At 44.0% G+C, this 72,089-nt stretch overlaps 1 protein-coding gene across 1 annotated transcript; it reads right to left on the bottom strand.

Annotated features, from left to right (window-relative positions):
* Positions 1 to 19,186: 19,186 nt before the first annotated feature.
* On the bottom strand, positions 19,187 to 52,430 carry LOC8026876. Its single transcript, XM_042286292.1, has 5 exons — positions 52,230 to 52,430; positions 43,681 to 43,822; positions 42,083 to 42,300; positions 31,945 to 32,080; positions 19,187 to 19,611 (listed from the first exon to the last, which is right to left on the bottom strand). Exons 1-5 carry the CDS (start codon positions 52,428 to 52,430, stop codon positions 19,187 to 19,189), a joined length of 1,122 nt encoding a protein of 373 aa, XP_042142226.1.
* Between the last annotated feature and the right edge of the window lie 19,659 nt (positions 52,431 to 72,089).

Genomic DNA, 72,089 nt, shown 5'->3' with positions numbered 1-72,089 from the left:
CCCGGTGTGCCGATCCGTTTACCTTCCGGCACAGGCTTAGAAGCTTATTTGGTGCTGAAAAAGCAACATTAATGTTAATACAGTTACCTATCTTTTTTAGACCGTGCGAAACTTTATGTATATATGGAACAACGGCCGTCCTTTTCTTTTCTGTATTGCGTTTAGGTCGTTCACCTAATCTTATTCTCTTCAATAAATCCTCTGCCACGGCTGTAAGTAATGCACTAGGATATCCTGTTGACTTTAACCGGGCGATTTGAGCATCAAAGCTAACCTTAATTGAATGAATACATGACTTATTGCTTTTCAGACCGCGTCTGGATTTTTGCAATGTGGTTTCCTTGAACTGCTCACCGTATATTTTAAATCTATGTTTGCGTGTTGGGAGGGTAACACCTTTCTCCAAAAAGCAGGGGTATGCATTGGTTCGTGCATTGTACCAGTTTTGAGTAACCTTTACGTCGCGCATCGGGGCCGGATCCTTTCACGTAGCTTAGATGATTCTTCTGTTGTGAAGGTGTTTCGCTCTGTAGATGATTTTTTGATTGTGCTAGTTTGTGCAGCTAAGGATCGACTTTCAAATATTAGTCTTTAATGTTCTTTCCTGTTGTAAATCCTGTATATATCCACCAGAAATCACTCATGAGCTCTCCACAGAAGGTTCCTTACTGTTCTTGGATCTCAGATTAGTTTTTTCGGAGCATCATGTTTGTTGGTCATACAAACCGAGAGGGAAGAAACCTCTTAATTTTCAGTCAGCACACTCCAAGCTTGTTAAGCGAGGCATTGTTAAATTATGTCTCACCAGTGTGCTTAATAAATCTTGTATTCATTCACTTAAGGCCACGGTCCCACTGAATGTGACAGTTTAGGTACTTTTTGGCAGGTCATTACTCATCTCCTTTTAAAAACTGTTTTGTGGGATTAATGTCATTCGAAAGGCAATGCAAAACTCTTTCATTTGATATTATGTATGTGTTGGTTTTTACTGTTCATGCGTGTTTGTAGCGTTGCGAATACGATGGCGGGGACCCTCACTTGCTCCGCTAGTTCATGTTTTATGAACGATCCATTAAAGATAGCACGGTTCCAATATAGCAGTTTTGTTAAGATGATGTCGGAGCAGAATGTAACGATATACTTTTCTGGTATTTGCACTACTTTGTTTTTTTCATCCCTCCAAGTATTGCCCTAAAATTGACATTTTTCAGCACAAATATGTTTTTAATGACAAGCGCTAGGGCAATGAAATTAGCTACAGATGTAGTGCTTATAATTGGTAATATGCAGAAAAAATTTAATGTTGTGTAAAATTTATTTGTTTAGATATTTTATATCAAACGTAGCACTTTTTTGTGCTTCGAGTCATGGTACTTCAAATGCCGGTGAGGAAATAATTAAGCTATGACAAAATCTTTTATAACATTTAGAACTACAATGGTTGCCCAAGAGGTGGACGATGGCTTTTTTTCATTTTCAAAGTCATAACGCTCCAGGAGCCCTTCAAACTTACCTGTTTTTTATGCATATCTTTTTTGGACATCAAACAGATTTATTGGCATCTAATAACATTTATTGCTTGGAATAGATATACATTGCGATGTATTCAATTTTCACAATGATCTTGCTTTGGTTTCTTAATAGGTATAGAGCTTAGCTAATTTTAAAAACAATTAAAAACTGTTTGGGTGTTTTGTTGCGCTACCTGGCGGATGGCAGACAAACTGCTGATTTCTAGTGTTCAAAAAATTTCCGAGGGCGGCGTTGGCGTCTGTATCATCATCAATCTCCGTGCCTTTTACCTTCACATTTAAAAAATATATTGGAAGATTTACTATCGAAAAATGAATGGTTTAAGTACTGGGTCCGATTAATAAATCTAAGACAAATAATTACACACGTGTAGCGTGATATACTGTGTTCATTATTCGATATGATTGAAATCAATAAACAATAAAGACGAAGAGGAAAATAATACACCCGTGTTCACTTCATGCCTAGAGTCACTAAATGAGCTTTAAAGTATCGGCATTCCGTTCCCCGAAATTGTTTTGGGCGCCGACATTTTGGGTCTTGTTCAGAGCACACGCAACTGCCGATCGTCATGATCCAAAAGTACGACTTCCTCAGCATTAGATGCGGTGCTAGGAAGCTGATGCAATATTGCAATGATCTGTCGCGGGTTGTTTAAACATTTGTGGGTTACGGAAAAGCGTTTCCTGTGATTTTAGATAAAGCTTCAGGTAACTAGCAACCATGATTTTGGGCCACAATATGGCTTAAATCATGGTTGCTACGGTTCAGAGTAACTGTCGTTACTCTGAACCGTTGCTAATTATACCCCTGTTACACGAGCCTCCTTAACCGTGGTTAACTCAGCTTAACTGCTGTTAGGTGGCACCACAGTCACCGCACTATACTCTCAGACAGCTATTTCAGAAGAAGTGGAGAGCGCTCGTGCACTGCTTCGATGTGTGCTCAAGATGCTCAAGCGCACGTTCGCCCATAGCTTTGACTGCATAGCCAAATAATGTTGTCGGCCAGTATTGCGCGCTAACTGTGGCTTAGCGTAACCGCAGTTAAGTGCGCCCGTATAAGAAGGGTATTACTGGCACAAGTGGGAACAATGAGGAAGAAGCAGGTGCAAAAGGTAGTGGCTTGTGGAATCCACGGGGCTTACGTCATGGCCCCTCCAGGGGTGCTATTCTGGTCACAAACGGGTACCTTTCGAGTTGTGACGTATCGAGAAAGAAGGGGCGGAGCCTCAAACTAGAATGATTCTTGTTTGAGGCCCCGCCCCAACGTTCGGGTCCACGCACGCGGTCAGCTAGAATCTGACGATCCCCCTACGTCGCGATGACGTGTCCACGCAGCTGGGGCGCAGAAATCCCCGCATTTCCCCCTGTTCTTTTTGTTCCCTTCTTTCTTTCCTCCGGGAGTTAAAACGAGCGAATAACGGAGAAAAGGCTACCTTCCGGGAAATGGAAGGAAGCAGAAAAAAAAAATATTATCCTTTGATAAAATACGAAAGATTATTTCAATAATTATGGCGTAAAGTAAATTTAGCTAAGATATCTCAGCTTGTTTTCTCGAAGTCTTTCGCTACGGTATTTGAAAACAAACATGGCGAAAACTGCGGTAACGACCTTGTGGTGTTTGTGTCTCGTTTGCGTCGTTGCTTTCCCTGCTTTTGCACGATAGGATGGCAGTACGAGAAAAAAATATTACGTGAAGGTGCGCTGCGACACCGATCATCCTTTGTGAAGCCGCCGTGAACATAAGCTGCTAATGAAATTTCTTGTTTGCCTGTGAAGGAGACTTCAAATGGATACAGAGCTGACGACGACTCTGTGGGAGTATATGACAAGTCATGAGATCGACGCAAAGTGCAACGGTTGTGAGCATTCTGTGGATGATGCAGGAAAGTTTCTCAGGGCAGTTTTAATAATGCTTTGCTCCTTTGCTCACTGCAGTGATTATGCCGGTATAGTTTCCATAAGCCATGCTCTTCTCTTTCGGCGCTGAAGAAATGCACGCGACGGCATAATCTCGGGCAGTCTTTTTTACTTATTTCTATTTGCAGAATAGCTCGTGCAAAAAAAAAATATCGGCCTTTACGTTTTTACACGTTCCTACATAGGTACCTCGCTTTCCCATTGGCTTCATTGCGCGTGACGATTCAACGCCATTTGCCATGGAAACGTTCGTGAAACTAGAAAGCCTCTGTTTGCCGCTAACAGTCATTTTTCGAGTTCGGGTTGTGACGACAAAATGACGTAAGAACAAGAATGCACGGGACTATTTGCATTGTTTTAACTCGACAACCGTACCCTTGGCGAGTTAAACTCGAAAGAACATGGCCGCGATGCACGTCGGATCGACCGCTGCTGGGGTTTGACATGCGATCGCTCACTTGATCAACGCGCACACGAATACTTTCGTGCTGTTGGATGAGCCCATTCGGCGGCAGGACCGGGTCGAAGAGCACAGTGAGCTGGCGTTTAACGTCTCCGATGTAACGCTTGGCGAGATGCAAGACTTGGCTTCTATTTGTGCCGGTGTTATGAAGCTTGAAAGTGGTGGTGTTGTGGCTCGTACGGTAGCGTTGCTGAGATTATGAAGACGGTAATAGACCTTTATTCAGCGTTGCCGTGCATTAAGATTCAAAACCTCACCTTGACACAAAGGGAACCACGTTTCCGCGAGCAAGCCAACGGTCTGAGAAAGAATTGTGCCGCCGCCACGACCGCCAGCGATCGCCCCAACGGCAAGAAAACAAACGACAAGCTCATTGAGGTTTGTGTAGTGCTGACTACTGATTCATCGGACGACAAAGGTGAATGATGTAAAACGCAACGTAAGTTTGCCAGCGTTTTCCAAAACGAATTCGTTTCGTTGAAAATTTAATTTGTGCAATTCGTTAACGCCTTGAAAGTTTGACGGGGACCGCATTGTGAACGCAGGCTTCACACAAGTGTTTTCTACAGTGTGTGCTTTGGCTGCATGCATATAAAGACAAAAACACTGCCCTATATTGTGCGTAAAATAAAAGAAATTTCGTTTATCTTGATAATGTTGACTATCTATTGAGTGCTGTTGATATTAGTGGCGTAGCCTGGAACTTCTAAGGGGGTGAGGATGGAGGGGTTTGAGGTGGCTGGGATGTCCATGACTTGGGGTGCGGGGGGGATGGTGTCGGAATTCGTGTGTATATTTTAGGGCCCGCCGGATTTGGGGGGGGGGGGGGGGGCGGGGGGGGGAAGGAGCGAAGCCCCATAACCCCCCCCCCCCCTGGCTTTGCCACATAAGGGGAGCATCCTACATTCACAGGCTGCTATAAGCATGTGCATAGCCACTGAGCTCGTACCACAATGGCAAGATAGTTGCTGACATTCTTCACGTTACGTAGCAGTTCTTTCTTTAGTACATATTCTCGCTTTTCCTTCACACATCTACTCTGCCTCCGCTTGTCGTTTATGCTTGATGGTGATAAGCCAACAGTGCGTATTTGCTCTGCATCACAGGCAAATTTCAAAAATCCAGCTCACACTACTCTAATTTCAATGAGTTACTGTCACTTTTGAAACGACAATCTATTTAATTGCTATAATAACCTTTACATTAAACACACGTGTGTTGAATGTAGGACAATTCTATTTTTATTGTTTTTCTTGGTCACGAAGATGACAACCATCCACAAGACACTGGTTGAATTTCTCGTCTTCAGTGGGTAACAATGTTACCATACTCTGTCAGACTAAACTGCTGCTGTCTAGACAAGTAACGATTCATTTAAGTACAGACCTGTTCGTAGTTTATTGCAGGGCATCGAAAAGTGTTCTTATGACTTTCCGATGACTGACTTGCAATTCCAGCAGCTTGGCGTGAAAAGGTAAAATATCTAATTGATACAACAAAATGCCATCAGCAACCCATCCAGATTTTATTGCGTGATTGACAGTAGCTACAGACCGCAACAAATTGTCAACTGAAGACATAGGTACTAAGCGTGCACTAACTTCGAAGCGGTAGAAACCCTGAAGTTTAAACGTCAACTTACCACCATGTTGTTAATGGCAAAATGGTGTTTGCGGCAAAGTGTTGGAGTCCTTCAGAATGGCGACGGTCTCCTTCAGACCGATGATGACGGTGACGAAGGTTTAGTTAGAGTCTAAGTTTAGTCAACGCACCCGACGACGTCGGTATGCTTGTCATGGTGGCGACGAAAGCCTCCTTTCGCACATGCCTCAGGGGGGCTATGTTGCGCTTTTTGCACTCCCAGGAGACTTGGAAGAGGGAAGTGACGTCAACAACGCAGCAAATGCAGATTGGATATCGATTTTGTTTTCTCTGTCAACATCCAATCTGCGTTTGCTGTATCGTTGACGTCACTTCCCTCTTCCAAGTCTCCTGGGAGTGCAAAAAGCGCAACATAGCTCCCCAGCTGCCTCGGTCCGGGGTTTTGTCGACCCAACCGTCTCTTCCCAGCCGGTTGACAGCGATACTCACGACGGCCGTCACGGCTCTCATCACCATCCACTGGGCATTAGCTGTGTGATCATCGGGGGCAACCGCGCCCTTGTAGTTCCCCGTTGCGAAAAATCTCAGTGCGATTCAATTAGTAGCTGCTGCTCGACGGTCATCATCTCTCATCGTCGCCGTCTCTCGTTGTCACACTGCGATCACGCGGTGCTTTTCGACAAGCGGTATTGTCGTGAGAAACAGTCGTCGTGCATCGCGAAGGCAACCGGATGCTCGCGGAAAACCCCTCATTGTACGCGTTGGTCGAGCCATCGTTGAGCAACAAGCATCGCCGCCATTTTCTACGCTCTAGAATCCTGCCCAAAGCTTGTTCCCCTTCGTGCAATAGAAAGAGAGGTTAAAAGCACGAGCGCATCAGCCCGGACGATCTTGCACGAACGTTGGCTTGCACTGCGCAAGCGCGCCTGCTCGACAGGGACGTTGAAAGCCCGGAGCACGTTCTTGTAGCTCCTACACCCGCACTAGCTCACACTCATAGTGAAACAGAGAGTAGGGTGTGTCGAGTAATACCGCAGTTAATCTAGTGACGCGACTTCCGCTATGTGCTACGTAGGTCGGACGTGGTCATACGTCACTTTGTCGTCACGGTCCGAACTCGAAGAGCGACAGTTACGGCAAACGGTTGCTTTCGTGTTTCGCGAACGTTCCCATGGGAACCGCGCGGAATTATCACGCGGGCTGTGGCCAATAGGAGCGCGCAGTTCGTAGGGGGGAGGAGTTTTCGAGAAACACGAACGTGACCGTTTGTGACCAGGATAGCACCCCAGGTATTACAAGCCTCTTGAACAAGAGCATGAATAGTGTCATTAGATAAGCTACGCGTCAGAGTAGCGACACTTGGCCATATTGTGGCTTAAAATCATGTTTGTCCGTTATTTGAAGCTTTATCTGAAATCACAAGAAGCGCTTTTCCGTCCTCAACTTTAAACAGTGTGCGACAAAGCAAAGCAAAATCACGTGAGCTTCCTAACACCAAATCTAATGCTGAGGATGTCGCACTTTTAACTCTTGATGATCGGCAGTTGCGCCTGCACGGCACAAGCACCAGAATGGCGCCGTTCACAACACTGACGGGGAAGAGAGTGCCGATACTCCAAGCGCAGCCCATTTATTTGCTCTAGTTCCCGCAAAACTCCTTCTCCCTGACTGAAACTGAAAGTAAATATGAATAATACATTATTATTGTAGCTTATTTAGTTATAACCAACTACACATAATGAGAGGAGGAAGCGGCCGGGTAGGTGAAACGTGGGTTTTATGTGCGACCGTACTAACCGTCTCAGAAGAGAGAACGCGCGAGCTTGCGCTGGTTTAAAAAGAGGCATCCAAGGAAAGAGACGGCACGCTGTGCTCTTTGTTATTATGCGTCTAATTGCAAATTGTTGTGTGTATGCATATACAGCCGGAAGTTAGTCTGCCTTAGTGGGCGTCTGACTCTCAGCTGTAGATGAGCAGTTTAGCCAGTGCGGTACAACCGCAAACCTGGCGTCTTTAACGTGCACCCCGCAGTACTGATGCACACGACCGCACGCCGGTACGCTGCTCTTCCAGATCAAAACGGGCTGGGGCGGGGTGGCTTCTGCAGCGTGAGCTTTCGCTCCAAGTGCTCCGAGCTGGTGTGCGCTACACCATGCACTCGGCCACCGACCTCCCCCCCCCCCCCCCCCTTGTGCGTCTAATTTATATACAGGTATAAGTATTTGAAGATCGACGATGGACGTCGATCGTCTCGAGGTAATGTAACGTAATAACATTAAATAAATAATAAACTTGTTGAAGGGCTGAACAACTAAATTTTTCAATTCTTGGATTGTAATATGGCGATAGCCTATTGTACTTACTGTTGATGAAGAGCAATATGAGGTGACGATGTAATGATTAAATGATGAGGCTCTATAAGGACGACGACATTAGTGGGTGTCGAACCACAACGTACAGTGCCAGACTTGTTTCAAGTATCGTGTACCCAAAGACTTTCTTCACCCGCAACAGAATATGGTAGAATCAGTGAGGATGCTGCTTTACAACTGCACTCTGCAGAAGTGCGGCTTATTCCTTAAAAGGTGGATTGAATTTCTAGCAGAATTCCCTGATTGACTACTTGGAACAAATGGCCTCGTTGACGTAAAGTGTCCCCGTTCCAAAAGATTCTTGAAGCATACTTAAACCGCAAAGGAGTATGAGGCGAAAAATAAGAAAATGGAGCCTTGTGCGAAAGGTACAAATCACCACCATAGCTTCTACTATGAAATACAAGGGCAGTTACACAATACACAAAGAGAGTTTTGTGATTTAGTTATATTTACACTCAAGGGCATTGATGTCCAACGTATTCAGAGAGGTGACACCTTCTGGTCAACCAACATAGAGCCTTTTCTACTCAAGTTTTACATGGAAGGCCCGATTTCCGATGAAATTCCTTACGTAGACGAGTTGTCCGACCGAATAAACTGCGATTACTCCCGATCTGGGAATCTCTCGATCTTCGTTCGTAAGCCATGGTATCATGACATCGAGGGGTGTGGCTCTTCGTCCGCTGAATATTGCTTCGGCGGATGTTTTTACCGTGTAAGATGAGACCGTCGCTTGCTGCTGGAACAACAACCTGGCGATTCTTCACTGAACTGCTTCTTCCGTAAGCTTAAAAAAGGGCTTTTTTTAGAGCGCAGCTCTTAGGGGCCCGTTCCCGGCTTGAGCGGCGTCGGCGTCGTCGTAACCAAGGTCACCCCAAGGTCACACGACCCCCCAAGGTCACCCCAAGGTCACGCGACCCCCAAGGTCATCCCAAGGTCACGTGACACCCCCGAGGTCACGTGACCACCTCCCAGGGTCACATCACCACCCCGCCGAGGTCACGTGACCTCCCGATGACGTCACCGGCATCCGTATCGTCATCGTCATCATCACCGATGACATCCGTGATGATGACGATGACGATGCGGATGCCGGTGACGTCATTGTTGACGTCACTGGTGACGTTATCAGTGATGATGACGATGACGATGCGGATGCCGGTGAGGTCATCAGTGACGTCATCAAAGTCCGCATCGTCATCGTCACTGATGACGTCAACAGTGACGTCAATAATGACATCATCGTCATCGTCACGTGACCCCCCAAGGTCACGTGACCCCCCCAGGTCACTTCACCCCACCCCCAGTACCCTTCCCTCCTCCTCCTCAAGAGCTGCGCTCTAATTCGGTGTTACAGGGAGTTCTAAACGGCTTTTACTTTTTTTTTTATTTCGCACACCATCTGTTCTGCATGCCCGTTAGTTGCAGGATGGTATGGTGCACTAATGTGATGCCTGATGCCGGTTTTTTTTTTTTCTTCAAAAACTTGTTTATTTTGTTTGAAGCAAGATTTGGCGCGTTATCAAAGAAAAGTATTTTCGGTAGGGCTAAAGTAGGTAAAAGAGACCGTAGAACGTCAATGACGTGTTTGGACGTCGTGGCAGGCATCGTGTAAACTTCCAACCACATAGAGTACGCATCGTCCATGACTCCGCAGATGCGGATACGCTTCGCCGCCCACCGATTGAATAGTGGATCGTTTTCAGTTACTGTTCATGATGGCGTTGGACTCAAGGAAGACTTCGAGTCTTTCCAGAAAGTTAGCCCAGGTGCCAGGACTTTTGTCGAAAGCGGTAAGTGTTCGAAACGTCGATAACGTCGGTAGCCACGTGTTGTGCTTGACAATGGACACTTACCATTCGCTGAGAAGAAACTTGCATGTTCGTCTGCCACGAGTCGTCCGATATCAGGTCATCACCGCAACACCATCTCCCGACAAAAACGCATGTCCATAGTTAGCAATCACGTGAACTTATAAATTCCCGAACGCTCATAACTTGCCGTCGCTAAACGCCGTTCATTCATAGCGTCATCATTGCAAATAAACGTCTTCCTATTTCTTCTGGTGGTTTTCATCATATTCCTCCTAAGCTGTACTTACAACATTATGTGTGTCGGCAGTTCCGAAAATATTGCAGCGGCGTTTGTTTTCTGGGAACCTATAATGTAACAACCTTTACAACATCTGCCGGACCCCGTGAAACACAATATTTCGTGACGTTATTTTAGTCGTCATTAAAATGCTGAGGTAAGCACCGTAAATCGCGACTTGACGTCCGCTTCCACTCGTGTCTTGGAAGATTGAGTCTACTGAGTGTGCATCCCTGCGGAAGAAATTTTCATTGATAGAATATTAACACGTCTATCAACATTTGATTCCTTTATGGTAAGATTTGTTGTGAAAGCCTGTTACAACCGCCGAACCGCATCTCCGCATACATCCGTTTGCTGGGCCACGCTACTTGAGCTAGCTGGGCACAGCTGGCAGCGGCGCGAGCAAGGCCACGAGGGGAACGTGATGGTGCTGGAGCCATCCCACTGTGAACCAATGTTTCGGCCGCCCCACAGGTACGTGTCGCCATCTATTGGTTGAACTAAAGCCTTGTTCAAGATGGCTGCCGTGGGACCGCAGCCTTAAGGTTAGCTTTCATGCTCAAATCGCCAGGTTAAAGTCAACAGGATATCCTAGTGCATTACTTACAGCCGTTGCAGAGGATTTATTAAAGAGAATAAGATGGGGTGAACGACCTAAACGCAATACAGAAAAGAAAAGGACGGCCATTGTTCCATATATACATAAAGTTTCGCACGGTCTTAAAACGATAGGTAACTGCATTAACATTAATGTTGCTTTTTCAGCACCAAATAAGCTTCTAAGCCTGTGCAGGAAGGTAAATGACGGCACACCGGGAAGTTGGTTGTTTGAAAAAGCACCAAAAGAGCTTTGTAAATTGTACTGAAGGAGTCGAATATTCTGTCCCACTCTCATGTGGTAGAGAGTATGTAGGCTAGACTGGAAGGTGTTTGAATGATCGTTTAAGAGAGCATTCTTATAACACCCACTGCACTGCGAAATACAGCTAGCAGGTGCTGTATTTCGTGCTACTTCTTCTAATTATCACGTTCTGAAAAGTCAACCCAGACGTTGAAGAGAAAAATGAAGCAGCCGAATACAGAAGTTGAGCGCGTGTGCTTGTCTTCCTGAGTATCTGGTGTGAGATTAATTTTGCTGCGCTGTCACCGTCAAGTATGATTCACTAACTCGCCCAAGCTTCCATCCTATCGACTTAGTGTACTTTACGGGGCTACTCAATGTAATTGCTACTTGAACGCAACTAATCGCAAATCTCTCTCCCAGTTTGTCCCAGTTTCCACGGCCTACAAGCAAGCAAGCACCAGTTCGTTTTTCCTCAAAGGTGAGCATTCCAGATACTTTAATTAGGTGCACGGTGTAAGATAATACTCTTCAAATGAGGACAGCGCGCTCTTGGCCACGGCCCGATGAAGTTCGCTCTTCACACTCTCTCACTTTGGTTTCAAGCAACGCCAGCAGGTGACTCGTCTACCCGTGGGCACGTTCAAGACGGCTCGTGCCGCCTTATGTACCACACGCGCAGAGCTCCAGCGAGGTTGTCACACGTGCAGAAAGACCATGGTGTACCGGGGTGTCATGACAACGAGATAATGTTTTTTTGCTGTCACACAGTTCCGCCGTTTGGCCGCCGGTGACACTGTCAGTCGCGGGCACGGTGGCAGCCGAATGATGCAGTCTTTCGGATGCCCGTCGAACGAACACTATTTGATTCCTCGCGCCGCGCGTTCAGCCCCGGCGTGTCCTCACCTAAAGAGTGTATCTTACACTGTCGTTAGGTGCAAAGCAGGAACTGTAAAGCCAGACGAGCGGATAGGTGTATTTAATTGACCGAGCTCAGAATGACCCGTGGCAGTGGAATGGAAGCTTATCTTTCCGCAGTCATACACAGACATAATTTTGAATCTATCCAGCTTAGTGAAGGATTGCTACTTGTTGCAAACTAATCCCAAATTTTTATTTTGCAGCTTCTATATGGCTACAGCTAGCAGGTGCTGTTTTCATTGAAAGGTGAGGATTTCACGTTCTGTTTTCAAACATTAAGTTTTTGAATGAGGGTCCTAAACAATTAACTTTCTTTTGCAGTAAATGCCAGATCCTCCAGTTCAGGAATATGTTAAATATATTTGCTATGGATAAGCCCAGTGTTTTGCTTCTTTATTCATAATTTGACAACAGCAACATTTTTTATTTTATCACTCAGAAATACACACAAGAAGAGAGTGCGTTGCGGAGAAATGCTGCGCTGAACGTGATTTTCCAACTCGTGTATAGTTTTATTGGTAGCCGATATAATATATTGGATTCCAATATCCATAATACGCTAAGTACACTGGAATCGTAAACCCTTATTGGATCCCCATAGACACATGGGGATCCAATAAGGGTTTATACGGTATTGGATTCCAATGTTTTCAGCGTATTATGGGTATTGGAATCCCATAACAAACCCTTATTGTAATACAATACAATAAATGTAATGTTTTCCAATACACTGTCCATATCGTATTGCAATACAATAAAAATATATTGTTTACCAATATCCATAATACGCTGTTCATATTGGGGTTTTCCAATAGGGTAGCCGATGACAACCCCAAAGAACGAATCACAATCCAAGAAGCGTGAACCCAATAAATCAGTATTACGTTTCTTAAGTTGTTTGTGGCTATCTTGTTTGTTTAGACAAAGGGTTGCAGCGGTCGTCAGCTCACTCATGGGGGTCCTCCACACCACCTCGTTCTTTGTTGTGTCGAAGTGGCATACTTCGCTTCCAGGACAGTGAGGGCTATCAAAATTGTCGGCACCATCATCGTCGCGTCTAGAAAGAAGTGTACACTTTTTATCTCTGCGTTCTTGTGACAACCGAAGCTCCTGACATGCTGCCTTTATGCTCAGGGACAGCCGGGAGCTAGAAGACCCTTCATTAATCGAACAGTGTCGAGCGAATAATTAGTGATGACATTGGACACCGAAAGGGATGTCCCATCGATTTAATTCCTACGGTACTGTGAGTCATCAGAGATTCGTACAGCGCCTCGCATTATCAGGCTCGACAGAGCCTGATAATGCGCTGTACGATATGTTGTACTATGTTATCTTGACATTGACTGTGACGAAGGCCGAAAGTCGCACCACGAAAACAAGTGTCACACTCCGGAGCCTTAGGGATCTCTTGTATAGTGGGTCGCGAGATAGAAAGTCAGCGTCTTGATGACTACGTCCGCTACGATGTATAACTTAAATAATCATACTCTTTCAGTTGAATCGCCCAGCGTGCCAGTTTTGCCGTCAAATTTCTTTTGCTCTGAAGCCAGGTGAATGCTGAATTATGTGTCACAACGGTAAAATGGCGACTATAAAGGAGAGAGCTAATTATTGCGCCGACCAAACAAGAGCCAAACATTCTAATTCAGATTAATGCTTCCTCTCTTCTTGTTCTGTAAGCCGGCGACCTTTATGTATCTTTACTTAATCTTTAAGTACCATTTGCAAATTCTTGAAGAAATTCTTGAAGCAGTACAACTCTAAGTCCTTGCCCACTACCATCCGTGTGGAAAATTTTCTTTAGCAAGGACGGATCGAAGTGAGCAAGCACTGGGGCGTTTAAAAGGGCCATCTTTAGGTTTTGAAACGCGGACTGCTCTTCGTTGCCACATCGCCATGGTATGTTCTTCCGGAGTAAGTAATTCAAGGGGGCAGCGCGGGTAGCAAAGTTAAGAATAAAACGGCGGAAATATAACGCAAATCCCCAAAAAAACTTGTGATGTTTTTGAGAGTTGTTGGCGTCGGATATTCAGAGAAAGCCACAAAGCCTCAAGTGTCGAGGGATCAGGCTGAACGCCCTTTTTGTTTACCCGATATCCCAAGTATGTGATCTCTTTGAAGCTAAAAAGAACACTTTTGGGGCTTCAGACAAGGGTTCACAATACTTATCCGTAAAGTACGAGAAAGAGCCTTTGAAGATGTTCTTCAAAAGGTTTTGCGTAGATTACAGCGTCGTCCAAATACACCAGCGCCATTCTCAACTTCAGATTCCCCAAAACTCGGTCCATGAGTCTTTAAAAAGTCGCAGAGCATTGGAAAGGCCAAAGGGAAGACGGTTGCATTATTAGAGACCATCTGGTGCGATGAAGGCTGACATTTCAACGTCCCTTTTATCCATTGGCACCTGCCAGTATCCCAACATCAAATCCAATGTTGTGAAGTATTCCGCTCCCTCCAGTCGGTCACGGGTGTCATCAAGACGTGGAAGACGGTACACATCGATCTCGGTTGTATTATTAAGCTTCCTGTAATCTACACAAAACCGCACAGTGCCATCTTTCTTTCTCTTTAGCACCACTGGTGATGACCATGGGCTCGTCGGAGGACTCACCACACCGTGGTCGAGCACCTCACTCACTAGCTCTTTGGTCGTTTCAAGCTCTGTTGGGGCTAGGCGGCGTAGTGGCTGATGTATTGGTTGGCTGTTACCGGTGTCAATGGTATGTGTTGCATACGGTGTGCATCCAACTTCGGCCGGATTCAGGGCGATGCAGTGTCGATGTGACAATACTCTCTTGATATTTGTTTTCTGCTCGCAACTCAATTCTGGTCCAAACTTCAATTGTTCTTACGGTAAAGAATTATCCTGACTAAAAATGGCACTCGTTATCTGACCCTAAAGAAATGCTCGCCAGTACTGAGATCTTGTCTTCCGCCAACGGTTGGAGTACACAAATCTATTTCCCTGGATTGAGAGTGATGTTGTTGGCACCTAGATTAACGACAAGAGCGACGAATTCTCCATTGGTACAAGCAACGAATATCCGGGGTGCAGCTAGTTCCTTCCCTGGTGTAGCACAGAGCCACGATTCGAAAACAGCTTCACCATAAACCTTTTTATTGTTTACAGTCAGGCGTATCCTTGAAGCAGTCTTGGCAGGTATTGTAGCAGAGTCATTAACGCATACGTTTAAGTCATCCGATAGTTTTGCTTGAGCACATATGATGTTGGTATATTGGAAGAAAACTTTCGAAATAGGTGCCACTTTTCCACGGTGACGAGGTACACAAGCCACACAAAAATACTTTCGCATCGTGGAATGCTGGCATCTAATCTTTCCATGGGTGTATGCGGGGTTTTGGTGGCCTTGTTCTATTCGGGGTTCAACTTTAAAAAAATCATTTTTCTGGCGCCACTCATAACTCCGAATGATTGGAGAGACGGAATTCGACAAAAATACAAATCCACTAACGACTTCGCACCGAGCGCAGTGACCAGTAACTTCACTTGTTCACCGGTGTGAACTTTGACGCAGTTGGCAGTGAAAAGTTGTAGAGCAATCCGGGAAACGTTACAATCGGCAGGTACAAGCGTCGCGTCAATTATGTTAACCACTGCTCCACTATCGAGGAGGCTTTCTTTGATCCCAACTCCTTGAATATCTACTTTGGTGGTTGGAAGACTAGTAAAACTCTGAAAGTGAGACGAGGGGGATTTGGTATTCTATACCCGATCCCGTCCCTGTGGACCGGGATATCCGTTTCCCGACGCGCTGTTACACTCTGCAGCCAAGTGTCCCTGTCGTCCGCATTAAAACAGCGCCTCTTACTGTTAACTCGTTGGTGATTTTCAGGTTGCTGGCGTGCTCCAGGCGTCTCCAAATGAGTAGCTGGCTGTAACTGTGCCGAGCAAGAAGCCTGGGCGTTTGCTGTTGCCTTTTGGATGGCTGAGATCTCTGACGCATTGGCTAACGCCTCTCGAACAGTCTTTGGCCCTCCAAGTCAAACAAATTTTTGAACTTCAGTGTCCGCAATGGCGTCGACGAAGATAGTGGTGTTGAGAAGGTGAAAAGTGTCTGCGGCAACTCCCACGAATGATTTTCGCGCTAGGCACTCAACTTCCATTGCCAGGACTTGGAGTGTTTCCCCCGACTGTCGCCGACGGCAACGTAACTCGCTATAGCGGACGTGCTGTAGATGTTTGTCGAGAAAGCGGTCTTCAAGTGCCGCTACCAACGTTTGGTAGGATAGAGCTCTTCCTTGAAGTCGGGCTAATATCGCGATGGCTGATTCCTGTAGTTGCGCCGCAATAGCGTGAGTTGTTTTATCTTCGGACCATTGGTTTGCTTGGACCGATCTCACTGATGTAACGAATAAAAGCTTGACTTACACCTAATCACTTCTTAATTTTTGTGTATGGGAAAGCATACAAGCCGCTCGTCGGCTGCCCTTTTCGTGTGGTGCGTACTTTTCGTCGCCGGTCAGCGCGCGTACCCCCCGGTGACCATGAATGCTCCGTGTTAACGGCGCACTGATGGACACGCAGCGCCATGGGATGAGCTGTCGTGGAAACTGACGAGCGCAGCGGCCAATGGGAGCCCCGTTGACGCGCGCCAGCAAATGGAACCTTTGGGATCGGGGAAACTAGGTGCCATTTTCGTGCTTCAAAGTGATGACGTCAGCTCGCTCCATGGGACAGTTAATGTTTTCGCATTAAAACCAAACTATTTGTTTGTAGGTAGTTTTGTATTTATTTGTGCTGGTAAGCGCAGACGCCACAGAGACGCATGTAGCCCGTACAATGAATGCCGGAGAGGCCCGTATAGAGGGTGGTAATGATAATACAGTTCCGTATAATGTGGGGCACTGATGATGTACAGTAAGGCATCACGAAGAATGGGTCTAAGTTAAACGCAGGTGTGTTACAGCTTCGCGACAGAGTTGCAGAACCTCGGGTCGATCGCTTATGGGCACGTTAGTTATTGTTTTTTGCAACGTTCAGAAAGTGCCGACCAAGCCATCATTTGTAATTTTGTTGTGCGTATGTTTAGAAAGCGGCAGGTTATTCAGCCCCGAAGGCGTCCTGTGTCTTCATTAGATATGAAAGCCAGTGTTGTCAAACGCCTTTATCGTGCATCACGCAATAGTTATACATGATAGCTAGCCGGCACGATGCTCATCCAGATTGAAACAGGCAGGGGCGGCGGATTGAATCCACGATCAATGGGCTTTATAGCGCGAGCTTTCGCTAGATGCGCTACCGATCCCCGAGCAACCAGACATCGCTGTCGAATTCGAGCTCGAGAGAAGAACATCAAAACAATAAAATCTCCGGGTTGGGGCATTTATTACTACTGTTGCCATCTCGTTAAACAAGTTGGAAATAAAATTAACAGGGTGATTGTGTCCACAGAAATGCGTGAAAACAACAGTATTTAGGCACACCTAGTACGCACGGCCAATGGATGTGTCATGTTTGTCATCTAAATATTTGTATTTTCAAAGAAAGCCTCAAAGCGCGCTCAAAACAGTCAAAACGGTCATAATTCTGAATTTTATTCAAAATCTCCAGCGCCCTCAAGGAAATATCTAAGGGCCGTAGCACCTTTATTCTATCTTCATAATTAACCTCCAAAGGAATGAATCCTCTGGTGCATCTCTGAAACTCTGGTTTGTGTAGCGAAATTCGCCCATTGCGCGACGAGCGTTTGAATTGCCCTTAATACGGGAACTTGTTTGTTATTGGCATCCGTTTAATAAGTCAACATTTTAAAAATGCCATCCAGGAGCTGAGGCAAATCCTTGGTTAATGCGAAATGAGTAATCTCTGAAATGGATGGGCCCAGCACACCCAATTAACGATCCCGTAGTGCTTCCTTCGACAGGGGAATGCAATGCAGGGATTCATACTTTTTAATTTGGCAACCTTGCGTCAGCGAATATAAAGAGAAAAATTAAATATGCAAATAATAAATATATGCGCTACACATTGCGCAAGTTTAATTCTAGGAACAAGTTTGCCACGGAGAGGAGCGGCATTGTTTCATTTTGACTTGTAGAGCTCTAAATGCGATCCGCGGAGCTGCGCGAGGAAGTGAACCATAGAACCGCCATCCAGCCGCAGATCACGTTAATCGCTAAAACAGGTTCATATGCTTGCTGGACGTGCTGTCCGCAACACTCGAAGGAACGCACGCGGACGCAAACAAGTGGAAAGACATCCGTGGTATTTTATGCTCCAATATCACGGAATAAATATTAACACTATATTCCTTTTCACCTTACGAAGGGCCGCATTGGACGATTTAGGCCATCAGAGTAAATCCAAAGCCGTGAGAGTGTCACGTATGGCACTCCGGGTAATGAAAAGCGATGCGTGGTCACATGAAACGTATACTGCGCTGAATTGGCTCAGATGACTTGTAGCGTCCGCTGCGGTTCATCGTGGGGGGACAAAGAATAGCGACGCCAATGGCAAACATAACTTACCTTGCAGTACTTTACCGAGAGCCCGGTAGCAGGTAGATGGCAAAGAGCATGCATCGCACGCCAGAACGGCTTCAAGTCCCAAAAAACATTTCCCGAGGTCGGGCCCATTTTCTTTCTTTCACCTGGCGACGAAGCAGCGGTATAACCAGACTGCTAATAGGTTTGATCAATCTGCTCACCGCTTTCACCAAACGAATGAACGATTTTAAACTGGTTGGCCAGGCCGCTGTGCAGTGTAAACTGGTTCGAATAATGCTTCGTTCACAGAGAAAAACGTTTTATTCGAACCTGTCGGCAGTTTGACCAAACCAGTGAGCAATTTCACCAAACCGATGAGCATTTCTGTCAAACCTGTAAGCAGTAAGGTTATACCACTGAACGAAATTTTCAACCTGTCTATGGTTCATACCTGGGATCCTTTTTGCATTTCAAACAATTTGTTTAGTAAGGTGTTGCCTGATGCTCAGCTGTCTAACGGTAAAGGAGTTATAAAGACGACCACAGATGTGAACGAGACGTAACCGTGTCATAATTCTCAAAAACCAAAATGAGATAATATTTTGAGTAATCGCATATGTCCCAAACCGACATCGGCGACGATCGATGCCCTTGCTGCTTGCTTGAACGTTCTTATTTGTGTCGGGTCACAAACAGAACACTCGCACACGTTTATGGAACATTGCGTCAAACCAAAGACTTTGCCTGTGAGGCTTAAAGTGAAAAAAGACAGTTTAAAATTGACAGTACTGAGATAAAACCCAGATCACTTTCGAACCCAGCTACGAGCATGTAAATTGCATTTTACCTTCAATGTTTATTATATCACTTAAAAGGAGATAGCTCTTCCATTAACCCAGAGTTGCATGTCACATTAAAAGCAAACCGGTAAATGCGCCATCTTAATGTTACATATGCGAGGAAGAGGATTAGAGTAAATTAGGGTTCACTGATAAGTAGTCCATACTTTTCTAATTACCGAGATCAACTTCTTGAGACAGTCATCATCAGTAGCCTTAATTGGGGCTGTCGTGCCGACACCGGCGGATCTTCGCCAGATGATCGTCTGATAGGCCCTCATATACATGCCGGGAATCTCGGCGACGCATCTGATCGACGCGGTTCCTTTGGCGAATTGGTCCTCGCTGATGACGAAGCGGATTCTGCTGGCGGAGGACTCGAGCCCATCGTCGTGCAGAGTTGCCAAGTTGGTGATGTCGAATTTCGGCGGCTCCGCAGGAAGATCGTTGAGGAACCACCTAAAATTGACCCCTGGCTTGGACGCGGGAGCAAAGCAGTTGACGCCAACGGTGTCGCCTATGTCGTAATGCGTCTGAGCCCCTTTTATTTTTGGGCCCTCCTCGGGTAAAGCTGCGAAAAACCATACAGTGCAGTATCAGCGCGGTTAAAGAGACACGGCCATCGCAATAAGGCATATCTTGAGACTGTTTCAACAGAGCAGTTATCTAAAGGCTCTGTTATACTCCGACGTAACGCGCGCGCAGGCGAACGCCGGCCGAAGTCGGCTACGTCACGTCAATCACGCCGCGCGCGTCAAAAATTCGCCCTCTTTATACTCCGGCGGCCCTGGCGACTCCCGCGGCTGTGCTTCGGTGGACCGCCGGCGTGGCGCATGCGCAGAATCTGACTGCGAGGGCACGTTTCCTGTGAGAGTAGTTACTTCCGGTTCCTTTTCGTTTCGACTAGCAGACGAAAATTCTAGCGCTTCTTGAGCGCCAAGTTCGAGCGATGGCGTGGACGTACCTTGCACGACGAAAACTCGCGCTTGCACTGTTGGTACACCACATGCGCCGCAAGCGTAGGTGGTCAATGTACATACGGTACATCTTTGACAAGCGCACGGTCTACGGTACTCCATCTTCTTCGTATCGTAGACACACGGGTGAGGACGAATTCTTTCGATGAGCTTCTCGACGACCGAGTCCGATTCTTCAAACATGACGCCACACGGAGTGGTGCTCCTGTCGTCTGCTATTGCTCGTATTCGCCGCGCTTCCCGCGCGAGGGCTGCCGGGAGCCAGCGCGTGATGCGTCCTGGTCCGGCGTCGCCGGCGCGGCTGGCGCGGAATACGGCATGCTCCATTTTGGCGTCGAGGCGGTCAGGCTGCGTCGAACGCCGCCGGTCGCGCCGGTTACGCTACGGCGCCGGAGTATAGGGCGTCGGGTTTCCGCCGACGTGACGTCGCTGTGACGCGCTCGCACGCGCGCACGCGTTACGTCGGAGTATAACAGAGCCTTAAGTGTTATCAAAGTGCGTTTTACAAAACACAAATTACCACTGATCATTATCTTCAAAGTATTAAAGCGTGAGTCAAAAAGATTACTGGATGTCTGAAAAAACCGCATAAGTCAATTTCTTTACGTATCGAACTAAGATTTCCTATAGAGTCGGCAGACGAATGTGCATTAAAGGTGAAAGGCAACGATGTTTTGGAGCTCATATCTTTGCTTCAACATGAAGCTTGTTAGGGGGAGTGGCTGGAACAATTAACAATTTCGGTACTGTCAATAAATACAACTTAGAATTAACACTATGTCATTTATAACCTAGGAAACAGTTTTTTTTTTGTGTGTTTTTTCTTTATTCCCGTATTGGTAGTCGCAGACAAAATCCCACAAAAGCAAATACCTTTTACCCCCTCAACTCGCAGCCTAAAAAAAGGCGGCCTCGTTATACGGAGCTGATTATAGGCTGCCATTGTCGTTAACATACGCGCTGGGGTTTGCAAAGCACAGGTTGCGAACTGAGTTCCAGACATTGTTAAGGTTCGGCTATTTCCGTCATCTCTGCTGTTGGGCAGGAGCCACTACCCGAATGTATGTCGGGGCATCAATTGTCATGAGCCAAATCGAATGCCTACGCAGTGCTCGTGTCCACAGTGTGAGCCGCATTAAAATATCGTCACAGCGAGGCGCAAAGCCTGTTTACGCACACCCCGGAATCGTATCAATGGCGTTGTGCACGTAGCTTCGCCATCAATTTTTGCAAAGGACAGACTGAGAGGCAAGCTCCGCTCTTGTCCTTGAAATCCAACCGAGAAAAAGACGCTTCATGGTCTGTGGCGTTGCCCTCGAGTATTTTTGGGTCCCAATTGTGCGAGTAAGCTGGTGTAAATTGAGAAATATTCTCCTGCAATATATTTGTGCAGCCCCTCTAGAGGGGTACCACTCCGGCGATTTTTCGAACTGCCTCAAGCGACTATTTCTTAGAAATCACCTGCCTTAACATTTACGTTAGTCTATTCGGTATCACTAAATTCGTACTAGGATTTGTGAAATCAGCTATTGAAAATGATGCCAATACCAAAATTTAAATATACTGGTGGTTTCTGAGTGCCGTGAAATCAGTGAAAGGCGGACTTGCAGGTCCAGCGGGCAATCTAAAATTGAACAATGCCGAGCATTTGTCTTCTGCTTCTGAGTGGGTGCAGGAGCGAGCTTTCATAACGTTCATTTGACACCATGAAACTGATTGTAATTCTTTGGAAACGAAGTCTACGGCCTAAATTTTGAACCCCTGCCATCCGTTGTCGTCAGTTTTTTATTGTTGTCGGTAGATATTTTTACTTCGAAGAACACGGTGAGGACCAAAATTATAAATCAAGTAACACCGTGAGAAAAAAAAAGAAAGCTGGTTTCAATATTTGGATTACTATTTCAGCGATGGGGGTTGGTGTGTTTTGAATATTTTCAGGAAAATCGGGAACTGTGAAGGAAAACGCCAGAGTACACATTTTGGTGCACCAAGTTTCACTCAACACGCTTACCTGAGTAAAAAGTAGTAATCAAGAACGTTAGAACTACCTAAGGTGTCCGTCTAATTCCGAAAAGGCGTCTGGTTGGCGCAACAAAGGGCGGCAAGTAAAATGGAAGGCGTCCTGAACAGGCGCGTTTATCGATGTAGTAAATAGCGTGATGTTTCTAAGGGAGAAGTGATGCACTCTTTTTTGTGGCAGCTATAAGTGCAAATTTTATTTATAATATAAAATTTACAATAAAATAAACTTCTAAACTCGAGAAGAGAGCAAACGAAATATGGCGGTCTCGATTTTATCAATTACTTTTGGCAACACGTCCTCGTCTGCTATGCACTCTCTCGTTGTTACCGCGTATTTTCTTATAAGCAACATTCATCCGGTTTGTTTTGGGACGTAACGCATCTTCAAGGTGCTTAGCTCTAAATGAGCGAGTGAACGTTTTGTGGCACTTATAGCGCCAGATGACAAAAGACTTCTGTAGACATTTTCGGGCGAAGTTTCGGCTCCGACCTCCCAGCTCCCGACAATCCCGCGCTGGGTGACGGAAACTTTCAATGGCACCGATAGCACTGGTGTCGTCAGCGATGCTGGCAGTACAAAAGGCGATACTCGGTGCTTTCACCCCCCACTCCCACTTGTCGGCGCGGAGAGTACAGTCAACGTATGTGGACTGTTGCGTTAAGCAGATGCCTTTCGTAAACAGACGGACGCCGTAAAAGGTAATTCCCATTGTTATATTTCTAAACCGTTACTCAAGTACCTTCGTTCAGAGAAAATTTGGTGCACTTATTGTACATTCATAGGCCACCTATGTGCCAAGTCTTAGCTTGATAGTTTAGAAACCGATGTATGCGATATATACAAATATCCAACGCTCCTTTTTACTCATGTTGTATAATGCTTGAAACGCGGTATTCAAGGAGCGACTGTTAAAATTTATTTAGAAGACATGAAACATTTGTTTTGGAGAGTGAAGTAAAGTGGCTTGTTATAAATTTTCGTGCTAATTTTAGAGGTGGAATTTAGGTCACAATACTTGACGACATGTAATGTAATGATATCACGCAGATCTAGGTACGCAGTACATCACGGAATTAAGGGACTTGACGCGACACTCGGTCGTTGCACGTGACGCCAATTTCCCCAATCATGTTATCATGGACATTAACGTCCCAAGTTCAAGCTGTAGTCACCCGCGATACTATGAGTCAGGTGATCTGAAATCACAAGGCGAGTGACATCACGGAGTCAAGCCATGGTATAAGGTGATACCCTGACGTTATGTGACATAATTTCCCCTGCTAAACTTGAAGGACGGACGGACGGCAAACAGGCTACTCTCAGGAATAAACGGGTTCGTTTAAAACGTAGTTTATGATCTAATGCGAATTAATGCAATATCGATGCCCCAAAGACAAATTCGATACAACTCTTAAAATAAGTTATGTCGACTTATCTTTCTCGCGCCTTTTGCCAGCACACAGAGGGACGTACTAAGAGATCAGGCTCCAATCCGGGCTTCCTTCCTCCGATTAGAGAACTTATAAATTGGCTTCTATGTTGACATCACCGGGACGCTGACCTCGAAATAGAGCTTCTCTACGTCGCCGTCCTACTCTGAATGGCGGAAGTTCCGCTATGCGCGAAAACATCGCTCTGCTCTTCTCGACTCGAACTCACCATAGGTGGCGCAACTCGCCTTCCGAAATGGCGGTTACAGTTAGTGTCGGAGATGCGTGCCGGGTATAACAGGTGCGAGTGCTCGCTTAAATCGGCGACGCAAATTATTCCTGCTTTTACGATGAAGCTACTGTGTTATGAGCGCAAGTCACTTCATTCTGAAAACAAATCGAAACCGGAAATAACTTCGAGCTTCGATTGAATTTTTCAACATAGCTGTTAATTTCACCTTTTTTTCTAATTCAAGGAGTGTCTTACTGCGTAGTTTCGCTAAACAAATTGTTCGCGAAAACTATATTTAAAAACGTACATGTCCGATCCAGGCACTACTAAATGTTTTGGGGAGTGCAGTGTCCCTTTAATGACAGGGTCTTTCATGGAAAGACACACGAATATCAGGACTGCTTTTTTCGAACAATAAGATATACTATGTTGCCTCTAAGTTGTTTGATATAACTTAGAAGTAACATGGAATATCGTATTTGTTGAAAAAATCAGTCCTGACATTTCTGTGCCCTTGCTGCCTTTGTTCGCTCGGATAATTGTCATCTAAACTATTGAAGTGCGCGTATTTTCTTGGGTTTTGGGGTATTTAGATGGTTAATTGCTTTAACATTATTCCCATCACAGGAATTACATAAGAAATTTGAATTTTACAAAATATCACCACCGGTGATGAGTTTAGAAAATCATCACAAAATATATAAACTTAGAAACGCTGTTCTCAATACAAAAGCTATAAGCGGAATCTGAGTCAGGCAGCAGTAGCGTATTTTTATTTTTTTAAGAAACGCCTGGCGCATAGTACTTTATATTACATTCAGTGTTGGAACTAACGCGTTAGAAGTAGCGAAATAGACTACTTCCATAAAGCCCTGCATGCAACACGGCGCGCGTTGCACTCTGGAAACTAGTTGGCCAGGGAGAAGGGTGGCATGGTTTCGGTTTCGATCGACACGTCGACAAGAGATCGTTTTCTGGTCCCGAGAGCGTCATTTGAGGTCTCTAAACTAACCTAAATTGCCAGACCTCGAAGCTTTAGTACAAGCCTGAGACGTATAGCGCGTCTTAACATATGCTTGTTGTATTTTTCTACTTGAGCCTTCCTGTTAGCGTTTCAATCGAGGTATGTGGAGGAGCCAGTGCTGGGAATCTCGACGCTGCGAAGCTCGGGGATCTTGCTTGTGTACGAATCAACAAGCTGTAGCAACCAATTAGTACGCATACATCGAGCTCGCGCCTTTACATTAGTGTTGTTGATCAGGAAGTTTGTTTGTTTTGTGCGTCCATAGACGAAATATTACCTTTTGCAATTACTGTTTTTCTTAATATGCCTGAGTATGCGAGGTAAACCTCGGAGGCGCCATTGAAAAGCTCTTCTTACCTCTTATCTGTACTGACCCGCAGCACTGCACGAAGTGAACTCCCCACCCGCTTGCTTTCCACTAATATTCAACATCGCGTATGCGCACAGAGTTATCCTGCAATCATATAGGCACGTTCGCACATACAGACCGTTTTAAGAAAGCAAAAGTCGAGCACTTGTGTGAAGAATGTCGCACCGTTCGCCGAAAGTGCGCCGGACGGGCATGAACCCGTATGCACACCGCATAGGGGTTCACGCCCGACCGGCGCACGGTGCGACATTCTTCACACAAGTGCTCGAATGAATTCAAAGCGCATTTGACGGTTGCTAATGGCCATAATATTGTTATGTGTTTGTTTTCTTCCTGCCTGAGTATGCCGAGATAATTTCAGACACACCGTTCAGGCACAGATCTTGGGCGTCAGTAAAAGCTCGTGCAAAAAAGGCTTAGCGACGAGTAGGGGACGCTTTTAGGGCCTCCGTCGTAGCTAGCCGATCTCAGCGTTTGCGAAAAGTTAATCTTCTATCAGCATAAAATTCGAGTGGGAGATATATGATGACAAGAGGAAGACATCATAGTAACTTTTGTGCAGTAGTGAGGTCGAATTTATTGCATTTCCCTAAAAGTTCATGCGTAAACGCTGGGCTTAACTTTGATACCCTGTGAGGATGCGGCTTGCTTTTCGCCCAATGAAGTAACAAGAAGTGGACGTTTGGCAAACGAAATACGTGTAAGGCTCCATATGAACAAATTTCAGTTCTAGTTCACTGGTACGAGACGGGATTATTAAAATTGAGCTCAAACATGCACTCGAGGGGTGAGGTGACTAAGCCACGACTTACTACGTTCGCATACGCACGCACAATATCCGGTGTTTCGGGAACCAAGGAAAGTGCCCCGGTCTTCGTTTCGTATCGCTCGAGAATAAGTGTATTGCACGTTCGTGAAAAGTCAGATAACCGAAAACGCAAGCAGCGCGTTCGGTCGCGGCGTGATAGCATGAGATGAAGCTGCTCAGTCGAAACCGAAACTGAGTGGCCAACTAGTTCCCAGAGTGCATTGCGTGGTATTACGCCGCGATGGGGCGCGTCGGTTTTGGAAGTAGTCCATTACTGGTAACGCGTTAGTTTTAGTGATGTACTATCGTACTTGTTAGAATCCCAAACGAGTACCGAGTAAAGTAACGTCGTTATTATTGTACGGTAACTGCTGTCAATATATGTTACCCGCTGCTCGTTACTTTTGATTAAAAATCGCCGCATGATAGTTTAAAAGCCGAATATATTTTATTCTGCGGACTACAGAACGTGGCAAAGAAGCCCCAACAAAGCTATGCATAATCGATGTCATTTCTAATTCCCTCAGAAGACAGTTTCAGCGTTCCCAAGACCGGGCCAAAAAGACGCGAGATTATTTCATTGAGAAGTTCCTAAGCGTCCTGGGTGCAGTCTTTGTATCCAAGCTACCAAGACCACCGTCGCTGAGCCCCGAAGAAGCAGCCGTATCGCTGGAAAAAGACGTCATCTTAGAAGGCAACAGTCTGCCGCCGCTCGAAAGATTGTGCCTAATCGTCCCTAGTTACTTAACTGGTCAAATCCTTCTTTTAGAAGAAATAAATTCTCGTTCTGTCAACAACAGAAAGGATAAACTCTAACTTTGGAAGCGCTGACTTTCCCGCGCCTTGAAACAATACAAGTGGCAAGGTTATCGCAGGATTGAAAGGCGTCCGTCCCCAAAAGACGTAACCATCTTTTAGAATCTCTGCCGCCGTGGTACAGAGGTGCGGTATCTTGGTGGATAACGACTCTCGTTCAAAAGGTTTCCTCTCACTAAATCCTCTGGGCATTCTTTCTCCCATGCCGCTTCAAAAATTAGACAAAAGACTGCGTAAACACCACGGACGGCACCTTCTTTGTATCGCAGTTAACCTCCAACTCCCTGGCGCTCAAAGACCGAATTATCTCTTCCTGGACGCTGCGCCCGGCTTATTCTTCTCGTAGTACCTGGTTGTGTGTGAAGGCTAGTGTACCATTCTTCTAGAGAGACATTCGCAGCAGTAATAGTGATAGCTTTCGTCTGATTCGCCCTTACTCGCTTTGCTGCTGCCGGCGTAAAAAAAAAGAAAGAAAAACAAAAAAAATTACCAAGTTTAGGGCAGAATTGCCCGTAGATACATATTTGGATATTTCTTCGAAACACGTCTTGAACAAAGATAATCATACCGTAAGACGACACTTACCTAGGTTATACATTGATCATTTTTAAAAAAAAGTTTAACATCTCTACCATAAATATCTTCGGCCATAGCGCGCTTCAAATATGGCACAAACGACAATTGTCGAAAACCCGTCGTCCTTCCTCGCTCCTTGGGATTCTATTTCTTTAAAACCAAGCATGCCAGATTATTGCAATAAACGGCGTTGTCTTTCGCAAAGAATGCGGCACCACATGTAAAAATGAGAGAAAAAAAGTGAAAGCCGTTTACAACTTCCTGTAACGCCGAATTGGAGCGCAGCTCTTGAGGAGGAGGAGTGGAGGGTATATTCCTCCTCCTCCCTCGTGATCATGCCTGCTAGTCCTCCTCGCCTCCCGCTCCCACTCCCTCTCCTTTACCACCTCCTCGTCCTTCAAGCTCCTCCCCCCCCTCGCCTCCGGCTCCTCGTCTCTCCTCCCCCCTCCTCCACCTTCGCACTGCTTTCCTCCTTGCCGCTCAAGCCGGACAATGAGGGGAGGAGGAGGAGAAGGAGGGGGAGGAGGGGGAGGAGGAAGAGGGGGAGGAGGAGGAGGGGAGGGGAGAAGGGGGAGGAGGAGGAGGGGAGGAGGAGGGGGAGAAGGAGAGGGAGGAGGAGGAGAGGGAGGGGCGCGGTTACGCCGACGCCGACGCCGACGCCGACGGCGACGCCAACGGCGACGCCGCTCAGGCTGGAAACGGGCCCCTAAGAGCTGCGCTCTAATATTTTTAGAAGTGAAAGAGAAACAGGGTAAAGAGCTTCTAAACGATTGCCACCTTTTTTAATCATGTATACACGTAAATATACTACGAGTATGCATGCGATTATAACCAAGGTATGCCCGGCGTTTACTGTGTTTATAATCACCAATAATGTTCTTGGCTTATCAATATTGGTTATAATAAGCGATCGGTGTCCTCTTTTTATCAATTGTGTAGCCTAAACCGGACTGTGACTAAAACCGGTGTGGCTATGAGGTGTGTTTGTGAGCAGTCCGTGTACTCTATAGTTGCCACTTTCATAAAACGTCTGCCTCTAACCAACAAGGCCGTTTTGGAATGCTTGTTATAAAAGCCCCTTTCACTGCCATCTCCCACTCACTTTTCGTGCAAAATGGCAACGCCCACCGAAACTCCGTTATCATGGCACAGGCTAAGTGCTATATTTTGAATTGAGGGAAACAATGTCAGACAATTTGCTGTATGCCCTAACTTAAGCTGCTGAGCCCGTCCAGGACCGTCCTACTCTAATTAGAAAAAAGCACCTTAAAGTGAGTTATTCTTCAACGTCACTTTTGTTCCGTTAAAATGTTGTCGTTAAGCTTTCTTAGCCAAGAGAATGCACTTTCCTTCTCACGATCGTTTTGTTAGACGCAGTTTTAAAGTTACAACTCACAAGGCTCATTAATGTAAGCTAGCGAATATTCTTCGTAGGCTTAGTTTAGTTTACGTGTATGTTTCAGAAAAAGGGTAAATCAATCATGGCAGTTATATATAAACACGCCTATATGATATATATATATATATATATATATATATATTTTTAAGTTTGCGACTTAATTAGAGAGTTTTTTTTCTATACTAGTTCGTGAGGCAGTTATTTGGGTAATATTTCGTTGTTCCACTCCACTGATAACTACAAATTAGCAGTGATAATTCGCATCAGTCCTATATGTTTTTATTTTTACCAATCCCTCCATTCGCAGAAGCTATCAAAGTTCGCGGTAATTTCAAAGAAACGAAAAACCGAAAACACAACTCACTTTCCCGACACGCCCTTGCTGAAGTAGAGGAAGATCGACCGCATTCATCAAGCTCCCGTTTCTCAAGAAGTGTCTGACAATCTTCTGCAGACATACTAACAGCTGTCATACACTAACATTAAAACACAAAATAACGACAAACTAACGTAAAAGTAACGTCCGCTAGTCATGGCAAGTAACGACACCGATATTTTTTTACATTTGAAAAATGGTAACCGATCTGTGTAACGCGTTAGCTTGTTTTCAAGCTAAGGAGTAACTCTGTTTCCTTACTTATTTTCGGTAAAGGGCACAACACTGATTATGTCCTGTGTTTGACTGTTTATTTGTCTTCATTTGGATGTCACAGTTTTGCACGTGTAAAACGAAAAGCGACTTTTTTTTGGAAAGGTTGTTATGGTCAGCTGGCTATATTTGGTATCGCGACCTTTATGGGGGGCCTATATTGCCGCAATTCTCATAAATGATTAAGATATTTCAATACGTAGTTTTTCAATTTCTAATATTTTTGGCTATGATCTAATTTCAGACGCACGAAGAAGCATGATAGTCAAAAGTGTGCAGATCTCTATGACTGGTGTCAATTGTAGCATTTTTACTTAACAAGTTATAAAACAAAGGGTTTAAAATCGATGAAAACCTTCTAGCTAATCCGAAAAATCTATCTAATATTACACTGATTCTGGGTAAAACATATACTTTACCCACAACTGTCAAAAGTCGCGACTTTTGAAAATTGGCACAACTTCCAAAATCACCGCCAATTGCTCCAAACCGAAGGCCCCCTCTCCACCCCTCCCCCCCCCCCCCTTGCAGAAGAAAAATAAAAGAAAATCGTGTTTAGTTTATATTTTTGTTTAGGACATTTAGCTTCTAATTTTTTCGCCCCGTTGTTTTGCTAATGTTCTTCCTTTCCAGTTAGGAGCAACGCCTACCCACTTGCACGTTTGCGTTTCACTGACGTTGGAAAGCGGTGATGGCCGTGAGTTTTAGTATTGCGTCAACGAGCGAACGCAAGCTCTGAGTGTATGCGTCAGCGTTGCGAGCACCAGATTGCGGCTACGCAACACTAGCTCGGAGCCACAGTGCTTGTGTTTGCTTCTATACGCAAGACTGAAACTCTCTCGTAAGGTATAATTCTAGACCGGCTGCAGTACTACATAGGGACAGTTAAGAATGTTGTTTGCATTCGGAAATGACATTTCGCGAGCCATGACCGCGAGAGGTTCCACCGTGCCCGTTGAGTACGGAAACCTGGGAATCCTCATTAGGGCGCTTCCCGTTTCCGCCGCGGGAGGGCGAGAAACAAGCTGGAGACGCGAACGATTTATGCTCTAACCGCAACTCTAATACTTTTTTTTTTATCTGCTATATATATATATATTCTTTTTTCGCTCCAGGTTTTAATGTCCAGTTCATTTCACCCCACATATTGCATGTGGCAAATACGTGCCCTGGCACTTGGGTGAACGAAAAAGAAGACATTAATAAAAATATATTCGAAGGAAAAAATAGTCCGGCAGTAATTCTATTGCAGTAATTCCATCTGGCGTTAATACAATTCTAGTTATTTAAATTTCTTTTGAAAACAAAGTGCCTTGTTGCATATGTGGCCTGTCCAAGCAATATCGTCGAAATTTAAATTGCACAGAGCAATGAATATCTTGTTTTGAAGCAGTTTCGACTATCCAGCTCTGGTTTCACAGAAAGCTCGTTTCAAAGATAGGCCCATCGTGCCTGCCTTTGAAATTCCATATGTTTTCTTGAATGTCTAGCTGTCCTCCGATTTTGGATTCGTCTGAGCTTTGCCGCTTCTATTCGTGTGCGGCATGTACCGGGTGTTTCAGTGAAGAATGCCAAGCGTTCCTACAGTTGGTGTATTCGAAGTAAAAATATATTTTTTCAGGGCGCATTACTCGTGGTAGCGAACGTCAGAAAATGTGCGATACTTAATAATTAGTTTGTTAATTCACTCAAAAATTATCAAATAACATTTGAACTAGTTAAAATAGACATTTCGTTCCAATTAGAAACTTGCTGAGCGTCATTGAAAACCTCTAAATCTCTAACTTTCTGAAAAACATTGAGCGCGCGAGAAGTGTAGTAGTGCGCTAAAGTTATCACACGCGGAGCAGGTACAAGGCTAGCGGTTGCGATAAGGCGCCCGCGTAATTCTTAGTCTGTTATCAGAGCCCTAGCTTTGTACCTGGTCCGCGTGTGGTAACTTTAACGCACCACTATGCGTCCCACGTGCTCAAAGTATTTTTGAAAATTACTGATTTAGAGATTTTCGATGGCGCTCAGCAAGTTTCAAATTAGAACGTTATCTCTACTTTCACAAATTAAAAAGTTAATTACGCAGTTTTAAACAACTAGCAAACTAATTAGTTAGTATCGCGCATTTTCCGACTTCTGCCACCGTCGGGCAACGACGGTGGCAGAAGCCGGAAAATGCGCGACTACCCCGAATAGAGAATTTGTAGGAAATTTTGTCCGTCTTCGCTAAAACGTCTTGTATATTTATTTGATTACTCTAAGGCCCTTAAATTCCCTGGTAGAAGATCGGCTGAATTACCGGCTACGGTTAGGTTGGCCAAATAAAACACATCTTTGAATAATAACTTCCGACTCTAAAAATGAGATTTCATTGTGTTGTGCGCATGAATCAGCTATCTGACGCTCTTATTTCTCGTAAGATTTCATGGCACACGGTACAGCCTCAAGCACCCCAGTAATCCACAACAGGCCCTCTCGGCCATTACATAGCGGAAAGGGGGGGGGGGGGAGGGGGGGGGGAATACAAAGAGCCATAAAAACACAAAAAACACAAAAAGGATAAAAACGTGGTACCATGAATCATACAAGGCCAAAGCCCATTACTTTACCTATGACGTTAAGGTCCCGTTCACCGGAAACATGGTGAAAGAAAGGAGCGCCGCCGGAGACCTCGCATCGATATGGACCTCCGCTCGACAAGGCCAGTTGCTCCAGAAGCACTGATGACACATCACTTTCGGCTACCTGCAGAAAATGTGAGTGGCGAGTCTCAACCACGGTGTGAGGTATATTTATAGGCGGGGCAACCACGCGCGTCGCAGCTGCCAGGTATAGGGCGGCCCACACACTAGCGTTAAGTATGACCGAGTGCGAGGGTTGCCATGGCAACAGCTGTCGGCTCCGACAAAAGCGGCTTTTACCCGGCTTCGTTAAAGCCGGTGGAGCTGTTCCCATAGCAACCCTTGCACTCGGTCATACTCAACGCAAGTGTGTGACTCGCCCGTAAAAGCCCCTAAAAAGCAAAAGAAATGTTTTTTTTTTTTTTTTTTATCAGTCTGGGAGGGACACGCGTGTCAAAAAATAAATTTTACTCGAAATCCGGACCTCTCGTCCCCCTGGTCACAAGCGCTGCCACCAGAGGTCTCCTCGATAGGCGGTTCATGGCAACGTGTTGCGGGACCGGTTTCCCATGCTTCTCTATGGGAGACATTCTTACTTTTGAAGTTGTTTTGGGTGCCTCATGCCATGCAGAACTTGAAACTTGCATCACCGCTGTTGCTTAATACTCGTTCACACACCTGTGTCGACTGCGTGAAGCTGCGTTGCGATTTGCTGCACAGCGTCTTCCCATTGGCTCGTCGCAAGGGTCGCCATAGCAACAGCTCGACGCAGCAGTCTTAACTAGGCGCAAGTAGTTGGAGTCACACTCCAAATCAACTGTTTGAACGAGACTTTATACAATAATAAAAAAAAAAAAACAGTGCGAAAAAGGAAAAAAAAAAAACGAAAAAGCTAAGGGCTAATCAGAGGAATGAGGCTGACGAAGCGATTGGTCGGTGCAGTTTCTTTGACTCGTGTTTCGTTTTTCCGCTCAATTTTGATCCGAATGGGACTACCAAATAACCCAACTGTGTACTACACTTAGATAGTGCTTCGTCACTGACCCTAGATTCGTGTCTCAAAGATGGCCAAAACAGTCTTATAGACGTGTTGAAGCGGAGAGTTCTCCTGTTTGGTGTTGAATCCAGATTCCGTCCAGGTCAGAGCAGACGCTTTCGAGCTGAAAAATCGCGCGCCGGGATTTTAGCCTGAGGAAACAAACTGCGCCTCTCAGAAGGCTCAAACATCTTTAGAATGTGACGCAAGCGTTTTGAATAGAGCGCGAAAGTTTGAGAAGATGACGTTACCTGGATAAAAAAAAAATAATTGATTGAGGAAAACGAAATTTTTTATGAGCCGAGGTCCATCCAAGGCTAAAATCCTCAAAAAAGTAAATGACATTGTGGTCGCCTGCATTACCTGTTTTAGTAAAAACAACTTATCAGCAAAACCGAAAGCAGTCCCCTCTAATTTTTCTTGCTGATGCGCTTTCTTTTTTTGGCTAGTATACATCCCACGTGCGATGTTAGGCTTATTTAGACGGTGGGTCAGAAAGTAACTAACTTTTTCAGAATTATCCTTTGATCCAGGTAACGGTATGTCCTCAAATTATCGCGTTTTATTCCAACGCTTGTGTCACAATTCAGCGGAGATCGAGCGTTCTCCGATGCATAATTTATTTATCTGGGCCAGGAAAACGCGGTTCTCTTTTCTAGGGAACTCCCTGTTTATCTTACACCACGGTCTCAGCACACGAGGTGGCCGCTCAAACTTGCATGTGCTAAATGGACAAACTCTCTTCAGTGGCTCTAAAGCCAAAAAGAAGTAGCCCCGATGGTATGAATTTCGAGGACGAAACAGTAAAGAAGTATCTTCAGTTGGGGAGGTTGACTCCCGAAGTGTTCCGTGAAAAGTTTTACAAGACTGAATGAATAAGCCTCTTTAATATTAAAAGGGAGGCGTGGGTAAAGCGCAGAAGCTGGTAAATATTACGATACTAATCCCTAGAGTAAAATAAAAAGGAAGACAAAGGACTGTCCCATTTGTTATCCTTGATGATCTTCTACAAGGATTATTATCGCTATTTTTGTCCAGCTCTTGCACATTTGCATTGACTGCATTATGATGGTGAATATATATTTATTTTATTGTTGTAAAACATTTTAGTTATGAGCCTCGTTCAAGTTCCAGCAGCAAATTAAGCAATTTACCTTTATGGGCAGCTACAGAAGACAAAACCGCGCAGACAAAAGACTCCGAAATCGGCGTGACCAGCTTGCTTACAAGCATGAGCCTGAAACTGAACAGCTTTTTGAGTATGAAAGAAACGGTATCCGCCATTGAAACTTTCGTTCAAAAGATGTCAGACCAATATGATGAACTACTGAATAGAGTTGGCCTCCATGAGAAACACGTAAGAAATTTAACAAAACGTGTGGAAAAAATGGAGAACGCTAGGACGGAAGGACAACTTGCAAAGTTGAAACAAGAGTTGAATTGTCTGAAATGGCACAATAGTAAACAAAACCTAGAAATCCGCGGGGTCCCACAAGCTGCAAGTGAAAACTTGCTGTCCCCGACACTTGTCCCAATGCGAGATTGTATCAATGCACAGGCTCCCTTTTAAACCAGATAAGATCCGTAGGATAATTCTGCACTTCGCGCAACGACAGACTCGCGATCGCTGGCTGTACAAGAGACGTAACCTTAAACGGCCCAAAGATAATGGGTATATTCTTGAAAATATGACTCGTCAAGTTAAGTCGCTCTTGTGGGCTACGAAACAATGAGCAAGTGAACACAATTTTCAGTATGTTTGGCACCGAAACGATAACATCTTTGTCAGAAGGAAAACCGGTGACCCATCCAAAACACTCAAGCGAACACGACTTTTCAAACATGAGCTGAGAAATTGATGTGTGCACCCTTTTTCTTAATGTATTTATGTTTATACTTTGTTTTGATATGGCAGTCTCGGAATATATTTTGCCTTCTGTGTTTGGAGCTTGTATTGGAAAAGAGTTTTCTTAATCAACTCGCTGTTTAGATATTAATATTCGATAGCCTAAAAATAGAAATATTGATCTGGGGTTGTTTTTTTTTTTTGCTCGAGCTTTTTATTTTTGAGATTTTTATGCGTTCTGAAACCTGGTACACAGAACATACCGATGTATTCAGATTGACTTTCTGCCAATGTGTTTTTTTTTATCAGTCGCAGTGAAACTTGAGGAGGGGAGGGGGTGTCAGTTTTGATTAAAGAAAGCCTTGATTGCGAGTTGCTGGCTTCGTTTACTGTTATCACTAAAGATTACGAAGCTTTATCATTGCGAACCCAAAACGACTTCGCTTCGGTCATTTACCGCCCCCCTACAGGTGCTTTGCCTGGCGATTTTAATGTGAAGATATTAATCAATACTGTCTCAAAAAGGCAGTTGGAAAATTTAATACCTATAAATTGTTGTCGTATCGTAGTTAACTCTCCAACGAGAGGTAATGTTACCTAAAATACCTTGAGTGATTGATTTATAACAAATTACTAGGACAGTCGTATAAGATCTGGAATAATAAATTATGACCTCAGAGATCATCTTCCGATTTTTATGTGTGTCAACATGAATAACATAAAGAAGAAAGTTCCAATTAATTCTGCGCAAGTCCAGTGTATTACACCGGATGGTTTGGAGAGGTTAACAAAATGTGTGGCAAATACGAATTTTGGATGATATTTTCTGAAGGAGCGATCCCGATGAGGCGTACGATTTTTTTCTTAAGCTGTTTAAAAACATTTATAGAAATAATTTTTCTTGCAGACTAATTAGAGTGAAGAAGCGCATTCGGAAAACGTGGATAACTGTAGATCTACTTGGAAATATGAATGTTAAAAATGCGCTATATAGAAAGTTCACGAAAACTAAATATCCCAATGACCTCCGGACCTTTAAATCGCACCGTAATCAAATGAAAACGCCCGAGAAAAGCAAGGAAGCGTTATTATCATGAATACTTTAGAAACTATGTAGGCCGTTCTGACCTTCTATCGAAGGACTTAAATTTAGTTATAGAGGGCAAAACACCCCATCGAGCAGAATGCATTACTTCTACAGGGGACAAATTAACTGACGTGTCGTTGGCAAACGCAATTATGACAGGTTTGTTTATTTTCCTCATATTAACTGTAGAGAAGCCGCATGTGATAATGTATCTTCTAAAAGTAGGGATTACATTTTTTATTGTCAGTTACGGGCACAAAGGTGTCCCTACTCTCTTTATGGAATTTAAAAAAAAAATAATAATAGCCATAGTTGTGATGCCGAAGGTATGCAGAACGGGCCGGTGAAACATTACTTACATTTTTAATTTATACATTTCAACTGGGGTGTTTGAGTCCTATTTGAGTAATCGTAAGCAGTTTGTCCATTTAAAGGGTTTTTCATCTCAAACGGTCTGTTTTCTCCGGTCTATCACAAAGGAGTATTTTGGGACATTTGCTATTTAACATTTATATTAACGATATTATTGACATAGACTCTGTTGCTAAATTTGTTATATCCGCAGATGATAGAACCATTTTATTTTCGGCTAAGACTAGCGATGAACGTATCAACTGCGCAAAATTAACCAGTATTTGTCTTGGGCCGACCATGCAAGTTATGTACTTTCTGGATTGTCCAGGGCGATTGGATTAGTCTCACGAAACCGTTTTATTTTACCAAACAACGTTAAACTACTTATATATGTAACTATATTTATGTCCCACTTAAACTACTGCCACCTGGTATTGGGTACAACCACCAGTTAAAATCTACAAACATTACATATATTACGAAATAATTGTGCGCCTCACGTCTTATATTTCAAGCAGCCAGGGTTTGTTTGAAAAAATATTATTTATTGCGTGTTTTCCATGTGCATACGTATAAATTTATAATCAACTTTAAAGTAAAAAGAAAAGACACATGGATAATCTGGTTAAACTTTCTAAACCAAGGGAACCTGTTACCACCTATCCAACTCGTCCGGCGGCACGTTGGGCTGTGTCCCTTTGCCAGAACAACTATTCCGTCCACTATCTAAAGTATATGCTACCTACTTTACTAAATTTCTCTTAACCAAAAATGTTGATATAATGTCTGTCACAATGCAAGATTTATTTTATTATATCAATTGATACTGATTTTCTGCGATAGGTTGTAATCTATTTTTTGCAAACAATATTGATATTTTGCTCTTGCTTTGTCTTTTAATTTGTCATATGGAACTGTTAGAGAGCGGGGCTCCGTTAAGCTGTTAAACATCTTTTTCACCCTGTTTCTACATTCCTGTAGTGAATGGGAAACAAACTTTATTATTATTATTATTATTACAATTATTATTATTATTATTATTATTATTATTATTATTATTATTATTATTATTATTATTATTATTATTAATATATCCACTCATGTCAGCCTGCGCACTGCAATAAACACACTACAAATAAATTCTACGAAAGTCATGGACTGGTTTGAAGCAAATAAAATCAGAGTGAATGTACAAAAGACAAAGCTTATTTGTTTCCGCAATCCACTTAAACGACAGTGCATCGACATCCCTTTTATATTACATTCGTGGTCTTGTGTATCTTGCACCTGTACACCCATTCCATACCACTATACAGTCAAATACCTCGGACGTTTTTTCGATAGCGCTCTCCTGGAACACACACCTTGATTATCTGGCTAAAAAACTACGAGGTGTATATTGTCTGTTATACCATGCAAAAACGTTCCTCCCAATCTCCGTCAGAAAGACAGTCGTGAATGTTCTTGCCTACGGAGTTCTTCGCTAATGAATTACTATCTTTGCCCACTGCTCAACCCTCTGGAGAACGAAAATTGACGCCATTCTGAGCCACATCGTGAAAAACGTTGCATATAATCCGAATCTAAACCAGGACGATGATATGTTCTCTTATGTGGGCTTGCCGCGTTTTCTACCCCTTTTTCATAGATCTGTCATCCTAGGACATTGTTGGCTCAGAAAATTTAAAATACCTCGAACTGCCCAGCGCTCTATAAGAAAAAGTGAACACTTTATAATTCCTCGCGTATACACTTAATATGAAAAATGTGTTCGGTCGTATTATGTTCCTTGCATATTTAATAAATTACCAGATTTTCTTGATCAAATTGACTCTCAGCATGTCCTAAAAAAACGCATAAAACAATTGTGCTAGTAGCAGCCTATTGTATGATACACAACTGGAATCTCTCTATGACCGACAGGAGGCTAGTTATTGTTACCATGCGAGTGACTGCCCGACCATCAACCTATATGTCCGCATGATGTTTAATTGTATATATGTATTTAAGTGTAAATTTACGTGTAGATCTAGGCATACACGTCGATATGCGTTGTGGTGCACTTGATGTTGTATATATGCCCAAGTACTCATTTATTTGTGTGTGTAACCCGTGAAACAACTTTAAATTGTGTATAACTGTCTTGTATTTGCGCCTGAGAACAATCAGACTCATCACCACGGAGTCTAGTCGCACAAGCCGACCCTGGCTTCGACTGACCCGCCTCGTACGTGCTGAAGAAAGAACAAACCGAATAAAATTCTTCTTCTTCTTCTTCTTCTTATTATTATTATTAATATTATTATTCTCTTCTTCTTCTTCTTCTTTGTGTTGTTCTTGTTGTTGTTAGATCCTTTGGATTACCAAAATTAGAAAAACTTAAGCGTTTGCTGCAGCGCTGCCTGGGTACGATGCTGTATGATATGACGTCTGGTTTTTTGCGCCTTGGGTCGAACTGAGCCAAAGCTAAGCCTGCACACCGCACGCGTACGTGCCCATGGGATCGCTTCTTCCTTGTCCCCACAATGTGCTGTGTGTTTCTACCAGTGTACCTTCCAGTGCAGACACGAACTTGAAATAAGAGGTCAAGTGAATCGAGTCCCCCGTTTCACGCGACGGAGCCTTCAGTTCTTTCCATGCTATGTGTATTCTTCAGACTGTAACATTACGCGATGTAGTCGAACAATTATTTTGATTTTTTTTTCTTGTATATGAAACCTAGAGGCAAGGGTAGGATTATCTAATGTGACGAGTATCATGCATTGAAAACAACAAACAGACAAAAAGAAACTAATTTCATTCCGGGGAACAATGCCCTTTTTTCCTTGCCTCACTATGTCGGAAATTGCCTCGGCGTAAATGAGGCAATTATATGATTGCCTCCTTACTTTAATTGTAACATCATTATCCCCCTCTCTTAAAACTACGTTAATAAGACTTGTTTTATATTTTTATATTTTGTTTGTAACCAACTTTTGTATGTAATTATAGCCATTCTTTTTTATTTATACTGCGCCAATCCACGCAGCCACGAATATTTATACGCCTCCTATTGTGATATAGCAAACTTGAAAAAAGAAACTACAGTAAAAAGATATAGAAAATATGCACAAACTCTCTTTTGTGCATCTATAAATATATTTATACTTTATACTATTGCCGTTATATTGATATTGTAATAGAACAGTATATATTCTTTTTTTGTGTGAAGAACGTATTTAAACCATATTACGGCATTCCGGCTTCCGTATTGCTACTGGTTTTGTTCTCGTAGGCGAGTGCTGTAACATTGTGGGTTACCTAAGGAGATTGAGGTCGTGGATGATAAGACCCGTGTTTTTTGCACCGACCGCCTTGTGCCTGACGCAGGAGTAGTAGATTTAGCGCAATCCCGCACTTCCATGTGCCTAAAGTCTTGTTCACATTAACTGATCTACTGGCTTTGATGACGCGCGGTAAGCTTATAATTTAAGCAACATGTTTTTGGACTAATTAAAAGGTAAATTAACATATTTTGTTAATTAAGAGACTTATCCTGACGATAGGCATCCTATACTTTGTACCCCTGGCGAAAAACCTCACCTCCACAGACTGCACTTTTGTGCCGTTTACGGCCTTTATCTATTCGAGTTAAAATTAATCACCCAGTAAAGGTTTTTGCATGTGAAACTTATTCTTGTGCATCGCTCATTTATCAGCGCGCTTTTTAAATGTCTTAATAAAACAAACCTAACAGCTGAGGGATAATGTTCTATTCATACTTGGTTCTTGACCTACTCCATGTGGCCGTTTTTGTTTTATTTATACAAAACAGAGTATTAATTATTAATTTATTTAGTATTACTGTCATTTTATTATGAAACGTTAGTTGAGCGGATACGAAGTTTTGAAGATTATACGTTATTAGGTATGTTAGTTTAAGAACATACAGTAATGTGGAGCAAGTTGCACAAAATGAAGAGTGAACTCAATCAAACTACACAAATTAAGATACATATAATAGTCATATTTGAACAATAAAAAACATACGTATTTAATATAAAAAATAAAGGGCGCAATTAATACGTATTATATTAGAGAGAGTTTTAGGCGACCATTTTTGCACATCCGATAGGGCACGATGGGCCCTCTAATAGGAACTCTGCATATGCTACATCAGAAGACTCGCACATGCGCAGATCGTACCGGAGGGCTTATCGTACCGTATCCGATACACAGAGAAACGGTTATCTAAAACTCCCTACTATTAGTAACCCAATATTATGCACAAGTGACGTAAGTTAGTAATCTAATGCATTTGGGAACGAATCTTCAGCGGACTTGTACGCATTACTGAAAACATTTACTAATTTTAATTACAGTTGCTTGACAGTAAAAAGTAACCAATTACAATTATAATTAGAGCCTCAAAAACATAATCGAAAAAGTACTAAGTAATTCATTACTCTTCACGAAAATGTTATTATTATATATATATATATATTTTTTTTTTTTTTTACGGTAACATATTTTGACAGAAGAACCAACGGGAAGACAGACGTGAGCCCCGTGAGCCCCACAGACCCAAAGCTCCGTACGTATCTCGGTTAGGGCTAACACGCCCTGAGAGTGGAGAGTCAACTTGAAAACAGGGGTCGATTAAACACTTCACGCGACAATATTTTGCATCCTTGCCACAATCGAAGGTCATTTTGTCGAGACTTTCACGCTGATGTAGCCTAAAACACTTTGCACAACCAATTTCGTCCACCGCGTCGACCGCGACAAACCAGCCGCCATGTTTTTAATCCAGGATTAAGAAACAACCAAAAGCAAAGCACCCAAGTTTGAGCGCTTAAGTTAAGCGTAGTTTAGTGCTAGGTTTAGCGATAAGCCAGTTTGGTGCAACCGAACGAAACCGAAACTAAGCTTAGGTTTCCGGCTAAGCTCCGCTTTGCGCTAAGCGGCGTTGGTGCAACCGGCCCTTTGAGAAAGAAAAGTTGACCGTTGCACAAAGCTGAGTGAATCCAGCACATATAGCCCCCACTCCACCCCCCCCCCCCCCCAGACCGCCCCACACACGCACACCGATAGAAATTGAGAAAAATTGCAAAAGATAATTTTGTAATCGATTACAGCAAAAAAGAAATTCACTTCCAAGGATCGATAATTCTTCAAGGGAATAATTGAAGCGTTAAAAAATTACAGTAAAATGTAATGGATTACAAGCAATCCATTACTATTAACGCGTTACGTACAAGTTTGATTTCTTCAGACGTGGAGGGAACAATGGTGTCAGGGATACGATTCCGTCGCGAAACTATACCTGTGGGAAACCTAAGTATACAATTTTTTTTTTAATTTGTAATATAGTATAAGCATGCACTTACGTTTACCGTAACTCCTCTGAGTGGAAAGACCTTCTCGGGCGGCTTCTCGTTGGGGACGTAGCGGAAGATCTCGTGATCTAACCCCCACTCCACCCGCCCCCCCCCCCCCCAGACCGCCCCACACACGCACACCGATAGAAATTGAGAAAAATTGCAAAAGATAATTTTGTAATCGATTACAGCAAAAAAGAAATTCACTTCTAAGGATCGATAATTCTTAAAGGGAATAATTGAAGCGTTAAAAAATTACAGTAAAATGTAATGGATTACAAGTAATCCATTACTATTAACGCGTTACGTACAAGTTTGATTTCTTCAAACGTGGAGTGAACAATGGTGTCAGGGATACGATTCCGTCGCGAAACTATACCTGTGGGAAACCTAAGTATACAATTTTTTTTTTAATTTGTAATATAGTATAAGCATGCACTTACGTTTACCGTAACTCCTCTGAGTGGAAAGACCTTCTCGGGCGGCTTCTCGTTGGGGACGTAGCGGAAGACCTCGTGATTTCCTTTGTACCACTTGACGGAGTAGAGTGGGGCATTGCCCAGCTCGAAGTGGCACCGCAACTTCGCGCTGCCTCCCAGAAATGCGTACGGCGGGGCATCCACGCTGACGAGTCGCAGTTCAGCCGAGTTCCTGCCAGGGGCTGCAGAGGATGCAGGTAGAATTGTACGTGGACCCACGCTGGTATTTTGACGAATTTATTCGTACAACCTCAGTCCATAATTTCCATCAGACGCACAATTGCCCTGGATGAATTTTTTTCTACTCACTCTTCCAATGCGCTCCAACATTCAGTAGAGACAAGCAAATTGCTAGTGTCCGCGTGCACTCTCAACAGCTCATTTCCAACAGTGTCTTCCCTTTTAGTCAATGTCAGATTAGGGGGGGGGGGGGGGGGACACTAACCAAAAAGTAAAGGTTTAAATCACTTGTCTGTTACGAATGACAAAACAGGGCTTGTTTCTGTTGATGTTGAGAATGTTTCTGCAAACATTTGTTAACCTAGGAGAATTTAAAAAAATGCAACTGTTGAAAAATGAAAGTGAGAGTATCTGCGTAGAAAACCTATTCTATTGAAATTGCTTAAAAATGTTTGTTTTCGTCGGTTATATATTTAGGCCAGTGCAAAGCAGATAGCTATGATGATATTTTTCTATAATATACCATCTTTCATGACAAGAAATCACAAACACAAATGCTGTTTTTTTTAGATTACCATCTTTTGTCCACAATTTTAGTTATTAGCATGATAAATGAAATAAAATACATGCTCATAGCCATCTTCCTCTTAAAATGCCATTACAAAAGCTCGTAAAAATGAACTCAATTTAAGTAATAACAAAACGATAATTTACCTAGAGTGAAATGTATGCTAAAAAGTGGAATGGAGAAAAATGCGTTCAAAGTGTTCCAACCCCTGCATTTTTTGGCATCGGTAGACCGAAAATAATTTATAAACAAAAATGGGGACGCAGTATAAACTAATGAAACTTTCTGAGAGAACTCCCTAGATGTTGGTAGATGTAAATATAACATTGACCAAAATCAGTTTCTTTTTACAATTTTTTGTTGTTGTTTAGTGTCCTTCTTAAAGAAGCGCAGAGGACGATCGTTACATTTGAGCTTTTTGAATTATTCGTTGCCCTGCATTATTAACGACAGCTATCACAATCTCATTTGCAGCGAAGCCATGGTAAAAATCTAGTTTTTGACCGCACCCTGCGTCTTTTAAGCTGTCACTCGCAATATGTTTGGCTAAGACGTTGGACTTACCTTGAGATAGGGCTTCGAGTTTCCAATATGACAACCAAGCGTTGAGTGGGTCGATGGCCGGGACAACTTGCATTCTCATATCAAAATATCTAGGCTCCACGGTAAGAAACAGTAAAGCTTTTTTTTTCTCTACCGCATACGTAATCTATCGGAATTGTTTTTCAATAAAAAAAATCTAACTGCTTTTCAACAACACGTTGTGACGGTAATGTTTATGGAGCTTAGGCATAAAGAACAGAACAATGCATACCTTTATGGATAGCGGTGATCGATCCGTTTCCCATGACTGTGCGGAAATGTGGCGCACCGCTGGCGATTTCGCAGCTGTACTCCCCCTTTGCGGCCTGGTTCACATTTTCTAGCAGCACCGATGTCCTGTTGCTTCGCTGCAACTGAAAAATAAAACGACACGAACACGAATCTCTTGAAGCAAAAGAAGGAACTGAGGAGCCAATCCGAGGACTGATTATCCATGAACAATGAACCTTGAGGCACTATGTAGACCGGCCTTTGCACGTTCTGAAACATTCTGCAGCTCCAACCCTGTGCCACGCGGTTCGATTCCACTGTGAAAATTATTGCCGCTGGCGGCGCCGCGGCAAGATTCGCAAGGTTTGGTCTTAGTTGAGTCGTCCACGAGCGTATTTCACCGCAGCGATGCCATATGTTGCTTACAGAAAGCGGAGGGGTACAACAGGTTTCAGGGACTTTTTCAGGGACAACTGAAATTGCACACAGCAACGCGACCAAACTAACATTCATAATTTTACCAGAACAATGTGCTGAAATTTGCACTTTTCCTAAGGTTATGTAATCTACAATTAACATCGTATCGGTAAAGTCTAGTGCTTTTCTGCTTTATTCAGCCCTGTGAGACTCATCTCGGTAAAATAAAAAAGAATGCAGCGTGGATCTATGCTAGAAACAAAAGAAGCAATCCTTCATTTTTTACCGGTTGTGCCAATAAAAAAACGCACTTCAAGTTTACGAAGCTTCCACAAGGAACCGTCGACGTCTTTTGATACGCGGTTATCTTCCGTTAGAGGCCTCCATGATTAAACCTGTCCCGTCAACTGCTCCCAGGCGGGAGGTCGTGTTACACGTGTGGGTATGGAGGCGCTACAGCTCCGCTTAATTTCCTTGAATCATCGCGGACAAAGGCCATTGTTCTAAGAAGCCAAGAGGAAGTAACCATAATGTAGTGTTTGTAACATTATCTGGCTCAGGGCTTTTCTTTTAATTTTTGTTTACTTTTGATATAGTGTAAGAAGGAGGTGAAGCATGCCGGTTAGTAATTTTTTATTGTTTACGCTTTACAGCGATTAAGAGTGTGCACAGTAAAGCACTGTGTGCAATATAGAATGCTTCGCCCTAAAAGTTGTCATTGAAGTCATTTGCTTTGCCCGCCCTCCTATTTGTTGCTGTTTTATAGGTTGATTTTGCACGTCTTTAACCGTAAAACCCTATATAACTTTTCATTATCTCGTATATAGAGCGTGCAAATTGAACTGGAATTGGTAATGAAAACCTTAAATCCAGATTGCATACAAAGGTATGATTTCTGAAAACCTGATATTCAGATAGAATCCGGATATATTTCCTGTTCTATAATCTAGAAAGCAACAAGTTATGCAGGGGTATTTGGTATTGATATTGATGTACAGTGCTCCCCAAACTTAAGGGCGTCATAAGATTCTTATCTTAATGAATTACCCGAGACTGCGGGCAGAAACCTAGAAACATCAACCGCGGAAGAGAAAGAGAAAGGTAACAGGAGAACAGTGTCCAGATTTTGTTCTCCTGTCACCTTTTTCTTCCCTCTTCCACGGTTGGTGTTTCTAGGTGTCTAGCCCAAACCCAGCTAATTCATCAAGATAGTAAATACACACCAGCTCCCCTGGGCTTTCAATATATTGCCAAACTATTTCTTTGTTTTTAGCACTAGTTGAACTTTTCCTTTGCCTACCGTTCGAATTACGTGTTAAGCTTTATTTGGCTCTGCGATCAGGTTCCATGTCGGCCGAAAGTATACCAGTCGCCACATTGGCCAATTAGGTTTTGTAGGGCCGACAAGATATATTTGATAAACTAAGGGGGGGGGGGGGGGGCGTTTATTTTGGTGTGGACCTGCAGACTGTTTTGGTCAGAAACCCGATGAATAAATAAAATGAGAACATTTGCACACCTCTGGTCTGCACTGTTCATTTTACAGCTGAGCGTATTATATCATAGTTACACAAGCTTTTGGAACTGCCATCGAGCCAACGATCATTTGCATCTTCCAACTGTAATTGAGCTAAACTAAGTTCTCCCATGTTACAAGTTACATAGGTCTAACGACCCCTACTTTCGATCCCAGATTTATTGAAAACGAAACATAAACCAATATCACATTAACTTTTTAAGTGGTACAAATTAATTAAATGCACTTTTCTCTTGCAAACGTTCAATACAAAATAATATATATTTATTATTATTTTTTTTTAGAGTTGAGAAACAGTAATTAAAACGTTTCGCACGAATTCAAGAAAAAGAGTCAGAAGGAAAGTCTTACTCGCACCGACATCACAATCGTATCAGTCTTATCGGCACCGACATCCGCGGCGAACCCTGATCATTTTAGTGGCAGCTCTGGCTTCGAATCATACGTCTTCTGGCTTATTTGGTACAACGATTCTTTCTAGATACATTTACCTCCCCAACCGTCCGTAATAGAAGGCGCTTCGCTGGCACTTGCCATCGGCGGCAATGCGGCAGACGCCTCCATGTTTCGATTGATTGGGGCCAACCCCCGTCGGTTAACTGAAATAGGCCAGCTGAGTCGAGCCCAGTGATGGTTAGCGGCTCATTGACAGTTGACGCTGCTGCGTAACTCCGGCAGCCCGCGATTGATTTGAGTGTTGGCTCAACGACAGCTAAGAGTGCTCGTGTAACTACCCAAGCAGCACAAATTTGGCCTGTCATCGGCCAATGGCTGGAAATGGTCCTTAGCCAAGTGGCCAGGCAGTGGTCAGAGACTGGCCGGTGACTGGCCTTCATGTAGCCATTGGCCAATGGCCACTGGCCATCAGCCATCGGCCAAGCATTGGCCAATGAATGACCACTCTCTGGTCACTGGCCAAAAGACGATCGCCAGACATTGGCCATTGCTTGGCCAAAATCCGTGCTGCTTGGGTAGGGTATCTGTTCAACTTGATCTTTCTTATTGCTTTCCCATTTGCACATATATTTACCACTTTTAACCCATCATCCTTTAACCGGAGGCTTCAAATGATCCCTAGAGCGTTATAGGCCAGATGTCGGTAATCCACGACCCACCTGCCGCATTCGGCCCGCAGGGCGGTTTCATGCGGCCCCCGGCACGACACCTGAAAAGGACTCCTACCGCTGCCGCTTCCTCGCACAGACCCGAGGACAACGCGACAGTTTTGAGCAAACATCTGGTTACAAAAGAAAGAAGAGCACTTCCAATTGGCATTTCCCCGCATCCCCTCCATAATTCGGCAGAGAATGTCTTTACTTCGTTTTTGACTCTTCCTCGCCTGTTATAGGCAACTCTGTTAGAAGCGATCGTTTTCATACCTATTCTTATTACGTAGATTTATTGCATAAGCTCGAGTCTAGTTACACAAAATTGAAAGTATTCCAAATGAACCAGACTGAGTACGTCAACATGCCGGTGTGTTATCTTGCCATAAACGAGCACGCCACAGTGAGTCACGCTCAAATAAAACTTTGTTAACCATCCTTCAGGTGCTTTTGCGGAAACCATTCCTAAGAGTCGCCGGAGCGCTGAAATTCATCATATTATACACCCCCTTTCTCATTAAGTTGGACAGCCACCGACGACGAACTAATACAGGCAATCAGGTGGCGTCAAAAAGTGCTTTGTGACGGCGCACACGTTTTCTTTGCGTTTGCCATCAACCGCTAACACGATCACGCACAGTAAAAAAAACGCAGGATCACGAGGCCTTCTCTGCACGTCGATGGTTTAGTTGGGAATATCGAGCACGAATAAAGACGATGAGTGGATTACATCTAAATTTTGGCCCTGCTTAATTTGCTCCATAAAAAAAGTAGTTTCAGCTTCGGGCGGATTTGGAATGGAGCGCAGCCTAGATGCTACGACAAAGTGTGTTTCCACTGCCGTGCAGCATTTTGACCCGTGCAATACTATACTCTCCCTTCACCGCTAAGCTGTCTGAGCGGCTCAAGCTACGTGCTGGTTCGACCAGTCAATCGCCGGTCTTGTACCGCGTGATCAGGTACTTTACGCGTACTTCAAGAACGGGATCAGACAATAAAAAAAAGGAACAGATGGATCGGAATGACCAACATGAAGCTTTTATCATCCTGTCAGTTTAAAGGGTATTCACAGGGGGGAAGCTTCTCGGTAAGGGATGAGCGTGACGTCAATGATCAGCGGAACAAGCGCGACGCCCTCCTGATTTGCAAATGACTGGGAGCCTTCAGTGATATCCAAATCAGACGCATTTAGCGGTCGCACTTTGGACAACAGTGCTTGGTGCTAGCCGATGATCATAGAGGAAGGAAGGCCTATGGAAAACGGCGAGACGCGATTATAGCAGCAGCGCTGTTAGATGCAGAAGACGACGAACTGCTTCCCGCTGAAAGAAAGATGCGTCTTTAATCGGTGCAACGAAAATATTGAAAGACGTTTACAGACCTCTGTAATGCGAAATTAGAGCGCAGCTCTCAAGGTATCTTCATTTTGCGATATACGGTGCAAAAGAATTTGAGGAAGAAATATCTCTATGTACACTTCGTACTCCTGTGTACATAATATATACAGGGTGTTTCAGAGAACGCAGGCCAAATCGCTCCTTCGAAAACTACTCATCGCAACGACAAAAGGCTTGTGGCGTTTGGGTCCTGGGCCAGGGGCTCATTTAGGAAAATTATGAAAGTTCAAGATTATTAAGTTGTTAATTATTTTTGCGTAATTAACTTTTTTTAATATTGTGTTTAAGGGCATGGTTTATATTAGAAAATGGTTTATATTAGAAAGAAAAGAAAAAAACGAACAGGAAATCAACAAAGTGCAGATCGATAGAAGGCACGCGAAGCATTTTACGGCTTTCTGAAAAACCGCACAAAATCGACGGGTTGTAAATTTTCGGTTTGCTATCAGAGCGCATCTCAGCCCCGGCGGCACCGCGCCCAGTAGAGAAATATTGCAACCAACCTCTGGTGCGCCGTCATCGCGCGACGCAGCAGAGGCTGGCTGCACTATCTCTCCACGCGGCGCGGTGCCGCCGGGGCTGAGATGCGCTCTGATAGCAAACCGAAAATTTACAACCCGTCGATTTTGTGCGGTTTTTCAGAAAGCCGTAAAATGCTTCGTGTGCCTTCTATCGTTCTACAATTCGTTGATTTGCTGCTTTTCGATGATGCTGGGCAATTTTTAAATTTAGACCATGCCCTTAAACACAATATTAAAACAGTTAACTACGCAAAAATAAGTAACTTAGTTATCTCGGACTTTAATAATTTCCTAAATGCGCCCCTGGCCCAGGACAAAAACGCCACAAACCTTTTTTCGTTGCGATGAGTAGTTTTCGAAGGAGCGATTTGGCCTGCGTTTTTTGAAGCACCCTGTATATATATATATTAACATATATTATTATATTATATATATATATATATACCAGGCGGAAGAGGGGACGGGAGAGTACGGAGGACCATCCCCTCCTTTTTTTTTGTATTCCCTCCACTCTTCCCACAGTTTTCCCGTTAAATCTAGCGGCGAAACTGAATTGGTGTTGAGGTCATGTGACGTACGTGTTTCCACTAAAGTTAGCCGGGAAACTGAATGCACAGTGTTATATTATGGGACGTCACAGAGCTATATACACCAATTTAGTGTCTTCGCTGAATTTAGCGGGAGTTGAATTGGTGTATAGCTTTGTGACGCCGACGCCGACGCCGCGAAACACAGGAACGAGCGCCTAAGAGTTGCGCTCTAAAATAGGTGGAATCGGAAACCAGTTTTATAAGGGGGAGCTCGAGGGCCGCATTAATTAATTTTGAAGAATCTTTAGGTACCTCAGACGACGTTCGAAATAGCTCAATCCCAAAGTTAGGTGATTCCGATGCCATCGCCGGTATATCGCTAAGCGAAATTTGTAAAGTTGCCAGGCACACGAACAAAATACCGCCAATTGCAAAGAGATCCCACGCAAAGGCGGGGAGTGCTTCTGCAGCCCAAGTAAAAGCTCCTTCATTCCCCTGGAATGCCTACGTCAGAGCGGCTCCGCGCAAAAGTGTGACGTTGCCACTACGTGATCCGCTTCCAGGGGAGCAAAGGCAGGGATTTCTTCCCCGTGTGAATACCCCTTTAGCGGAGAACAAGGTATACTGCCAAATCAAATTGTTTACTGTGCGTCGTGTTGCTGTGATTAAAAGGCTGAGCCTTGCTGTACGAGTATATTGTTCGTTCATATCAAAATAAATTGTCTAGCGTCTAGATTGTTCTTGGTGTAGCTATTAGCATCTAAACATTCGCTGTAAGTTTTTCAACTAGTGATTGCTTGATCAATCGGACAATAATAATATTACTAAGACTAAAAATGAGGATACTCAGTTGTACTACTGTTCTCACATACTTAGTTAATTTGCATTGGACGGCGCGCCAACTGCGCCGATTTCTCCCCTTTAGGTTTGAACGTCTCGCATCGCCGTAATAAAACAAAAAAACGTTTTGCTGTAAAACTGTTTAGGAAGCAAGCTACGACAAATATTGAGCAAAGATTTGCGTCAACCGAATGGCCTGCGGGGCGCCTTTAGCCCACTGGCGCGAATTCTTCTTAACCGCGAATTATATGGCGACAGGTGGCGCGTCTCACCACTCTCAATGTAGGGCGAAAAAAAAAAAAAAAACAACACAAGGGTGCGGCTCATCCAGCCCTTGAAAGTGCGTATTCTTGTCCGCTCTCACTCAATTGCAATATTGGGGAGTAGGACGTATTCCTTCTAGCGAAGTTTTGAGTACACTACAGCGCTATATTAGTGATAAAGGGATAAATCACCGCTAAGATACATTCAAGCCAGCGCTCACTCAGTGCTGTTGGTAGTGTTGATTTAGGGCGTAATATGTGTGTGGACGGCCGTTTGGTTGCAAGTAAACATTTAATCAATAGTACAAAAGTACCAAAAATGACAGTGACAAAGAAGAGTGGATACAACGCAAGGCAAACTTGCAACTGAAGTTTATTTAGAAAAAAAAAACATTATGTAATTCGATGTAGAATGCTTATTCGCCACAAATATCAATGAAACCCCTTGATAAAATCGAACATTTTCTGAGAGGTCAAGGGAGGGTTAGCTTACGCGCTCATTTCCCTTTTCCCTAATCCCAAACGCCTAGTGAACTTCCCAGCACACTTTTTTTTTTTTCATTTTCACTAGAATCGTAACGTCACGCAGAACTGGTGAGCGTGGGAAATGGCCTCGATAAATGGAGATTACCAGGAGGGATTGCTGTGTTGGCTGCCGCATGTTCGCGCGCATGGTGATTGACACACGTCTGGCCAAAGTACACAGAACCGCGTGTCAGCGGTATAACGTACACCACTCTAATGGAACACTCAGCATAATTGGATCACGGTTTTACGTTCCACAGATCCTTAGTGAGCTGGGGTAAATTCCCCAGATAAGAGCTTCCTACAACTTAGCAGCTTGGGCGAATTGGTTCCTCATATAAAAACATACTACAGCGCACTACTGAAAAAGTCCACTCACTCTGTACACTCATCCTTTACAATCGAAAAAGAAAACTGAAACGAACAGCGCTGACCCGTAACTCTTTTTATGTACTTTGCCTTGTTCTATACATCTAAAAAACAAAACAAAAAAAAAAACAAAAAAAAAAACGAATTTTTCGATTCACGCGCAACTATTTCTTAGACGCCAAGAAAATGTGTCTTTTTTATCAGGTTCAAAGATGGTGAACTAATACAGTTTTTATAATTCCTGACGATATGTTCATACACTGTCGCATTGAGCATACACTGTCGTCATTGTGGGTGTTAGGTTCACCTGCCTTGTACAATTTTAGATCAGCACAGTAATCAACTTCTTGGGAAATTATTGAAGCCCAACACATTGTCAGGAATCATAAAGGGTGTAGTTGGACACCATCTTTGAACTTGACAAAAAAAATAACAAACTTTCTTGGCGTTTAAGAAATAGGTGCACGTGATTTGGAAAAATTCGGTAGTTTCAGACGTAAAAGAAGACAAAGTACAAAAAAAAGAGCTGCGTCTAAGCGCAGTTTGTTTGATTTTTTTAATTATTTTTCTTGTATAAGGAGTGAATGTACAGTATGAGTCTACTTTTGCAGTATCGCGCTGTAGTGTGCGTTACTATGAACTTCCTACAAGTAGCGGCATTTTTGAAGCACCCACTGCGTGAAGGTGTAGGATTTAGGAAGCGAATGGTGGCGCACAGCAGAGGTTTGAACTCAATGTCGCCATGTTGTTGCAACGGAATGTGCTTTGTCAGGCGTATTGGTTGTCGCTACTTGTAAAAGGATTATCAAGGGATTTTAGGCTGGTGACCTTTGATTCTGCGGCACAGACGTATCATTTTTGGCTGTGTTCTATTCGATCTCCTTTGTCATTGCCATTTTTAGGCGCTTTTATATATTTGGATATAAACAAACTGGCAAAACGCTTCACTTTGCTACTAAATTATTAATTATTGCTAAATGTCAAGTCAAAACGTTTTTGCTGGCGCCTCGTCTAGGGTTCAGATGGAAGCATTCAATAAACATACGTTGACATCGGCTCCATGCAAGGGGTAGGCCCTACCGCCGGATTCGAGGAATTTGTAGAAGAGCACGTCGTCCTTGTACCATGACGTGGACAAGGGGACTTGGCCCTCCAGATCATACGTGCAGTGCAGCCGAACCGAACCGCCCTCCTCGGCTCTTGCGGGAATATGGACGCCGAGGAGCTTCAGCGACGTCGCAGTCATCAGCGTCCCTGCATAGGAGTGAGCCCCAAGGCGATACGTCCTTCGTATACTCCGTTATTCGTCGAGTCGGACCGCAATCAAATGCTACTATGCGTTTCCACCAGTCAAGCGGTTCCAAAATTGCATCGGTATTGCGATTGCTCGTCGTCATTATGTGTTTCCTACCAACAGCGAAACCAATGGCACACACAAAACAAATTAGAAAAGCGCAGGATGGCGACGCCTCCCGGCATCGTGTGATTAATTTAGCATGCTGAGAGCAAGCGCGAAAAGATACGGATCGCCATGATGAAACACTTCGGGATGCTACTTGCTTCGTTCCAGTGGATCGGAGCGTTGACTGTGGTAGTTGTAATCTGAACTGAAGAGCAGGGATCCTGTGTTCACTGTCATGTGCCAACCGCCTGACTGAAATACGAATTATAATTAGCGTAATAAAATCGGTATAAAATAAATCACGGTTTATCGTCGCGTCCGGCGCCGACAGTCGATGTGATGCAAAATCTGCTGCACACACTTCCCTGGGAATACTCTGCCGACAATTTACGTTTCAAAGATTAAAATTCAAGTCGCGTGGACAGCCTACAGGTGCGGAATATATGAGGATGTCTTTGTTCTAGATCGTAATAACGAGACGTGACAGAGTTTTGTAAAGCACAGAGTTTCTTCGTTATGATTCATGTATCGTACGAGCTTCTTTGTGAGCAAGGAAAGCCGTCCGTGGTTAACGCGTGACGCGCGTGAGGCGTTTTAACGCTCAGACTATACGTACCATGGAAGGATTATAGGCATGGAGTGCGGACGAGAGTCCGCAAAAATATACGGTACACCCAATCACGCTGCACGGCAAACATCACGTCGTGTGACGTCACAATATCACGTGAAGTCATGCTGTCAAATGATGTCTCGAGACACCATAAAATTTGAAAATGGAGAAATGTTTCCCGCTAAATATAGGAGGAACGTTTTCAGACCAAATGCAGGGCAGACATTTTCCTGCCACGGCAACCCTATCAAAACACTTGTACATACGGTTTACAAAAATAGACATTCAATTTGATTTTTATGGGGGAATACTGCACTAACAATAGTGTTCCCTTATAGTTAACCATCCCCAACTGTGAAGAGAGATCGGCCCCTTGTTTTTGAATAATAAGAACGTGCGTACAGTGGTCTTCTTTGTTGACCCAAAATAACGATGTAATGCGTTGCGAAGAGTTTTATTTCTGCAAGGAGCTGCAAATAAAAAATTGTTAATTCGGCATGTGTTGGTAGGATACAAAGCCTGTCGTACTCTACTTTTAAGGATCGATAATTAAAATAAAACAATCCATTAGTTGTAGATTCGATAGCACTTGCCTCTCAGTGTTAGTTACAGAGGATGAAATAAACCAATATACTTGGTACTCGTTCCAGTAATTCGATTATTACCGGAGTGGTGAATTTATGCGCATTCTTCTGATTTCTGTTCGTGACGTCATGACTAGAACTTGCCTCGCCCTGAAGTCACGTGAGGAAGTAAAAAACGCACGTTTTAAAATATTGGTTATATCACGATCTCTTCAAAAAGTCATCCAGTTGTGACGGAGGAAGGTGAGAGTGGATTATAAAAAAGGTAGGGCTTGGAGGCTACATGTGGCAGGTGACGCCTTATGAGCAGACGCAACAAGTTTGGGATTCGAAAATGGTACAATGTCGATTCTCTGATTAGTTTTATCCGCTGAGGTATGGGTGCTAGAGCCTTGTGGGGGTCCAGGCATCGTACCTGTCTTGTCCTGTTTTCTCTGGGAGTGAGTTTATAGCGTTATTCCGATGTTCGCCAACACCCCCCCCCCCCCCCCCTTGCACGTTCAGACACGAGATGTAATCCTCGTGACTTATCGTCGTTTGAAAATTACAATTTTTTTCAGGTACGTGTAAAAAGCACGTTGGGAACTCGGGGCTCACAAACACAAAGTTTCGAGTCTGATTTTGTGTTTATTTTTTTGATAACAGCAAGTTTAATCAAAATAATCATGGATTAGTGAGAGTTCGACCAATCGTGAATGCCGACCACCGCGAAGCTTTTGTTTGTAACCGTGGCCAATACTCACCTGAAGGACGGTGACCGTATTTTTCCGATGCCCGGATTCCAGCATACATTTGCTCTCTTCCGATGTGATTTGGCTGCGCGTGCACGCTCAAAGTTAACGAGGTTTTGAAGTGTCCTCAAAAGTACACTCTAAAAAAGTTGCAGTCTGACACCCGTTTGTCCCATATCACCCCAAAACTTCAGTTGGACGTACATCGCACTGGCGTCCAACATACGGCCCCAACGTTTACGAGGGACTTGATAACGATGCGATATACCTTAATAAATAACTGAAGTACGTGCTAACAAATACAGAAAAGACCCCGTGGTTTTGCAGTAAGGCTACGAAGACTCCGATTACTTTTTTTTTTAGCAAGACGTGCATTAGTTATTTTAGGAGTTTGTACCGCTCGCCTATCAAGGCACTCGTGGAAGTTGGTACCGTCGGTTTGACGTCAGTGCTCAGTACATTGAACTGAAGTTTTGTGGTGTCTTATATGGGATAACAGGAAAAAGAACAAAGCTTTTTTTTCTGAGAATATGTGAAGCGCAGGCGGAGCTACTGAAGTTACTCTTTTTCGTTCTCGATCTTCCAGTGACCGTACTATTCACTGAAGAAGCTCAATCCATATAAAGGGTTTACCTGGTGAAATGAAACTATCTCTACTGAAGGAAAGGGCTGAAATCGATAAGTTCAAACAAGTTTAACCTCACAGAAATAGGTAGTGCCATACAAAGATTAAAATGTTACACTTACCTGTGAGGAGTAAAAGCTGTAGCAGAGCCAGGCTCACGTGAATTCTAGCCATTCCGTCACGCGATATACACCCTCCTTCACGTATGAAAAGAAGTTGCATGAGATGACTTCTTTTTATAGACCTCCCCTTGCCGCAAACACACACATTTAACATAAATTAGGATGTTGCAGTCCTGCTCGACACCAACAATGACTTCCCTTGACATCAGCCTTGACATTAGCCTTAAGTTCCGAGTACTACGGTAGGAAACCGGAGGCAAACAGCAATTTGACGCAAAAAAAAGAAACAGAAAGACTGTGTGGCAAGAATAGCCTTGAGGCTTTTGTTTTGCCCGTTGTGGAAAAATATAAAATATTTTAGTAAAATAAAAAAAAAATTACAACAACGCCCGCAACATTCATTATGTACGAGTAATACTTGGTATGTCGCTAAATTATCTTATTTCGTACGATCCAATAACCATTTTGTTTTGTTTTGGGGGAGGGGATATAAATGGGTTGTAAATGTACTCGATTGAATTTTAAGGGAATCGATTGTACATCAATGCATCTAGCTTACAGATGTTTCAGAAAAACCGGGTGTGGCTTAATATGTTCACACATTTCGCCTCCTAATTCCTTCCGCGGTTTTCTTATTGTCTATAACTGCAATCTCATCGGCGGCAGAGCGACGGTAAGGTGTTCGGAGCTATCCACGCCCGGGGTTTATTAGCTGCTCGTGAGTATAAAAAATTTTCACGTACGTTTAACGTAAATAGGCCTTCATTCCAAAGAGTGCAGTAACGCCAGCGACTCAAATAGAAGCTTGCAACTAGCTGTGGATAACCGGCTGCATAGCAGACGATGGAAGCGAAAGAAGACACACAGGAGCTGGATAGAGCATGCACCATCTGTGCAACACTTCTTTCGTACTATCTTCAGTCTGAAGGGGTAGGTGATGATGTGGGTGGATGTGGAGCACACAGAACGTTCGCATCATTTATTACTTCGTGCGTGCTTCTCGCGCTGATCCTTACCCCGCACAACGGTGGCTGGAATGCATCTCCGACTTTTGTGTTTAGCGTCCTATTTCACCCATGAATAGAAAAAGGACAGAAAGTGGCTAAAAATGACGCCGCACAAGCTGGAGTGTAGCGTCCTGTCAGATGTCGTAATCCTGGTGGTTGGGCGTCGCAGTTTTGGAAAGAAAGCGCGAAAGAACGAACGTGTAGCGCTCGAGGCGGCGTCCCAACTGGTAACTGCACGAGCTTGAGCAGGAACGTCGAGCTAGTGAGCGACCTGGAGTAAAACAGCCGCTTGCCGTTAATATACTACCGAGGGAAATTCGTAACATGCTTCGAACAGATGTTTGTGTGAATCTGTGAATCTGCTTTCTAAGTGCAATGTTAAACTGGCCCGAGTAAGTCCTCACAAATATTCATAAAAACATGATCTAGGTTTATATACTTGACACTGCAGATACTTTTAGTAGATGGTTCCGATAGCAACATCGGGTAATGATACAATGAGGATGAGAGGACGCCGGCGGAGTATCGAGTATAGGTAGTGGAGGCAGCGGAACGCTCTACTAAATCAATCAGCAGCATAAACAGAGCAAGTTCAACAAAATACAAAACATCAGAAAGGGGGGAATAGCCGGAACGAAAGCATTTTGGTATTACCGGTCACTAGATCCACTAGAAAAACTGGCAAGGCATGTAGTACAAATATACAAAAGACAAGGATCAAGTAAGACAACCCCGAGTGGGCTCTCTGTCACCTTCCATCGTGTTTTCTTCGCCAGGGCAGGAGAAACGTACATCTTCGTGTTTATTCGTTTTTGTCCTTGACACCGTTTCACCCTTTCCAACTTCTTCAACGTCTCCCACCACCTGCACTGACATCAAACGCGGGTCCGTACCCCCTCGATTCGCAGGCTCACAACTTGCGTAACAGATGATGTAGCCTCGCGCGAGGGTGTCGAATTCTCTTTGTCTTTTATGTGCGCTACTTTATTCTAGCACGCTCTTGAGGCATGCTGAAAAGCGCCCGGTGCTAGCCTAAACGCATCGTTTTTGAGGGTACGGACGATACTTCTTTTGGTCTACTTGTGTGGGCATGGTGGCCGAGTCCACTCCTCAATTCGCAAAGGGAAGGGGGAGGGGAGGTTAGGCCATCTAGGGAGTGCTGAAAAAGAGGGAGAGGCAAACCGTAAAAGTGGTGTGATCCTCTACTGTGTTGTGAGACCGATGGCCACCGCTTCTTTCACTCTCTATGCCCTCCCCTCCCCTGGCCTCCCCGAATATTGGTATGAAAGTGAGAACCAATGAACGGTGGATAACCCGTAACCGCCACTTTTTTCTGACTGGTCGAGTTTTCGGTCATTGAGTGTTCGTGGTCTTCATGGCTATCTCTTAATGAGGAGTTCAAAATTCAGGGCATTACGAAAACGGAAACCTATAGTTTCAGTGCACACTTTGCTTGCCAAAAAAAAAAAATTCACATTGTTATCAGCAAGCGCGACAAACTCTAATCTACGGAAACACATAAATTTAAGCTGGGACACCTGCATTCTGCATTGGTTATTCATTGTAACGTTAGAACCAAGTTTTTATTTTCATGTAAATAACAGGTGAAACACCCGAGTCAAAAGGGAGCTTTCGTAGTTAGGTTCTGTAACTCTGAAACTCGCAGCAGAGGTAAACGCTGCTACTGAGTATACGCACCGCTAGCTTTGTCTGCACAATTCCAGGAATCGTTGGCGGAGGGCGTAAGCTAGCGGGATGGTGGGTAAGGTTGCAGCTTTCGGTACCTTGTCAGATATTAGGTGAACGGAGTACACCTACACTCCTTATCTGAAATACAATATTTTATTTTTACAAGGACTACAATAATACGGGCGTATGAGAAATTAAAAGTTGTGTTGTAGGGGGGGGGGGGGATAATTTTGAGAAATATCGAAATTGTTTCGAATGTTTTCTGGATAAGTGCACAAAGAAAGTAACAAGATTTATCCACAGGCAATCCAAGCGTCAGAGTTTTCAAAAGTATGCCTCCTCAATTAACAGTACACAACACCCAAGGAAATGTGGGACAGAATCCATAAACTGAATTGCAGCTATCGTGCTTTTTGTGTCCTTCTCTTGACCAGTAGTGGATACTGCCCTGTGAATTTGGAGGAGCAGGACGATATTCTGTGGGAGCACTTTCAATTTGTTTGCAGCTCTCAACATTATCCAGCGGTATTCCAACGACATAAGCTCCAAGCAGAAAGACACATTGTATAGACATCTGAAGGTAAGACGGAGCATTACACTTCCCTTTTCACATTGTACGAACTTCATCTTGTTTTGAAATTGTGGGAGCCGAGAGTGAACGACGAGGCAGAGAGCACGTGACAGGCGGCCGGCGGAGAAGGCACGTGCTGGCGCGAGACAGTGCGGGCGGAGCGAGGCTGGTAGCTGGACAAGGAACGTCGAAGTCAAGCTGCCTGGCCTAAGCCTGGCCTGGCCCATAACAAACCCCGAGCGGTCCTCCAGCGAGGTCTGGAGCAAGACCGGTGGAAACGGCAAGCCCGGGCCATATGACCTGGGCTATGACGATCCCTGGGTGGTTCCGTAGCGAGACTCGGGCATTGATAGCCCGGGACAGCCAGCCTACGCAGCGCTGGCGTGGGAAGGACGATCCGCAGACCTGGACACGGACCCCGACTGTGAGCTCTGATCGACGGGCGACAACAAGGGTCGACGGGCCCGGACTACCGGCTCTCGACAACGGGCAACCGGGAGGTACAGTAAACCCATTCGCTGTCTTCTCGTTGCTGTATGTCACTCCCTGGTTGACGGGCGGAATGCATACCGATCGGGCGGCGATTGATAGTAGTGGACCTCCGTAAAGAAACCCACATTAAAATGGCACCCAACGTGGGGCGCCAGTTGTGTGCGTCGCTCTACTATACTGGTGCCCAATCGGTCCCTGCCTGGTCCGCCCTCCCAAGAAGTCACACGAGCAAGAATGAGTTCAAAACGTTTTACTGTTTCGGCTGGTTGCTGTAGCCTTGCCGTTGCAGTCCTCGTCCGTGTGTCTTGCCTTCGTGCCTGGCGGACTCTCTCGTGCACTCTGTCACGCGCACCGGGCCGCCGGCCACCGCTCCTGCCCCCTCGCGCGCCGTCGTCCTCCTCGGCTTCCCACAAAATATACTAAACGTTCAGCTGCTGGTACTGATGGTATTCATTATAAAATGCTGAACCATCTTCACCTTTCTACACTAGAATTAATTACATACCTTGACCTAAACAGCGCAAATAAGTTGCGTAAGGAAGAGACAACAGGAAGGAAAGAGCGCTGACTCACAACTGAGGTTTTAATAATGATGTAGTGAAAGAGAAGGAAGGTGCCAAGTGCTGTAATATTATTAAATTAAAGAAGGTTACAATTATTAACCTCTTTCTAAGGGCCATATTAACGGAATGACAATTTGCATTTCTAAGCAACCCAAGTGAATATATCTACGTACAAATATTCAGATGTGATCTACAAAGTTGTCGGTGACCCAACTTAAACATTTTAAGGTGCTTAAACATTTTAAGGATCAAAAGACTAGAGAGGTGTACGAGGCGTGCAAGATCACGAATAAGGGCCTAGCCTGCATAAGTACGCCTTCGAATGCTCTGACGGCGAAAGAGCTCCAATTTTTGAATTTTAGTCCCTAAATTATTTTTCATCCTGTTTTCTTCTTCTTTTCCTTCTTCTCAATTTTCATTTCTGTGAAAGTCAACGCCCTTGGGATCACCGTCGACATCGTGATTCTTCTTTTTTCTGGCTGTGACAATCAGTAACCGTTGGGTCACCGACAACTTTGTAGATCACATCTGAATATTTGTACGTAGATATATTCACTTGGGTTACTTAGAAATGCAAATAGTCATTCCGGTAATATGGCCCTTGGTTAATAATTGTAACCTTCTTTAATTTAATAATATTACATCACTTGACACCTTCCTTCTCTTTCACTACATGATTATTAAAACCTCAGTTGTGAGTCAGCGCTCTTTCCATCCTGTTGTCTCTTCCTTACGTAACTTATTTGCGCTGTTTAGGTCAAGATGTCTATCCAACTCGCCCAGCAACTCATTTTGCTATAATTACATACCTTTTTAAGCGAATCTGTAAGGATGTTTTCCGCTTTAATGGAAGGTAGACAGCATAGTTTCATTCTTAAAACCAGGAAAGAACCCCTCTAAGGTAACCAGTTGCAGGCCTATAGCTTAGAGAAAATTGTCTGAAAAAAAAACCCGGAACGAATAATAAGCCTAACTTTTGTCTTTGAAGGAAAAAACTTACTTGCAAAGTATCAATGTGTTGGCCGTTCCTCGAGGTGTATCCTTGACCATCTTGTTAGACTTGAAACGACGGTACGTGAGGCCTTTGTAAATAGACAGTTTTGTTTGCCGATGTTTTGTTATTTGAAAAAAAAACCATATGATTAAACATGAAGATACGGCATTATAAATTATCTATATAACTTCGGCATTCGCGGACGAATGCTAGGTGCGATTCAGGACTAATTAGAAAGACGCACATTTCATGTTAAGTTAAAAACTACAGTTTCTAGAGATATGGTGCAACAAAATGGCGTACCCCAAGGTGGTGTCTTTAGTGCCACTCTTTTTCTAGTAAATATAAATTCCATTTCGCATGTAATTTCCTATTTAGTCCAATATTTCTTGTATGTTGATGACCTAAGAATTTCTGTGCAATCTTTTTTTTTCGTTTCAATTTTAATTCATCTTAATCTTAATCTTAATCTTAAACTTAATCAATTTTTTTGTTTGTGAGCGCAGAGTTCAGTTGACAATTAGCAGTATGATACAGTGGGCAAATAATGATGGGTTTACATTTTTCACCGGAAAAATTCTTGTGTACTCTTCTCTCAAAAATGTGGACCCGCCCGACAGCCCGCCCTGACCATGTATAACGTCTCCATCCAGAACAAAGGGATGCAGACATTTCTTGGCCTTACCTTTGATAGCATATTGTGCTTCAGCTTTCACATATTTGAGTTACAAATAAAATACCATAAAACCCTAGACATCCTGAAGGTCCTTTCACACTAGTCATGGGGTTATGATCGTGTATGTCTATTGAGGATCTACGACTCGATTGTAGGATCCCGACTTGATTATGAGTATAGTATGGGTCGGCGAGGGCATCAACATCAAAGATGTTAGATCCTGTTCCCCATAAGGGAATACGTCTCGCCACTGGTGCTTTCTGCACATCCCCCGTGTTGTGCTTATATGTTCAAGCAAATGAGCTGTCTCCTGAGAAAAGGCGTACTTCTTTAGGATTCATGTACTCACTTAGGATTCGTTCGATACTGCAACATCCATGTCGGGAACTCATAGAGTAATCACGTTTCGAAAGAACTTTCCTAAGTAAACCCTCAATCGTTCCTCCTTTTTCAATGAAAAATAAATCGACAGCCGTCTCGGCAGGTCTTGACATCAACTTACCCGTTGCTTCAGTTTTAGGAACAATAGCTCCATGGCAATGTTTGCCTGCGGTTGACCTGTCTTTGACCCAATAAAATGAGAAAGACACCCCTCATAAAGTTTTAAGGCAGGAATTCTTTCAACTGCAAGAGGAGTGTAAAAACTATATCAGCTTTCACACTGATCGCAAAAAGGTGACTGCTCTGTCGGTTGATCCGCAATTCTGATCTTCATACGAATGTGTGCGGAGAATTAATACCAACACCACAATTTTAAGAGCCGAGTTATATGGTTTGCTTCTCGCCACAAACCATATCACAAAAAATAGACTTCCTTGCCACATAGTTTACACAGACTCCCTTAGTACTCTAAGAGCCCTCATACCGCTTGAGGCAACAAAAATCCTCTTGTTACTGATTTACAGTTCAAGTTAGCACTGCCTTGGAAAACCATCTCCAAATAGCCTTCTGCTGGGTTCCAAGCCAGATAGGAATTGCCGGAAATGAAGAGGCTGATCTTACTGCAAACAAATGTAGTGAAAGAAATGTGAATACTAAAGACGTATCCTACAAAACTACCGCGCAGCCCTAAGAAAACACATCAGATTCAAATGTCAACATGACTGGAACTGGGAAGTTAACAACATACTTTATTTCGTTAAACCTATTTTACAAGAGTGGGCGAGTTCCCGGCACCGGGAACGCTTCTATTAAGTAATTTTGCGCCGGTTAAGAATTGGCCTGACACATCTCACGCACGGGCATCTGCTCTGACAAGAGGATCCACCTATGTGAGAATACTGAATAGAACCCCTTAGTGCCCATTCTCCTTGAGTGCCCTGCATATAACAGTGATCGCCAATTTCACTTCTCCCAGTTTTATAACGGCCGCCTCCCTTTACACATTCATTTCTTGCTTGGACACAAACCTTTTATTAACCATATTCACGTTTCTAATTTATTAAAAGATTTCGGCCTTTTACACCGACTCAGTTTGAACTGAATTTTTCATGTTACCACTTTCATAAATATACAAACATGCCATGTGCATTGTTTTATTCGTTTCATCAGCTACTAAAGCTTCTTTCATCCTTTCAATCCTTCCCCTACAATAGTATCACGTTTGGAGCTCTACGACCTAAGGTGCCCTTGTGCCAATAATGCTCAATCAATCCATTTTCGAAGCCTTACTTTATTTGAGTGTGCAGAAATCCCCTGGTGCACACAATCTTCCAACGATTTTTTCATGAGGTATGCTGAATGGTGCTCCCATTATTTGGGTTTGCTGTTTAAGAAATCTCTTTTTTTTTCTAACTCAACTGATTCCTCGAGTTGAAAATGTGGCAGGGTTGTTCCTATTCATAAGTCGGGATAGAAGAGATCTGCGTGGAACTTCCGCCCCATATCATTGTTAAGCCCCTGATCCAAAATGTTGGAGCGCATTAGCTTTAAACACAATTCAGAATTCCTTGAGATTAGATCTTTTTTAGAGCGCAGCCCTGAGGCGCCCGTGTCCGGCTTGAGTGGCGTCGCCGTCGCCGTCGGCGTCGGCGTAATCGCGGGGTGCATGACGGATAAATTTCTCCGCTAAATTTAACGGAAAACTTTCCCCGCTAAATGTAGCGGAAAATTTTACCCGCTAAATTTAGTAGAAAATATTCCCCGTTAAACTTAGCGGAAAAATAGGGAGTTTTCGTAGATCGTTTTCGCCGTCCCGCAAGGCCCTCCGCAACCCGCTACGATAGCGGGAACTCCACAGTCAAGGCTATCGGCGCGCAGGCGCAGTAGCAACTTCGTCGTTGCGGAACGCTTAGCGGAGGGGGCAGCGCGGTCTACGAAAACTCCCTATTGTTCCTCCTAAATGTAGCGGAAATTGTTCCCCGCTAAATCTAGCGGAAAATTTTCTCCCGTAAATTTAGCGGACAATTTTCACCACTAAATTTAACGAAAAATATTCCCCGCTAAATTGAGCGGAAAGTTTTCGCCGCTAAATCTAGCGGAAAAAATTCCCCGTTAAATTTAGCGGAACATGTTTTTCCCGCTAAATCTAGAGAAAAATTTTGATTAAGTGAAATTTTTTCCCGCTGAATTAAGCGGAAAATTTTCCCCGCTAAATCTAACGAATATTTTTACCGCTAAATGTAACGGAACATTGTCCCCGTTAAATTGAGCGGAAAACTTTCCCGGCTAAATCTAGCGGAATATTTTCCCCGCTAAATTTTGCGGAAAATTTCCCCGCCATATAAAGCAAAAACTTTTCACCACTAAATTTAGCGGAAAATATTCCCCCCCAAATCTTGATGAATATTTTCCCCGCTAAATCGAGCGGGAAATTTATCACGCTGAATTTAGCGGAAAAATTTTCCCGCTAAATGTAGCGGGGAAACTTTTCCAATAAATGGGAGGCGAGCAGGAGAGGTGGAGGGGCATACCCTCCTCTCTGTACGTTCCGCTCCTCCTCGTCAAAAGGTGCGCTCTAATTTGTGGTTACAGAGAGTTGTAAACGGCTTTCATTTTTTTTTTTTTGAACCTGAATTAGCACGGTTTTTGGCGGTGATTATCAACAACAACACAAGTTGTTGAGACCATTCATGACTTTTCGCGATCACCTAATAATATACATCAGGTGAACGTTATATTTTTAGACTTAGCAAGAGCGTTTGACAAAGCTCCTCACCTTAAGCTTCTAGGTAAACTATATTTTGTTTTATTTAATGAAAATATAATGTGATGGCTTCAATATTACTTGAACAGACTGCAATATGCTGACGTAAAGTGCTGCAAGTAATCCCAGACGGATATATCCTCGGGGGTTTCCCAAGGATCGGTGCTAGGTCCTTTATTTTTCTTCATTTTTATCAACGACAATGCGCGTAATATAGTTGGGAGTATACGACTTTTTACAGACAATATAATCATGTACACCGAAGTAAGATCGATTGCGGATCAAGAAGAACTCAGCGCTGGTTTAAATAAAGTGAATAGGTGGTGTGAGGAATGGGAAATACCCTTACTCTTCGATAAATATGTATATATGGGTATGACGCGGAAAAAATTACTTCGCTTTAAAATGCAATCTACGTGGTCACCCCCTCTCGCTAGTTACGTCATATAAATACATTGGAGTCATTATCACAAACGATCTACGACAGAACTTCCACATCACGTTTCTCATACGCCTCACATTAAATAAACTTTGGTACTTAAGAAATAACCTGAAATCTGCATCATCCACCGTCAAATTAGCAGCGTATAAAAGATTTGTTAGATCAGTTCTTGAGTGCGCTGATATATTAAGAGGCCCTTGTACAGCAACTGAGATTAATTTAATTAAAAATTGCAAAGAAAAGATTATACTTCATTTAGAATAAGTACTCTCGTACTGACTTCATACCAAAACTCTAAGTGATCGCTGGCCTTCACCCTTGAAACTTCGTCGCCAAATTAATAGGCTAAAAGGTTTGCTTAATTTATCCCATGATCGCTTTAAGCTAGACAAGAATAACTACATTTGCCGCCGCCCTCCTCCACGCTGCCCATCTAGGACGCAGAACGTTATGGCCCTCGTTGAACATACATGTAGAGTAAATATGTTAAATTTTTCTTTTTTTCCCCCGGACAATACATGACTGGAATTCTCTGCCTAATGAAGTTGTCATACGCGCCGAATATGCAATATTTGAACTCGAGCTTTATCGTCATTTTTCTTGAATTTTACGGCTTTGCGCTCCGTTGCCTCTGCTGGGTAAACCTGGTATGTATTATGATAAACCCTTGCTGCTAGTCTTCCTCGACTATTAGTTGCACCCAACAAATTGCGCAAATCTGAAGAAACAAGCATCGCGCAAGTCTGCTGGTTGCCTGATCTACAGCGATTACAGAATCAAAATCTTGCGGTAAAAGTGAAACATTTCTGGTGGTTCTGTGTTATTTTTTTAGCCTACTTCTCATGTGACTCCAGAATGATTCAGCCCAGCTGGGTGCGGGTAACTACAAGTAAGTTTTGTTGCGTGATGTTTTGCACTCTTTGCTGCTTAGGCGCAGTTGTGCTGATATATTTGGACATCCTTCGCTGGGAAACGATCGTGAATATTACCTCTCTGCGTCTTTACCCGCGAAAAATATGAGTAATTTTAAATTTCAGCCATACATTCTCGGTCATTTATCTTTCTGACGTGCATTTCTTTTATACATCTAACATTAGAATTCCTTGAAAAGAAAGTATACCTGTTGCGAGCTAGCTCCATCCTAATAATATATATATATTAATATACATATCTAGGGTGTTTTTTAAGCTAAATATATTTGTTTTAAAAAACCGTGAAATTTACATTGATGCGGTTTGTGCAAGTGAGTTATACGGCCAGGCGGACATAGTAGGATAACAATCGAGGCATTCAGTCGGCTAATTAGTTAAAATTCATCAATGAACTTTTTAATTATTGAAAATAGACATATAGTTCCAATTAGAAACATGCTCAGCGTCATCGCGAACCACTAAATCAGAAAATTTCAGAAAGATTTTGAGCGCGTGGGAAGCGTAGTAGTGCACTAAAGTTACCACTCCTGTAGCAGGTACAAGGCTGGGGCTAAATAAGAGTCGGAAAAATTCGCCGGGCGCTTTACCGCAACAGCTAGGCTTGTACCTGCTCCACGAGTGGTAACTTAAGTGCACTACTACGCTTTTCTAGCGCTCAATGTCTTTGTGAAAATTACTGATTTAGTGGTTTTTGATGGCACTGAGCATGTTTGTAATTGAAATCATATGTCTATTTTAATTCATTATAAAGTAATTAGCAAATGTTAATTAATTAGCCGACTGATCTTGACGATTATTCCCCGACACTATATTCCCCTGGCCGTATAACTCACCTGCACAAAGCGCATAAGTATAACTTTCACGGCTTTTTTTTAACAATTATGTTATTCTTTAAGAAAAAAACCCGGTATATGAAAAACGAGAGTGCATTCGTCAGTGTCAATTTCTTTTCAACTATGCGTTAAAGTCAGAGCTCTGTGCGAGCTACATTCTCTGCCTCCTATTACCTCATCTCTTTCGCCGCTTGCTCGCTTCTAAACGTACCGGAAAACTTTTTCTTGTTACATGTAGCGAAAAACGTTCCCTCTAAATTGAGCCGAAACATTTTACCGCTTAATTTAGCGGGAAACGTTCCCTCCTAACTTTAGCGGGGAAACGTCCCTTAAAGGAAGGTGACGGCGACGGTGGCACCCCTCAAGCCGGAAACGGGCGACTAAGAGCTAAGCTCCAAAATGAAAGACGTTCAGAAATCTCAGCAGTGCGAAACTCCAGAGCAGCTCTTGAAGGGAAGGAGGTGAGGATACCAAAAGGAGGGTACGCCGCGCCTCCACCTCCTTACCCTCCCGTCCTGCTCTCGTACTCCTGTCCCATTTAGCGAAAAAGTTTCGCTAAATTTCTTGCTATATTTATCGAAAATTTCCCCGCAAAAAGCGACGTGACAATAGGGAGTTTTAGTACACTGTTAGCAAGTCCCGTGTATTTGGCGAATATTTGGGGTGAAAAACACGCTATTTACACAAAGTACCATAAATTTACACAATGAGTAACGGATAATTCGTTCAGAAATCATGCGAGGTTGTAAAAAACGTGTTTTGGTTCGGTCATACACGCATAATCGTGTAGCCGACCTCGATAACACGCATCGCCCCCGGCGACGACCGCGGCATTGCCGGCTATCGGAGCACCGGAATGCTTGGGGACACACTTAGAAAGGACCGTCGAGACAAATGCCGTGGAAAGAAACATGTCTCGGAGACAGATATGCACCGAAAGCAATTGCGCCATGTCGCAGGACGTTGGCGAAACCCGCCCTTACCGTGCTCGCCGCCATTTTCTGTTCGATGGCAATGCGGCTTCCCTCATGTCGCGCATGTTTGTATTTAGTTTAGGGGTCCTGATAACAGTTTCTTAGACACCACAAATAAAGTTATGGGTCTGATTATTCGTTCCAAACAGTTAAAATAGATATAAAAAGAGTGTCCTCGATGTGAACACGTGACATTGCAGCTGGTTTCGTTTTTGCTTCAACCTTCAGCTGCAAGCGATCTGGCCACGGCGCAAGCGCAACGCCGATGTACGCTGGAAGCAAGCGCCGGTTGGCTTTCGTTGTTTTTGTTTGACCGGAGGAAATCTGGCAAGTACGCATGGCGCCGCTACTGTTTTGGTTTGACGGGACGCGAGAAGCTTCGCATAGAGCTTCGGAGTTTGCGAGCACACAGTGAAGACGTGACCGGAGAAGTGCCCCTGTGATGTTCCTCGAAGACGGAAAGTAGCATTCGTAATCGCCGTGTGTGCTTTGAAAGCGAAGGGAGTCACAGGGTCCACGAGTTCGCAACCACAAGCCAAGGTTCACGACAGCGCGGCGTTGACTTTGGCGATCTCGTTCTGTTTGGTGCAACCCGGCGACGCGAAAAAGGGCTAAAACATTCGTCGTGTGAGGTGCGGTGCTTTGTATTCCGGGTCTGTTTGAACCACGCTTTTAACACGGAGCGCGAATTGTTTGTTGCGTGGTGGAGGTTCAACGGGTACAGTCCCGTCATCGTCAGCTGATCCGGTCCAACTGGTCCGGGAGGACGCAGCGAGCGTTTTTAAAAGTAAATCTTCCCTCGTTCCGTTTCAAACTGTGGAAGTATCCCGACACATACCGTGAGTAAGAAGCAGCGGGTGTTTTCAACAAAATTACGTTGTTTTAATTGAATGATGAACTCCGGATTGTTGTCTTAAATCTGCCGTTTTTTATGCTTCGTGCTGGACTGCGTTTGCATAGCGACGCACACTGCTCGAGTAGATGATTCGGTCCTGCAACGAGTTTGTTGCGCCAATCATGCGGCGTGAATAAATTAGGGCAAGGTTTCCTACCTGCCCACAGGTGCATGTACTGAGACCATTTTTTTATGTTCTGAACGTAGTGCTCTTTTTTTTTTTATTTTGCAAGACGCGTTGGTGCATTTATTATGGTACAATCACTTGAGAGTTGAGAAATTGGAGAGCGAGCAAGCTTTCTCAACTTTGTCTCTTTCTCTCTGACACTGCCCTGTTTCAGTTTCAGTAGGCGTATCTACTAGCAGGTACAAACTGCTCTAAAGCAGGTAAAAACGGGAAGCTTAGGACGGTGCGGACTCCGTGTTTCGCGCTTTTCGCAAGGTGACAGGGTAAATGCTTTTGTGAGATATGCGGAATATGCAAGCGATTTTGTTATGCCCGTCGTTTGCGCCTCTCCAGCAAAACGAATAAGATGATCTACTACAAAGGCGCAATCACAAGCCAAGATTTAAGGTAGCAGTCGTTTGCTTCGGTGATCCGTGTAGCTGTATTTTACCCTGCTCTCTGCAACACAGTGTCATGACGAAGAGCTGGAATGGTCACGGTTTGTGCTGGCCTCCCGGTTGACAGAAACCCGCGTCGCCCGCATCGGCACCGAGTGCGCTTGGGCTGTTGATGCTCAAGCCTTTCATCCGCGGCTTGTCGCCAGCTCATCCTGCTGCTCAACGGTGAGGAAGCGGCGAGAGTAACCTCGGAAGTGAATGTAAATCCTCGTTCATTCAGTTATCCGGTGTCAAAGTGTGGAAGATGTCCAACGTGTACTGAGGGCGGGAACTACGAGCGTTTTGCCTTGCTTTTATTACCGAAACCAGACCAACGAGATAACTGCTTTGCGTACTCTAAAATGACGGAAGCGATAAGTTTCAACAGGTCGAGTACGTCACCGGGGATGTAGGCGAGACGGTGCACACTGTTTAAACGCTTGCAGTATCCACGAGTGGTACCAGGAAAGCGACGCGACGTCAACAGAGAAGGAGCTCGCGATTCAGCATAATGCACTGCTACGGGCCCGTGTATCTTCAAAGTGCGGGGTGGTGGCAGTATAAAAAAAGAGACGCATCAGCGCCCCACACCAGTGTTCATGAATAACACCGGTCACAAACTCCCGAGCCCCATCGCTCTTCTCGACACCGACACGACATACGACAACAAACTGCATCAAAACGCCCCAAAAGTGAAGGCGTCTGCTCCCGTACTGCAACTCCTGCAATAGCGGAAGTAAAGTGTTGGGCGGATGTCCGGATGTCCTTCACAAAAATATATAAAAAATGCTTTGCGCAAGGATCATTTTCATTTATTATTGTATACGTAATGACAAAATCCCAATAATTTGTTTTCCTATCTGATTCAAGCTAGTCGGACTGCTCATAACACTGGTCAAGCATAATAACATATCGTTATTTATTGCGACGGACTAACTTTATAGATTTTGCCTCCATACTTTTTAAATGCAAACAGTTCTAACACACGGCTGTCCATTGCGCCGTGTTTTGCGTATTCTTCTATGAATCTGTAATGGTCAGCGACCAAAGAGCTCACCCGCACATGTCAAGCTAATATGCGCCGCGTGGAAAGTGGGTATAGAGTAGGAAGTGTCGGGCGTAGTGTCGGTTGTTGTGTTTGTTTACATGTTGGTGCTGTGTAGCTGTGTGCTGTGTTGCCTGTGTTGCATGTAGGGTTGCTGTGTAGTCGTGGTCGTTCGCAGTGTTAACAGACTCGTCTTTTTTTTTAAACAGGCTGCTAGAAATCTCGATAGGTGGCGCAAGTTACCGCCCGATTCTAAATAGTTTGCTCAAGTTATTTATCCATGTGAGATCGGCATTCGTTTTTTGTTTTTGTTTTTTGTTTAGCGGTTTGTTGAAGCCATTGAAGCTACTGACGCCGCCGACCGCCGACAACGCACGTACGTACCTTTGCAAGTAGCTACGTCCGCCGCTTGGAGACTTTACTGAGTATAAAAGACATCGAACGAGAACTAACGCGCCCTGTGTGCTTTCAGTTCGGCTGAAAGGCGCGGCTCGCTGGGCTCGTCTCGCCTGTTCTCGGCCGCTGGCCGCCATGTTTCATAAGGAACACGCTCGAAACGGTTTTGCGGAAGGCAGACACGGTGCAGCGTGTTAAGTTTACACAGCACCTCATATGCAGACGAAAAACACAGATGGCCTCGTGTAGAACGAACACGTTTCGACGTGTCCGCTATGGGACAACGGTTTACACGTCTGGGCGTGTTATTTTTGCTAACAATGTAGGTCGTTTCCACACGAACGGTTCGCCCTCGAAAGCATCGGCAACGCCACTGCGCATGCGCGCGCGAGTCGTTCAGGGCGTTGGGAGGCTCTTCTCGTTCGTGTCTCCTATTCCGGCCGCTGGAGTCGTCACCGCAACGCAGTCAGCACCGTTCACGACTCGGGTAAAAAAAAAAGGATGGCAGTCGGTTCGGCGACTGATTTCGCTGACCTACCGAGCTTTAGGCTTCGTACAGCGGTAAGCGATTTGGCATCCTGTTAGTCTGCTTCATTTGAGAGATTGAACCAAATCATTCCGATGATTGCTCACTATAGGGAGCGATCGTCAATGCTGTAAACTGCGCATGCTAGTAAATTTTTGCGATCTGCGGACAAACTAGCTGCGGCGGAGGCGGTGACAGCAAGCAACCGAAGTGATTTGGTTCGACGGAACACAACGTGAACGATCGTTCAAGTTCAAGATGGCCAAGACGCACCACATACCTTTACGGTCGTTCAGATACTTTTTACTCTATCTAGCTTCGCAGCTCTTAAAATTCCGACCAGCAAATGTTACGTCGGCCGTCTTGTTTACATCCGTCGTACGCCGGAAACATAAGCCGCCACAGATTTACACGTTGCAGAATGTTTCAGATGATTACTAGAGGATGGCGGCATTGTCAAAAACAATCATCATCATCGTTTACATGGTTGCGGCAGCTTCACAATTCGCTAATATATGTCAAAGTTCACTTACGGTTTTACGGAACGGACTAGCTGCACCGTTCCTGATTTCGGAACCGTGTCCTCGTAAAACGACCTGCTAAAACTCTCTAATGATGGCAGAGGAACCAACAGGAACAACGCTGAACGTGAGTAGGTTTTCGAACGCTGAGGGTCGGAAGTTCAGCTCTTGGGTAAGATCGAGCACGTTTTGGAATACAACACAACCGTCTCATTCCACGCTTCCGTTCGAGGGTTTGCTTCTATCCGACGTTGGTGCTATCGATGCTACATGCCGTACAAATGTTCTATAGACGAACTCAACTCTCCTACGTCACGCCGCGGTGGTGGCGCGTCGGTCGCACTCCGGGTCTGGGGCGGTGAGCAGAAGCCGCCGTGCGAGACATGCATTCTTGTCATGGCGTAATACGCGAAAACAACAGGGACAAAAAGACGAAGGGAGAACTAGACAGGACGTGGCGTGCATAAGTATGACTAGCCGAACTAACCATCCTTATGTTCTTTACGGATAACCAGACAAAAAACCTG

This window comes from Ixodes scapularis, unplaced genomic scaffold (genome assembly GCF_016920785.2).
Source record: "Ixodes scapularis isolate PalLabHiFi unplaced genomic scaffold, ASM1692078v2 PGA_scaffold7__128_contigs__length_106722199, whole genome shotgun sequence".
Taxonomy (NCBI): Eukaryota; Metazoa; Arthropoda; class Arachnida; order Ixodida; family Ixodidae; genus Ixodes; species Ixodes scapularis.
Note: the sequence above shows the minus strand (reverse complement) of the source record. Positions and strands in the feature narration are given on the sequence as shown.

What these genes read in the sequence shown, in the direction of transcription:
- LOC8026876 (XM_042286292.1), bottom strand. Translation starts at nt 52,430, where the DNA reads ATGACTGCGACGTCGCTGAAGCTCCTCGGCGTCCATATTCCCGCAAGA. An exon ending in TCAGAGGAGTTACGGTAAAC is followed by an intron (nt 32,081 to 42,082) that starts GTAAGTGCATGC and finishes CATTTTCTGCAG; the next exon opens with GTAGCCGAAAGTGATGTGTC. An exon ending in ACGGGACCTTAACGTCATAG is followed by an intron (nt 19,612 to 31,944) that starts GTAAAGTAATGG and finishes GGTTTTTCGCAG; the next exon opens with CTTTACCCGAGGAGGGCCCA.